General features: G+C 40.5%; 5 protein-coding genes and 1 non-coding gene across 8 annotated transcripts; 3 read left to right on the plus strand and 3 right to left on the minus strand.

The window, feature by feature from the left end:
* The first annotated feature begins 7,600 nt into the window (after nucleotides 1-7,600).
* Nucleotides 7,601-27,517, plus strand: LOC132955081 (plexin domain-containing protein 1-like). The gene is made up of 13 exons (XM_061027755.1): nucleotides 7,601-8,102; nucleotides 16,793-16,950; nucleotides 21,446-21,589; nucleotides 21,695-21,764; nucleotides 23,127-23,249; nucleotides 23,334-23,452; nucleotides 23,571-23,670; nucleotides 23,914-24,012; nucleotides 24,106-24,187; nucleotides 24,274-24,334; nucleotides 24,421-24,544; nucleotides 26,480-26,640; nucleotides 26,739-27,517. Exons 1-13 carry the CDS (start codon nucleotides 8,027-8,029, stop codon nucleotides 26,856-26,858), a joined length of 1,437 nt encoding a protein of 478 aa, XP_060883738.1. The 5' UTR covers nucleotides 7,601-8,026; the 3' UTR covers nucleotides 26,859-27,517.
* Nucleotides 27,518-28,825: 1,308 nt separating this feature from the next.
* Nucleotides 28,826-28,897, minus strand: trnac-gca (transfer RNA cysteine (anticodon GCA)). The gene has a single exon. It is a non-coding gene; the product is annotated as a tRNA-Cys (tRNA).
* Nucleotides 28,898-29,600: 703 nt separating this feature from the next.
* On the plus strand, nucleotides 29,601-42,442 carry LOC132955262 (LIM and SH3 domain protein 1-like). Of its 2 annotated transcripts, XM_061028035.1 has the most exons (8): nucleotides 29,601-29,822; nucleotides 31,848-31,942; nucleotides 33,255-33,339; nucleotides 36,369-36,476; nucleotides 38,245-38,352; nucleotides 40,860-40,929; nucleotides 41,028-41,116; nucleotides 41,733-42,442. In XM_061028035.1, the coding sequence occupies exons 1-8, from the start codon at nucleotides 29,754-29,756 to the stop codon at nucleotides 41,904-41,906; spliced, it is 798 nt and encodes a 265-aa protein (XP_060884018.1). In that variant the 5' UTR covers nucleotides 29,601-29,753; the 3' UTR covers nucleotides 41,907-42,442. The 2 variants fall into 2 exon arrangements, with proteins under 2 accessions (XP_060884018.1, XP_060884019.1); XM_061028036.1 differs by lacking the exon at nucleotides 36,369-36,476 and having other exon boundaries at nucleotides 29,605-29,822.
* On the plus strand, nucleotides 33,357-36,282 carry LOC132955261 (uncharacterized). Its single transcript, XM_061028034.1, has 2 exons — nucleotides 33,357-35,957; nucleotides 36,048-36,282. The coding sequence occupies exon 1, from the start codon at nucleotides 34,884-34,886 to the stop codon at nucleotides 35,835-35,837; it is 954 nt and encodes a 317-aa protein (XP_060884017.1). The 5' UTR covers nucleotides 33,357-34,883; the 3' UTR covers nucleotides 35,838-35,957; nucleotides 36,048-36,282.
* Nucleotides 42,443-43,052: 610 nt separating the features above from the next.
* On the minus strand, nucleotides 43,053-53,824 carry LOC132955603 (kelch domain-containing protein 1-like). 2 transcript variants are annotated; one of them, XM_061028514.1, is made up of 13 exons: nucleotides 53,664-53,824; nucleotides 51,900-51,970; nucleotides 51,423-51,540; nucleotides 49,794-49,906; nucleotides 48,750-48,840; nucleotides 48,473-48,571; nucleotides 48,266-48,340; nucleotides 47,121-47,179; nucleotides 46,871-46,983; nucleotides 46,240-46,312; nucleotides 45,959-46,043; nucleotides 44,570-44,649; nucleotides 43,053-43,469 (listed from the first exon to the last, which is right to left on the minus strand). In XM_061028514.1, exons 1-13 carry the CDS (start codon nucleotides 53,772-53,774, stop codon nucleotides 43,334-43,336), a joined length of 1,224 nt encoding a protein of 407 aa, XP_060884497.1. In that variant the 5' UTR covers nucleotides 53,775-53,824; the 3' UTR covers nucleotides 43,053-43,333. The 2 variants fall into 2 exon arrangements, with proteins under 2 accessions (XP_060884497.1, XP_060884498.1); XM_061028515.1 differs by having other exon boundaries at nucleotides 53,653-53,786.
* Nucleotides 53,825-56,758: 2,934 nt separating this feature from the next.
* Nucleotides 56,759-57,877, minus strand: LOC132955604 (interferon a3-like). Its single transcript, XM_061028516.1, has 5 exons — nucleotides 57,702-57,877; nucleotides 57,498-57,590; nucleotides 57,185-57,334; nucleotides 56,982-57,062; nucleotides 56,759-56,864 (listed from the first exon to the last, which is right to left on the minus strand). Exons 1-5 carry the CDS (start codon nucleotides 57,831-57,833, stop codon nucleotides 56,766-56,768), a joined length of 555 nt encoding a protein of 184 aa, XP_060884499.1. The 5' UTR covers nucleotides 57,834-57,877; the 3' UTR covers nucleotides 56,759-56,765.
* Between the last annotated feature and the right edge of the window lie 1,645 nt (nucleotides 57,878-59,522).

Consider the following 59,522-nt stretch of genomic DNA (forward strand, 5'->3'; position numbering starts at 1 on the left):
ATGAGGTAGAGCAAGGGTCACTTATGGTCATCAGAAACTAGATCGTAATGTTGGGAGAGTCGGTTGGACGCAAACGCCTAAACCTCAGCATAATGTGATGGAAATTGTCTCTGTTGCTAACCAATTATCCCAAAAAAAACAGCTTTAAAGGCGCAAACTCTGACACGTAGTGTTTAAAATGGGTACTGCAGTCCAAATACAAAACGCTGGAGAGAGCTGTCTTCCCCCTCACCCTTCTACCGAGTGTTGATGCTGATGTCGCGGACACTGAAGCTTCAGTGTTTAGCCAGCTCTGCATTAGACTTTTAACCTTTCCGCGCTCTAATCTCTCTCCATTTTTTTTAAAAGTGTCTCCAATATTTATCCTAGTTTTTACCACATTTCATTTTTTAGACAAATGCAGAGGCTTTTTAGGTTGGGTAGAATCAATTATTTGAACCAGTTCTCTTGCCCGCTTCCATCGCGAACACATCTGTTGATTTGCCTTGAAAACTGCTCTCATATCTGGCAAACCGAGGGGCGACTAAAACAGCCATATGGGGGTGCCTTAAAACTGCCTCTCTTCTCTGGTCAAAACAAAAACAGAGCATTCAGGACCAGAATCTAAAGTTAGAAGGAGGACATACTGGCTGCTGCATTGTTGTCAGAGAAGCCAGCACTTCAACATAGCATGTTTTCTTAATGTCTGATGATAAAGTAAGCTCACTTTATGATTTAATTCTGTGGATATTACAAATAGCTTCTTTAACATGTTATCCAGCACCTTTACAAAGCTGGCCTTGTGTACGACCCAGTGCAAGCACGCCATGTTCCGACATTCACTTCCTGCTTTAATTCTTAAGTGAAGTCACTTTTAAAAATGAGGTGCTAGAACTGCCTCGGAGCCATTTCTTAAGAGTAAGTGGTCAGACATTCCGTGTTTTGAAGAGACTGGCCTGATGTTTTATAACACTGCTTGTTAAGAGAAATGAGGTGTGGAATTAAGCTAGTAAACAAATAAAACACTCTGCATGAGTTTTTTTTCCCCCCCCCCCCCTTTACATTTTCCTGATCAATAAATGTAGAAGAAATTTTCAAATGTTTCTGAAAACGCTTATAGGTCCCATTTTACTTTCGATTTCACAGTAGTGTTGTTTTAGTCAAATTTAAGCTTTATTTTAAAACCATGTTTGGTTGAAAGGGGGTAGAGGGCAAATCAAGTGTATCTTGGATCCCTTAATGACATTTGTACCAAAAGACTACAATTATAATATTGATTATTATTTATTGTACAATTAACAAAATTGGAATGGTATTAAAGTGCTTGACCAAGTATTTGCTCATGGTGGATTACAGGTGGGTCATCTCGTAAATCATATTGAGATTACGTTTGCACTTTAAAAACAGTCATTGATTTTTCTTGACTATTTGCAGCCTTTGTCAGAGCTCAGTTTAAAGTCCAAGTTCTTTACAACAGACGGCTACATCCTTAGAGTACTTGTCAATTGAGATTTCATCTGTGCTGCCTTTCATGCCCCTGTAAGCCGTGGATGTGGCTGAAACAGCTGAATTTAGTGACTAATCGAGGTATATAATTTGTTTGTTTGTTAGGATTCCCATTAGCTGTACCCTAGAGATCAGCTATTTTTCTTGGGGTCAACATTGAAATAACCGTAACAGGAATGAAAACATAATCAAGCACTCTAGACCACACACACACCGTCACATAATAAGATGGCTATTGGATATAAAGTGTTTGCTGATTGTCAGGTTGATAGTAAATGTCTGCTTTGGCGATCCTAAGGTTTTATACTCGAAAATAATGATGCTAAATCAGTTCCCTTGCTTCATTTTAATGCAGAAAAAAGTGGAAAATTAGAGGGATGATTCACAACAATGGTAGTAACATTTACACCGTGTGTCCGGCCCAAACATTCACCAAGAAACAACTGCACACAATGGCCTGTCCCATTCCAATAACACTGAAAGCCCCTGCCTAACCGAAAGCCAACTCCACATCTGTCCTAAATGATTATGAGACACAGTGGCAGAAATCATTTAAGGACAGCTTGACAAAAACTTGGTGATCTTAAAATAATAATGGCAAAATGAGCTCATAGCTTTGGGTTGATGGACTAAATAAATACACTGACCTCATCATTAAATATGACCTCAAATAAACCACACTTGTCGTCACATGTCTGAACTCCGTATGTGCTGAGGATTAAATTATTATCTTTGTAAGCTGTTTTCAATTGGGGAAACGACAGGAGAGTGCGATTCGTTCCCTAATGGGAAACAGTCTTGTGTCTTATTTGTGCCAGATTTAAAGAGAAGGGGGAGACAGCAGAAGAGGGCAGGAGGATGAGGTAGAGCAAGGGTCACTTATGGTCATCAGACACTAATCCGGCTTCTTCCCATAGATCAGATTAAAGTCACATGTAAAGAACTTGTTGGGGGAACTAGTAAGCTTACTTTCAGTTGTTGTGGATGTTTGTTACTTGGCCTTTTGGAAGTTCCCCCTAACTAATTCAATTTGACTTATTTTGTTCAGTGATGAATCAGCAATAATGACTTAGCTAGTCAGCTTTTTGTTGTTTGTTTTTTTCCAAAGCCTCTTTTTTCAGGGAAATGTTTTTGCTACATAGAAACCAAACACCAAATTTTGTCTTAAAGGAGCAATATGCAAGATATCGACTGAAATTAATCTTAAAATGACCTTACTACATCATCAGACATTAAGGAAACATGCTCTGTTGAAGTGCTGGCTTCTCTGACAACAATGCAGCAGCCAGTATGTCCTCCTTCTAACTTTAGATTCTGGTCCTGAATGCTCTGTTTTTGTTTTGACCAGAGAAGAGAGGCAGTTTTAAGGAAACCCCATGTGGCTGTTTTAGACGCCCCTCGGTTTGCCAGATATGAGAGCAGTTATCAAGGCAAATCAACAGATGTGTTAGCGATGGAAGCAGGCAAACAAACTGGTTCAATTCTGGTCCTGAATGCTCTGGATTTGTGTTGACCAGAGAAGGATTTAAGGCACCCCAACATGGCCATTTTGGACGCCCCCTCAGTTTGCCAGATACTGTAAGACCTAACAGGTGTTGCAGCAATGATGGAAGCAGGTAAGCGAACTGGTTCAGATTGAACTGATTCTACCCAAACTAAAACGACTCAGAATTTTTCTAATAAGCGCCACAAGCAGAGACGTGGTCAAACTAGGTTAAATATTCGACCGCCTCCCATTGGCTCGAGGTGAATTCTCAGGAGAATATCCTGCTGCCTTATGTGAAATCAGGTTAAATCATGATGTGTTCAGTGTCTGGTCAATAACATGACTAGTAAGCGAAGGTCAATAAAAGCATTTACGGAAAATTTCAGGAGTTTTGTGCATGTGTGAAAATACCATTAGATTGGCAACAAAATCCACTTCTATACACTTTTGGTATTGATCCTACTCATCTTTGAACTCTTCAAGAAGGATGCCCCCCAAAGGATGATCTCTCTCAGGCTGTTTGGATGATCCCTTACGCATGGTACCAAAATCTACCACAGATGTTCAATTATTCTGAGATCTGGAAACTGTAAAGGCCAGAGAATATGATTCACGTATTCTTTTATAGAATCAAACAATTCAGTAACAACATGTGTTTGTTACTGCATGTTTCTCTACTTGTTTATTCAATTTAGTATCTTCAATTTGTAAGACAGCAGAATGTAATGGAACAAAACAGGCAGATTGTACTCTTTGTTCATATCACTGAACACCATCAAGATCAGCACAGCAGATTTGTTCGAGGATCTTCTTGACATTAGTTTGCACTTAACAATTTATGAAGGAGGACTGAACGTGCCAACAGCACATGTTAGAGCACATCTGCTTCTATAGACACTCGATGTAGTATAAACAGAACGGCATGTGCTGCGTCTGTTTTGGATGATATGAGCGCCTTGAAGCTGAACCAGGTGAACAGAAAAGTCAAACTTTCTCTGTTTCTCATTTACTTTAGTGTTGGATTTCATTGAAATGATTAAAGCTTCATACTCTATTCGAGACAGATCTACAGCCTGATTGTGTGCTCAATAGCATCCCCCCCTAAAACCCAATCAACCCTAATAGCTCACAATGACGTCTATCTCACAGTTCATTGAGTACTAATCATCAATACTGCGTCACAAGGAGTAACCTAAGATTTGGTAAGGCCTTTGGATGTCCCAATAAAATTGCTGAATGCTAACTTTCATGTACTTTCAGATCACTAAGCAAACTGAAGTCTGTGAGTCTGGAAAGAAAAAGGAGTCGGTAAAGTCTGATAATTGAAAGAAGGCTCAGTACATGGTGCTTGTAAACTAAGATGCTGGACAACAGTCAAGTTCATGAGGAGTTGCAACACAGAGCCGACATGGTGTAGCATTCTGGATGACCAGTCTGCGTTGGGTTACGTCCAACCAAACCCAGCGGATTCAGAGCCTATTAAATTACAAATTGATCACTATTGATACTACGTTCTGATCATATTATTAAGACTGTACATTGAATAGTTAGTTATATCAGTATCCATCGATCCATCCTTATTTGTGGTTAACAACCAGCCACATTCACATTCAGACCTAGGAGCCATTTAGAGTCCTGAGTATGTCTGTGGACTGTGGGAGGAAGTCAGAGTACCCAGAAAGAACCCACCCATGCACGCGGCTAACATGTAAACTCCACACATACAACACACATGGAACCAGGAACCTCCTCGCGGTGAGGCAACAGCACTAACCACTGCACCACCGTATATGACTTCCAAATCCACAGTTTTAAAGGGGACATATTTTGAAAAATCCACTTCCACAGTGTTTTTGAACATATATTTGGGTAACCTGAGAGTCTACTGACCCACAAAATGTTAAATAAACTCATCCAGTCCTTTGTTTGTGGTCTGCATAAGTCTTACAACACAGAGAAAAATGCTCCGTTTCAAATCTGCTCTCCTTGTGATGTCACAGTGGGATTCTGGTAAAAAAAATACCCTCCCCTCCCCTGGTATCTCCACCCATGGACTCCAACCCGAGCAAAACTTTTGCGCAGGTCCGCTAGTTTTATTCCCGCTACAGAGGAGTGATGTCTACCAGGAAAACTCAGGGGGGGGGGGGGGGGGGGGCTCATTGCATTTAAAGAGACACACACACCAAAACGGAGCGTTCTGAGAGAGCTGGTTTATACAGGGTCACAAACCTCCTCTGGTGCTTGATTCATGTTATATTTTGACCAAAGCAGAGCACAGATGTTTCATTTAGACCACAGGGGGACTGTTTGAAAAGCTGGAGAAGGGGGATAACATGTCCTCTTTAAGTTTAAGCAGCACATTTGATCTGTTAGTATTTACAGTTACCTAACATCCTGTCCTGTATTACATTTATTTTGGGCTTTTTCCAACATGTATTTTGGTGTGTACCATTTTATCTTGTGTGATTTGTCACAGAATTAAGTTCAGTACGAAGCAAATATTTTCTCACCATTAGCTCCGTGGATTCATATTTTATCGTCTTTAACAGCTGTATGAGAATTTGACAAGGCCCGTTTCTTCTCTGCAAAGCACCACATGACGTCTTCCTGTCTGACCTGTCCACATAATGGATTAACTCGTTGGAGAGAATATCAAGTGGGCTCAGAATACATTTCAGCAGTTGCTTGGTTTGAATATTGATACTAAAACGCCCACTGATGTTTCATCATACCATCCCACTGGGAGATGCACAATCACGAGCAGAACAGCAGCAAGCTGTAAAAATATTGAAGGGTAAGGTTGGTTATAATCTTCACATTCCCTTATTGTCAACAAATCATGTAAAAAGACCAAATCCAACAATGAATCCTACAAACAAGCATGTTTATCCAAAGCCTGATATATTCTGTTGCTCTCTGAAAAAAAACGATTTTAAAGACATAAAAGAGCCACAGTGCTGCACTGGGTGACATGTTGCTGTTTATTTTGGGCCGATCGGACATACACGGACCTGCTGCCGTAAATAACAACCAGAGCACCACATGTGAATGAATCCATGGTTAAAAATGATAATTCCAGCTTTTTGAGTAACGTTGGCTGAAAAACAGTTATCAGCTGTTTGCCACAAATGGACTGGAAACATTACGAGTGGGAAACTAATTGTTGATTTGGGTTTTAATGGGGTTTGATGCTATCCAAATGAACACAAGCCTCAATGTAATCAGACTTCGTGGAAGATATTAAACTATAAAGATTATTTGTTTACCTCCAGTTATTACAACAGGTGTCTGAAGACAACAAATTCCTCCTCTCATCAAACACTGAAGCTCCACCAGAGGCCCCACTTTTTAACGATGCAGTCTAGATACCCTTTTAGCATCTTCATTGTATGCAATGGAAGTCAAGTTAGTAATAATAAACTGCTGTCTGTTTGGACGTTTTACACTAATACTCGCTGAGAACATTTCACATTATTGGACATGCACAAAAGGTCAAAAGGTTGGTGGCCCATTTCGTAACAGTAACAGCAAAAATGCATGGTCACTTCTGTCAAATTGTCCCATTTTGCTAAGATTCAGGCAATTTACTACCAAGTAAGGTTTAGGAAAAGATAGTGCTTTAGGTAGAAGCTAATACACTTATTGTGTAAGACAAGTTACATTATTTTAAAGGTCATATATTCTCCTCCCTTTCAACCAGTTTAAATAAGTCTCAGAGCTCCCAGAACATGTGTGTGAAGTTTCTTGTTCTAAATCCACTCTGATCCTGTATTTGATCATGTCTATAAACCCCTCTATTTCAGCCCTGCTCAGAACAGGCTGTTTCTGTGTCTGTACCTTTAAATATGTAAATGAGCTGTGTCTGACAAAGCCCCTCTTGCATGGGTGTCTGGGGATTTCTCACTCCAAGCTCTATTGTTGATGGTGAGAAGGCAGACTCAGAGGGCAGAACAAACGCCAAGCTGTGTGGGAGTGTCACGCACCTGGGGGAGGAGTTACTGCCCTTTGTGATGTCACAAAGTGAAAATCTCCAAACGGCCTGTTTGAGCACACATTTTCTGAACAGTGGAGCAGGCAAAAGACGGATGGATGGACTTTTCAAATAGTCTGGAGGTTTGCAGACAGACTAGGGACACATGTTAGTGTTAGAAAAACATGGTAAAGTGTATTTGACCTAGAGTCAGTTTTCAAAAGGGGAAATCGAACTGTCAAAAGAAATTCATACTTGTGTTAACTCCAATGTATTGAACTGAGAAAAAAGCTCATCAGTCATTAGAAAGATATGTTTTCCAAACTTTATGACATCCTAAAATTACCTCTCGAGACAACCTGACCCTCCAATGACACATAAAAGAGGCACTAAAGCAATCCCTTTAATGAACCCACATATTTACATACCAGCTTCCAAACGTGGGAAAAGAAAAAAAAAATTTTTAACAGGGCTGTGGGAAAATATTCTAAATCTGATCTACTGTTACACAAAATCACATTTGTTTTGGTTCAACATGCCTCCACATGGGGGAGACATGCTCCTCCCAACTCCAACACCCCTTTTTTAGGTAGGGAAGTAGAGGAGAAATGTAGAAATACTAAATATTTGTTCTCTGTGGAAGTCTTGCAGAAATCAAGAGAGAGCAAAACAGAGAGGCTAGAGAAGACTAAAGAGACAGACGGACAAACACAGGGGAGAGTGAAGACTGCAAAAATAATAAGGTTGGTGTTAATGTAGAGCAAAAAGACCACAGCTCCTCACTCTGCAAACACTCCACTGCACTGTCAACTCTTCTGCTTTGATGGATCTGTGTGACCAGAAGTAACTGTGAAGGGCCAAACAAGGACGTTAATCAAAGAAGAGACACACTCTGAGGACGGAGAAAAGCAGAAAACCTTGGCTGAGGTGAGGAAGAAGCAGTTGTGTGGGAGAGCAGAGGCGAAGAAGGAGCAGCAAAAAGGCAGGGGAGTGGAGGAGTGAGGCGACCGGTTCTTCCAGCTTCCAGTGAAAAGGGAAAATAAGAAGAGAGGAGTTGGGGAACGAGGGAGAAGAGTCGGCTGGTCATGGGGCTTTGTGCTGTTCTCCTCATCTGTCTCTCCCAGGCTGAGCTGGGGAGCATCTGGGCTCATGAGAATGGAGGTAAGTCGCCATTCTTCAATGCAAAACAGCAATTACTTACAGGTATCTAAATGACTTGTTCATGCTCTAAATGAAAACAAGTCTGACTTCCTTTTTTTTTATTATTAATATAGGCTGTCAAAGCTTTTTTGTTCCAGCTTCCAAAAACCTGATTCAGGTTAAAAGAAATCTGACCTGATTTCTTCCCTTCAACTTTGCCAAGGGGGAAAAAAAAAAAATGTTGTGCACTTTTTTTTGTGTGGCTTTTGCACTTGTGTGTCTATTTCTGCATGTGCGAAGTTAACAGGTCCCTTGACATTTCTTTCCGTCTGTTACAAGAAGCTTTCAAAAACACCGTGTGAGGGTCTGGATTTTCTAAAAGGTGCCATTCCAAAAACCTCTATATTTCCCCTGAAAAAAAGTGTCTGGAGTTCATTTGCTTGAAAAACAACTTTCATGTGATCATAAATCCTGCATCTTAGCAGAAAAATGCTTGAGGCTACCCAGTGATGTCGATCATGTCTGTAAATTTTGTTCCTGCAAGTATAAAAAGTCAATGAGAGCATCGGCAGACTAGAATGCTCTTATTTGGAAAGTTTGTGGTTTTCTTAGTTGATTTATCTCATCTCCAAACTGAATCTATTCACTCTGTTCGTGGTTATTTGTGCATCACCTGTAAACACTCCTCTGGCTTCCTGTGTGTCTATACGTATGCGCATGTATGTATTTTTGTTCTCCTCAGAGAAACATTATTTTTAGCCAGCCCCCGTTCTTGTGCTGACGCTCCTCCTCCCGACAGTCAGCGGTGCTCCAGTTTCTCTGGCCTCTCCTGTGGTCCCAGCTCCTCTGATCAGGGGCCTGGCACTGCAGAGGACAGCCCGGCACACAGACCAGAGAGATGACTCAAGTCCCTTACAGACTGCAGTTCCGCAGCAGTGCCATAACTGAGCTCCGTCGTCATTTGCACTTACACATTGCATCCGTGCTGGCGTTATATTGGTGTCAGCGCATGTAGTCGCATTGCATTACGGCGTTTTGGAAGGCCTGACGTGTGAGCACACAGCGGGAGCTCCACGTACATGCACACTCAGGCACACACACACACACACACACACACACACACACACACACACACAGCGCTTGTCCACCTTGACGGCACATTGCCAGCTGGTTCCCCCCATCACACCTTTGTCACCGTCTCTGATGGCGGATCGTGGGTTGAACCACTTTGCCCCACCATTTCACCTCCAAGCGTTAAACAGTGCGAGGTGTAACAGGGGCGTTCATATTCCGCCTTCAAATCGCAAAGTCTGTTAGCGCCATTAGAGTAAAAAAAACAAAAAAACAAGCTCACTTTTAAGACTAACAAAAGGCATACAAAAACTCGGTCTACCCCTGTGCAGCTCTGTTTCCACAGCCTGAAAACTTGATCTCGCTGCCTGCTGACACCAGAAAGTAGATCATGTCTTCGCTAAAAAAGGTTTCGCTGGAAGCTCGGTGATACATCGACACCCTGAGATCTCAATCACTTCAATCAAAGGGCATCTATTTGTAGCAACCGCTCGGCTCATCACTAACGGCAAACCGTGCCAGATCTGGTGTTAAATCTCCAGCAAGAGTTGCATAACTGTGGTTTCATGACTTTTCTGCTGAATCAATACAGTTCAAACTTTAAGTCCCAGATTCCACCAAATACGATAATTTAGCAGTTCTATAATAAATGTATGTGTCTGCTGCATGTAGAGGATATCAAACATCAAAACACTTCATTTTACATCGCGGTTGTTTTGAGCCTAAAAAGTTGATCAGAATCAAGCTTCTGTCAGGGTTCAGATGGATCTGAAGGAGCAAAGGGACTTTATTAAAGTGGTATTGCACCAATGGAAAACCAATCTTCCAATTGGACATGTTGTTACGGTTAAAAGCAAAGTGTGAATTTACATTTGACAGTGGAATCCAGGTGTAATTGGTAAGGACGAGGCAGGGCTTGTAAAGGAGATTACGACCAGCTGGCAACTCTTTGAGGGTGGAGTAAAATGAAGTGTTTTAAGCTAATTGTTGCGTGAACGTGTTAATAAGGGGATGTTTAGCGGGTACAATGTTTACCACTTATTTTGAATGTCAGCCTGCTAACATTTGGCAAGAGTTGAAGCTGAGCAAAAAAGACATGTAGCATGATGGGGATGCACCCGTTTCTTTTCAGTACACATTTATTCCAATGCTTGAACCTAACTTTATTGGGCCTATCCAATGGTTGCGCAAACATTTCACTCAATATCCACCAATGATGATGCAACAGAGGATATCCAAAGTGATGAGGATACATTTACTGATGCTGCAATACTAAACATCATAACCGCTTCCCTAAAATCTATCGGTAGTATTAAAGGAAGTCACTTTTCTACTCACTTCCCTCTGTGATGTAAGGACATAACTTTTTTTCAAAACTCCCAGTAACCCAACCATGAACATCCCACTGTTGCTGTTGTTGATCTCTACAGGTCACCAAATCCCAATACACTATATCGAGCTTCGCTTGACGCCTGATTTTGCCACTTTTAATAGCCTCGAGTGTTCGACATGGATTTATAACGTTATCTGTTCTGGGCTAACCCTAACCCTAAACTTCTGTACATGACCTCCAGGTTTAGAAAACACACCAGTCATTTGATGTTTAAGAGAGATTCACAAATATGAAATAACTATTGACCATGTAAGAGGTTTTCAAGATACAAAAAAAACCTTCAAGATTGAAGCAGCTAATAATTGAAAAAAAACATTACAATTTGATTTCCAAGCAGATTTTGAAATGATATACAATCTGTTATTGAGAAATACCAGGAGAAACCTAGAGACACATTTATTACTGGTGATGCATTTTGGTGCAGCTATTGATAGAATGACATCAGTAAAAAGACAATTCTGGTCTCAATCTGACAGGCTGCACTGATGAATAGTCTTGGTGGGCATGTGATGTGACAAATGACATAAATGGACTGAAACTGCCACGACAAGAATACTTTGTCTTAGTCTGGGTCGTCACCAAAAGAATATCGGGCCAAAGGGAACACATGAAGTCAAACTCTTGCTTCGTGTAGTTTTTAAATAATGTCCAATACTATGTTGAAAGATGACAAAAGCCCAAGAACCTCATGATGTTAATGTAGCTTTCAAAGTCAAAGCTTAAAAACCACAAATCACTTAAACTGACAGAATTGATTTCAACCTGAATTTATTTTTAATGGGTTTTATTCAGAGGGGATTCAGGATGTGCCAGCAGCTTTTGTCCATTTGTCTTCGACTGTAAAATAATCCCCTTCTTTTGAAACTATAAATACTTCAGCAACAACATAGCGTAAACTACAAGACCAAAACCATCTGTAAACTGTAACTTCGCGTCAGCTTCACTCTAAATTGAGAGTCAGTTCCAAAATTTAACAAAAACCCAACTCCCTGACGGCAAATCAAACATTTGCTCAACTCTGAGCCTCGCCTATTCGTCCGTATTTATTCAAACGCCACATATTTTCTTGATTCTCATGTCTTTATCAGTCCAGCTGCCAGTGTTTGGGATTGCATGTTATGGTTACTGCTGTTCCTCTCAGGCTCAGGTGCCAAATGGCTTCTCTCCCACGCCATAAGCTGTAGGCTTGTTTAACATGAATTGGCCTTTTTTTTTAAATCCAACCGCCGCGCTAAGCAGCGATGACACGCTGACAGATACGACAGTGACCACGCATTGTGATTAATGCTCCACTGAGGATGCTTCTGCCAGAAGACTGCAGGTGTTTTGCTAATCCTTGTCCTGACACTAACCCTACGCATCATCTCCACAAACACAGAAAACGACTTGGCTAGATCGTCAAAGCTGAAGTTGTAATCTTGAGATTGAAATCGTTCCTTCACTCCCAGTACTGGTTCACTTTCTTCAGTGTCTCCTACTGTCTCTGGAGCAAAGATGTTGGCCTCCCGTTCCTTCAGCTGGACCAGTAGATAATTCTCTTTTTCCTTTCCAGGACCGAGTACATGCCTTTGTGCCCTCCACGTATCCTTGATCGTGCCCGAACTTCAAAGTGTTGAGCATTAACCACAGAAGGAGTTCATACTCACAGGAAATTTATTTTTCATCCCTGGTCTTTATCCAGCCGAACAGACTGTAAGACCATTTAGCTTTTGTCTCAGTTGAGGCACGTGGCTTTTTTTTTTCTCCTTCCTCTCTCCAGTCTGTCCTCTGTTTCCAGCCTTTAAATGCTGCATTCAAATGGAAAAATCTGATCTTTAAAGTGGCTGTCGTCAAAATCAGCGATTATGGCAGCCAATAGTAAGAATGTTGCTAAAGATATCAAATCAAGTAATGAAAGGATGCAAGAGAACTACTGTATGTTTCTGGGGGGGGGGGGAAAGGAACAAGAGATCAGGAGAGTGGGAAACAGCCGCGTGGGAGACGGCAACAGGATGAATAAAGACAATCTGTATACCCATAGCACACTGTATATGGCTCACTGTGTCCTAGTTCAATCTCACTCCCAACGCCCACTTGATTTGTAAGGTGGCTGCTGCAATGCAGACACGTGTGAGAAAGCTGATATAATAGACATCTAACACGATGATGCCACGTTCTCACAACAGCTGGTGTATATCTGTTAATCCAACAAAACAAGCCTGCTGCAGTCAACACACTTGGGCACTTTCAAGATATTCTGGACTAAACAGCGACACTGTAATTCAACGACATCCGAGCGGTTAACTGGAAAATTTGAATTTAAAGGACTGTCAGAATAATTTGCACGCATTTCAGTCTATTAAAGAGGCCGTTGTTGTTTATATTTACATTTAAACCAACAGCAATTCCCCAGCAAACGTGATACATCTGTCACTTAGGTCACTGGATTCTGGGCCCCGTTTCAAATTCACCAGGATGTTTTTCTGCTCCAGTTTGCGCTCTCCCACCAAAAGGTTCCTCGAACACATGTGTCTGCCAGACCTGATGCTACTGAGGTCATCTTAACTCAAGTCCTCATGCAAAGTCCTTCCCACTCTTGAACTCTTTTTAGCCTTTTATTGCGTTGGAGGTTCATCCAGGCCCACATGCAGACAGTTAGTTAAAGAAGTGCTCCAGGAAAAGAGGACAAGCACTTAGGAAGTTCGTAAAAGCAGAATTTTAAGACCTACAAAGCTAAAAACAGGGGGTGAAAAAAAAAAGATGTATGCACAGTCGTATACATGTTTTGGTCTTCCTCCACCTCCCTGAGGCTCTTCCTCACCTTCGCCCCCCTGCTATTTGACGCCTCCTCAGCTGTTTAGTGATGATACGTGCTGCCAATCTGACCTAATTAGGAGCCTCTAGTTATGAAGCTGAGGAAATAGCTTCCACTGCACTGTAATCAGACAGGATTCCTTATTAGAGCCGTCTCCCCTGTGTGTGTGACAACCTCTCAACGTTTCTTCCTCTTGTGCCCCATTTTGTGTCTTAAGTCTTTTTATCATTGCCTCTTTTTTATTGTATTTTACTTCAGCAATTTAAGATTTTTTAAATCAGTACATAGGAAACAAAAGCATCCCCTAAAGGTATAGCTTTTACAGAGTCTCAGAATAACTGCATTTTGATTTCTAATTTAAAACTTTAAAGTGTAAATGAACCCGTCCCCATTAACACCTGGAATCTTTGATAGTCTGACCAAAAGGACACATTGAAGATTAATTAAGATCCCAAAGGCCACATTTGATGGCGTTCTAACACAAATATGGCGACTTTAAAATAAAAGTACGGAGGGGAATGTGTCCCGGGTCACATTTAAGGACAGCGTACCCAACTGGACCCTGATGTGCATTGATGGTGTTTTTTTTAAGTGAGAAAAAACAACAAGATGCATCAAAATTCGCTAAAAAAAGGAAGTTAGAAAAACAAATGGGTTTGGTTTTTTGCACGTGGAAATGAGGTATGTTTACTCTGCATGTGGCAGGAAACTGAGTACTGATTAAAGGTTGCCACTTTACGTCGATACAGGATGCAAAGAGTACCTTAAAGCATGGGAGCAAAGGATTAGTCCCATCTGAACCCACTGTAAAAACACAACTTTGATATTTATAAGCTCAGTTAGCTTTGCAGGAAGATTTTGTTCCTTTTAGACAGAACAAGGCTGTTTACCCTATTTACAGTCTTTTTGCTAAGCAAGGCTTATCAGCGTAAGCGTACTGCCCCTGATCTGCCATCAGAAGTAGAAACAGAGGCTATACTGGGGGGAAGACTATGGCAATGTGTGACATCTGAACCAGCAGGGAGGAACAGCACTGTGCATACACAGGGACACCAATATACCTCTGTTGTGGATGCAATGCGTAAGTACGAAGGCGTAATGGCAAAACGTTTCAGAAATATTCAGATGTAAATGTAACCGTGAGTGTTACACCAGAGAAGAAAACAGCACGTTTTGCTGAGCACTTGAAAAGTAAGCTGACACCAAAACATCACACCCAAGTGTTACTGTTTAACATCCAGAAAACAATTGCCGTTAATCAGTTGAGACAACAGCCTCCCTCCTCTCTTCTGCTTTCAGGCTTTCCAGCAGATGTTGGAGCCTGGCTGCAGGGATTTGCCCTCATTCAGCCACATGAGCACTGGAGAGGTTGATCACTGGTTCCTATTGATAAGGTCTGACTCACAGTCGCCTGTCGAGTTCATCCCAAAGGTGTTCGATGGGTTAGAAGGTCAGGGCTTTGGGCAGGCCTTTTTATGCACCTGGCTTCATGTAACAAGGCATGACATGTTAAATCAGGGAAAAGCCTTCATAAACTATTGCTGCACACATGGGAGGAAACTGGTCTCCAATGTCTCACTCAACGATAAAGCATTACGCTTTTAATTGGAACAAACAGGCCCGTCCAAACCCAGAAAACAGCTCTAGACCAAAACTACAAAACAGCATGTGGACAGGATCTGGAGCGTGCACATACTTCTGGTCACGTTGCTGTAAACACGATTTTAAAAGAAAGAGGCTGAGAGGAGTGGGGGGGGGGGGTCTGAACCTCAGGCTGGCTCTTGTCTTTCCCCTCTCTCAGGACGATGATTACATCCCGTTGCTGAAGTGCTCGGATCCGTGAACAAACAGCGCACAATAAATCTAGACAGCAAATTGGGTTTATCCCTCGGCATGTTTCTCAGGAGGAAAACATCAGAGGCCGTCGCTCTGATGAACGATCAGCAAGTTCTGCTGACCGCGCAACTCTTTGAACCATAAATCTGCACAAGACAGTGACTCATGGATCAGTTTGGAAATAATGGATGATGAAAAGAGAAGTAAATGTGAAGAAACACATCCATATATGATCTGTTGAGCAAATGACAACAAACTTCAGCAATAGGCATCGTATGTATAGGCTCATTTTTGGCCAAAAACGAGAACTGAAACCAACATGCTTTTTCAAAAATTGAAAACCACCTAAAGCAGGGTTACTGCAGACTTTCTAGAATCACATTTAGTTGAGCTCAAAGGATTGGGGTCATCTCCCTCCTTAATGTTTCACTGATAGGACCACGACAACTCCAGAGGGCTCAACGGCAACACCTGGCGTTCAGAATATTTCACAACGGTGCGTGGATGTCAGAGTACCTGTTGGTGAAACACTCGACCACACACTTGGTTGAACAGTGACCACAGGTGCGTCATGGTTAGGTCCAACGATACCGGTCTGTGTTCCAACATGAGTTGTCGATATCATAGCAGCAGACCTGTAAGACTCCATTGGAGCCGTACTATTTCTAAAGAAGGACGAGGACTTTGGTGCCTTTCGGATTTCATGTGGGACTCGACGGCTTTGATTCCTTTTGTCCCAAGTTTAAAAGCTTTTTTGCACATCTTAGAAGTCACCTCATAAACATTGTTTGCCCCAACCATTCCCTGCGTTTTTCATCTTGAAGCCAACTTTTCTTGAACTTACATTTCCCCATCTTCTCTTTCTCTCTTCTGGTCCCAGAGTTTGAATGCTTAAGCAATACGCTGCCATTAATGCTGCTCCTTGAATCGTCACATGAACAAGCAAATCAACAAAACCATAATTTAAAACTATATTACGCGAACTAGACAGCGCAGATTTGATGACGTATTCAAACATGTCTTGGAGTGCCATCTCAAATCAGAGACCTGTCATGGTTTACCAGACTTTAAATTACATTTTATGAACTTACATTTTAAAAATCTAATTTAAGGATCCAGTTCAGCCAAAACCCCATCCCACATGATTAGATAAAATGCAAACATTGAAATAAAACATCTCGCTTTATCTGCTTAAGACACTAAGTCAAGTTACTGCTCCAAGACTGCAGAACATGGATTTGATTTTGTCTGTCTGCTAATGATCCCCATTACGCTGACTAATAAAGAATAAAAACAGATGTGACCACAGGCTTTAAAAGCAAAAAAAAAGACTTCTATTGCATTTAAAGACGATATTAAACCAGATAATTTAAGAGTTCTTTTCACACATTTCAAAAAACAAAGGCAGAATCCAATGGTCATACTTTTCTTAAATGGAGATTTAATATATTTGGCACTTTATTTGCTGATGAACTGTCAGTGTGCATCTTTATGATCATGAATAACAGATTTAGAATAACAACAGCCAGAATAAAAAATATATCTTCAAACTACAACAGCTCTTGGATTCAAATGTGTTGACTCTGCCCAGTTACCACAATGCCTTTCTTTTTCTAGATGCGCTGAGTCAAACTAATCTGTGGACGGATGGGTACTTGACTGGATTTCACAGAGCCAAGAGGGACCAAAAGACCCCACAGAGAGAAGCCCAGAAGTCCACTGATGGACGAGGACTCGATATCAGCACCCTGTCGGACAACGGGACCCAAATTGTGGTGAGCAATAAACACAATCTAAGTGACTGTTGCTTCTCCGTTGTAGTTTCCCATTCTAGCATGAGAAAAACGCAGTCTGGGTGATTTTGAAACAATAGGACTGATGACTTTAGACAAAAGGCAGACAGAGGCAGGTTCTCCTTTCTAGCCAACAGTAATGTAGGTTTCCTATGCAAATGAAAGCTCAAGTTGGAGGATGCAAGACATGATGTTAAAAAAGCCAATGAGGGAATCCAAGAGAGTCCAACACCATACAGACCTTCATATCTGGGCAAAAATGTAATTCAGACGTATTCACAATAGCAATGTATGAATGGAAAAGAACATACCGGCAAGCAGAGTATAAAGCTGCTTCATGACATGCACATCGGACGGTTGCGTACCAGTTGTGTGCTATAAATATCATCATCATGACCTGCTTGCTTGCGGTGAATTGTCCTGAGTATTTCCTGTTGCATTCACACATCTGCTCATGCAGAAATGTTACGAGGGAGCCTGGCAGGTCAAAGTCCGAGTAAAGAGGGCATGGAACATTTTAGCTGTTTGCGTTGACATTTGCAGCTCAACCCTGAACATTTCCAAGACCCTTCTTGTATTTTGACATATTTGCATCGTTTCTGTTTTGTTGTTTGCGTTCGTGTTCGTCACTTGAACACAGAGAAAAAGTCCTTGAGGATGTGTTTGGTTCATGGTGCACAAATCAAACATTCTCCAATAAACACAAACAAACACAGATGTTTGTTGTCTGTGCCCCGGCTGTCTGTCTGTGCATGGAAATGTTTAAAGCTGTTTGGACCAACTGGACATGTTCGTTTGGTGTTTGTCCATGTTTGATTAGGTTTGGTCAGTTTGCCATGCTTTCAAACGGACAATTACAGCGACAGCAGGCGTATAGTTTGCTTTCCCAGAACAACACTTTCCCAGTATTAAGCAGTTAACTCAATGGCCAGCACTGTCTTACTTGTCTTCGAGATGCAATCCCTTTAATCAGTATTTTGACATCTTATTAGGGCTGTTGAATTTCATACAGCCTTTAGAACCCCTCTGCTCTGAATGAGGAAGCGATTACAAAACCAGACCCGTCTTCAATTGGGTGGAGACATTTCAACTTCGCTGATTGACAGTCAGTTATCTGGTATAAAGGATGTCATCCAATCAACAACATGTAGGGAGTTATGAGACTGTCAGGCGATGAGTAGGAAACCAAGCAGAAGAAATAACAAGAACAGCAAACACTATATGTAAGGCGCTTTTTAACATAGAGGGCATGCCTTCCCAAAAGTGCACAACATCAAAGTTTGTTGTTATTTCACTTTATTCAAGTCTTAAAACCCAAGAAGAATTCATATTTTTCCTTGGATTCACATACATTTTCATCTTAAATGATGTTAAATTTCAGATAGGTTGGCCCTAAAAAGGGGGTAGGGGAAAATCAAAACAGATCTAGACGTTCTTCCTGTTAGGCCTCGCATGTTACGAGACGATTTAAAACCCGATAGTCAAACAAGTATCTTGAAATGACAATTCTCTTTACTCTCCATTTTGAGATTATTTTTCACCAGTTTGACCCGTTCAGTTCGGGGTTCTGTTTAGTTTGGATTTGCTTGATCTGTGTGCCACGGGCAGTTAAGACATTATGACATATTCGACAAGAACACTGCCAACATTAGTGATGTTCCCAGTCGGAGGAAAATGGTCGGTTTGTTTGGCTTTGAGCTGCTAGCACATTGTGATTGGGTTACAAGTTTGGCTGGAGTCTAAACATCTTCAAATGTGTAAGATATGCTAACATAGCTTAAAGTTATCTCTGGTCTAACCCAATGGTCCCAGATTGGTATGCTTCCACAAATAAGCAAAGTGAGGGGCATTTTAGTTTAAAGTTTACTTAAAAGGTAAAAGACTGGAACGATTGTGTTCAACTGGTTGGCTTGGCCTGGTTAACCCTCACTAACTCGAACTCTAAAGGAGATAATCATCATGTTTACCCAGCTATATCAAAATGTTTTTAGATTAGAAAAGCTTTGGGCCGAATCTGGTTTCATTAAAAAAAATTCTGTGCTGAAAAGGTCAATCGAGGCAACAGTCTTAACGCTGTGCCGGGCCATGGAGGCTGTGAGTGGAGGTTTTTGTTGTTAGATTCCCGTCAGGTGGACTTGTCCTGAGCCAGTTTTCCATTAAATGACTCTTACATCCCTGTGTGTGTGTGTGTGTGTTTATTTAAGTGTGTATGATGAGGATTAATTTATAGCTTATGTCCCCAGACTCCTCTTGCACTTGAATCAGCCTCAGTAAAATTCAACCCAAATAAACTGTGTTTTGCTTTTATTTCACCTTTCTCTCCGTTCAAATTGAAAACAGACGACGGACTCGTCCTGCCAACTTGCAGTGTTTGTTTAAGCGTGGATGTGCGTGGAGTTTGTGCGCGCGCGTGTGTGTGCTTGTGAATGACTCACTTGGACAAGATCAGGCATAGCTCTGTTGTACTGCCGCTTACTGCCGTTGACTTTTTTTTTTTTTTTTAAGGAGGCAGGTCTGATCCCAATTTCCAAGACTTTTGTCCAATGGGAATCCTTTCAATAAACCAGTCAGCTGTGAGGGGAAAAAAAGTGCATGATTACTCCCCTCTCCTCACCTAGAAACCCCCCTGCACACACCCCCTCCCTCTAGAAAACACCGGCTGGTGTCAGGCAGTTGAGATGGGAGAAAAAAAGTGGGTCACTTGCTGTATATGGAGCAGCCAGAGAGGCAGTGAGAGTGCTGCATTTAACTGCTCCACTTTCCGAGCCCACACTAAACCCCAGAACCATTGCTCTCTGTCACCTTGAACTGTGGCATACATTAATAATGCCATCAAGGATGGAGATCTGTACGAAGAAACAAGCCTTTGCTTTGTGTGTTATGTGTAAACAGCTCCCCCAAGTGGAGCAGTAAGGACAGGAGGAGAGGAGATGAGTCACAGATGTGTTGTGGGGTGCTTCCCAAACATCCCTTTAACACAAAACAGCCTCCTCTTAGAACCTCTTTCCATTGGTTTAATATCTTCAATAATATTTTTCCCTATTTTGAGATTGTCCAACTATTATAATCTGATTATGTAAAATTCGCAAGAAGTTGAAAAAAAAACACCTCCTAATTCATTTCTTTAACCACCTTAAGACTTCTTACCTTCATCCTGTTGATCTTTGTAGGGTGCTGACCTCGAGTTTGGAACCAACCTCCTAGTTTGACATCAACCCCAATCTTCTCGTTTTACCAGTTGATCATGTCGTGAGAAAATGGCTGGAAGAAATAAATGAAACAGAAATATTACAACTGTTGTAACTAGTCGACGTATCAGTAAGGTTATCGATGCATTTCAGTCTGATAGCAACTGAAAACATGCAGAGATCAGAGTGGGCAAAAGAGGCCTCTACAGTATGGATACTTATGGAGATCCTATGAAAAATGAAATATCTCTTCTTGAATGAGATGGGTATGAAGTGGTTTTTGCACATCTGCACATTATTTTCCATGTAACATTATTCATTGTCATGGCGACAGTGGCGTGGTGGTGATTGGTGCGTGTGCCCCATGTGTGGGGGCTGTGGTCCTCCGGGCGGGTGTCGAGGGTTCAGATCCAACCTGTGGTTACTTTCCCGCGTTTCGTTCCCCACTCTCTCTCTCTCTCTCTCTCCCCGGTGTCCGACTATCCACTGTCCTTTCTCTACAATAAAAATGGCCCAAAAAGCCCAAAGATAACTCTCAATAATGGCTCAAAAGAAGTCAGATATTGTGAAATGCTCGTCTTCCACAGCCAGAAGTAGTGTTTTCAAATGAGCTGTTTAATTCAACCAGCAGTTTAGTTTAAGTTCAGGAAGCTGAAACCAAGAACTGTTTAGATATTTGCTTTCAAATAGTCATCAATCAATCCTTCACGCTGGTTCATTTTCTGACAATCTGCTCCTGTTTTAATTTGAATTCATAACTGTAACCATGTTTATTTATGTGTGACTTAAACAACACTGTGAACCATTTTTTGAACAAGCTCAAGAGCACGTTCAAGTGTCACCATGATGGAAAGTCAACCGTAGTCAGCAGTTTGACTCAGCAAACTTCAAAGCTCTTGGCTGTCATCTTCTAAATATGCTGTCCACATTTTAATGTCTGCACATAAAACACACAGACACACTCTGTGGGAATTAAAGCACTAAATTGTGGCCTTTTTAATCCAATTTTAAGTTTGCTTTTATCCCACTCACTGAGGCTAAGCTTTGTTTACAAGTCTGTGACAAGAGACAGTACTCTGCGGGACTCCCTAACCATGCTTATGGGGTTTCATTTCTAGTAAACAATCACAACTTGTAACTCAACTTCAAATTTTAATTGGTTTTTCTTCCCATCGTTCATCTAGCCAGAAAATCCTGCAAACTGTGAAGTTTTAGGTCATTATTAATAATCAGACTGAATATATTTCATGCTGTTTGTGACGACCTCACCACCCTGTTTTTTCTCTCAGGAGGACTCCACAAAGTACTACTCATGGCAGAGTTTTGGACCAACAGACAGACGGAGCAAAGAGTTGTGGGTGAATCTAAATGCTCTGCACGAGAGCCAAGTCCAAATTCATGGCATCCTGTCCAATGCACACCAACGAGCAGCGGTGAGATGAGCACCAACACACACACACACACACACACACACACACACACACACGTCCAGCTAATTCAACACCCGGGCCGTGTCTGATCGTTGGTGTTTTCCACAGAGGGTGGCGCTTTCTTTCGATTTCCCGTTTTATGGACACAACTTGAGGCAAGTCATCGTGGCGACCGGTGGTGAGTTTCACTTTGATATCATAGCAACACTGTTCCAATCAGGGGATTGAGCATCTTCCAATGTGCTGAAGGAGATGCTGTCCAACCCTGGGGAAATATGCAGGCATGATATAGGCTGTGATAAATCTAGTAGACTATAAATGCCTTATTTTCTGATGATTTTAATTGCTTGAAGGTTTGCTGTGCATGTCCTACATTTTTAACCCAAAGACAAAAACCAAGAAGGCGTGACTTATTCTAACAGTAAATCTAACAGTCCTGCCGCAGTATCTTTAAAAAATGCTGCCATGCTACTAAATGAGCAGGTAAACTGTACCGTAGATTTCAATCAAACCAATGTGTCATGTCTTAAGTGTTGGTTATGTTAAGGGGAAAACATTATTTGGTCAAGTTTCAGATTTGGGCAGGGACGTTGCCTCGAGGGGATACACACAAAGCATCATGTTCTTCAGGTTGAATCGAGATTGGCTCTCGGATAAAATTCTTGGAAGTAAACCCGCTTCTGTAAACCAAAACAAGTACAAGCCCATGAGAGCACAGTAAAGCCGGATTACGTAGAATTTGGGGGGAGGGGGGGGGGGGGGGGGGGCTGTTTTATGTCATGGACTACAAACTTGTTTTTTCAAGTGCTAGCTAACTCACTGTCTCGATTTATTTTGTTCTTAATATGTTACACTGTACCTGTGTTTGCAGCTTGTCTCTCCTAAATCCCCAAAAAATTAATCCAAAGGCAGTTTTTTTTTTTTCCTACTAAAGTAAATTAGCACCAATAGATCCTGAGGCAGCAGGTTGCTATATTGAGATTCACCTGTATGGATCAACATGGTGAAAAAGCATGACCATTATATCCAGGCTTTCATGAGAGGTGACATGTAGAAAACATCGCTTCTCTACATGAACTCATTTTTCGTATTCATTCTGATAACATTTGACTTTTGGGATGTGTTTGTTGCAAATAGGGATATTTAGGATAATGATGAAATTGTGATTCATTGTTAATCCCTATTTACAATATATCATGTGACACTTTGTGCTAAGAGTGTCGATACGAGACTTGAGTTTTGATACTTGTACCAAACATTGGTGAATGCCTGACTTTAGGAGGTACAAACTGAAAGTCACATTTCTTTAATGAACCTTTCTGTCTCAACAAAGAACTCAAATGTCAAATGATGTTTTGGTTGTTCTGTGCTATATCGTCTTAAAAAGGCATCCTGTTCCATCTAAGGTTTAGAGTTTGAATCTACACCAGAGTGTAGCTCTCAGTTCTTGACAACTTAAGGTATTCTGTGTTCTGTGTATCCTGTGTAGGTTCATCGTGCAGCATGCATTGTAAAAATCTTCACCTGTGTGTCTCCCCAGGTTTCATGTACATGGGAGACATCACTCATCGAATGCTGACTGCCACACAATACATCGCTCCCCTCATGGCCAACTTTGATCCGGGTTACTCCAAAAACTCAACAGTGAGGTTCTCAGACAACGGTAACTAAGAGCTCCTCAGGGAACGTATCTGGGAGCTCTGGATTTTCTTCTGACCTTCCCATGTCTGTGTCCCGCTCTGCTCAGGTAATCTATTTGTGGTTCAGTGGGACAACGTGAGGTTGCATGAGCAAGCTGACGAAGGGCCGTATACGTTCCAGGCGGTCCTCCACAGAAATGGAAGCATTGTTTTCAACTACAAAGAAGTAAAGGATTTCAGCTGTTTCCTGCTTCATCTGAACCATCTGCACTTCTAGTTACACATTTTATCCATTTTCATTTGAAAGCGGAAATGTCCTGAGATCGCCATGTTTGTTTTTTTAGATTCCTATGTCAGTGGAGAAAATTGATGTCAAAGGGCATCCAGTGAAAGTAGGACTGTCTGAGGCCTTCATGCTACCGGTTCAATTCTCAAAGCCCTCAGGTCAGTTCTTTAAACATGTTCTTTTATGTTATGTTATATACGTAAGCAGATTTAACACTGCCATGGTGGTGCAAGAAAAATGCTCAGGTAAAGAGCGTTTAATGAGGCTATTATTGAGATGCTTTTTTTTTATTATAGTTTTTCATTTTTTAACGCCAGCAGTGCTTCATATCGTACACAATAAGTTGCCTTTAAACCAGACACACAAATAGGAGACCTGCTTATACTTTCTATTCTGTCTAGAAAAGGGGGAACAATTTACTATCTATGAGTATCATCGCGTCGAGATCAACTTCACCAAGATTGTAAGCGGATCTGCTTTCGAGCTCACACCTCTTCCCAGTAAGTATCCCCTACATACCGACCTTTGAACCACAGCCAACCTTTACTACGCACCCCTAAAACTCCAGAACCGTCTCTGTCTGCTTCCTACAGCTTGTCTTCAACACGTATCCTGCGACCTCTGCTTAACATCCAACCTGACAACTGGCTGCGGCTGGTGCAACACTCTTCAACGGTAAAGTGACATTTTGGCAGAGTTTATCATGTGATGAAACCACAGAGAACCTGGCTCTTGTCAATTTGTTCCACGCTGACTTTCAGATGCTCCGACGGGATCGACCGGCACAAACAAGAGTGGATACAATACAACTGTTCGGTAGAGGTGAGAAACATTTCCCATTCGTACAAAAGAGAAATAAGAACCTGTTCATCGTCTTTGTTGAGTGATTAATGTTGAAATTCACTCAGGCAAAAAGCACATGCGAGGACTACAACCCAGTACAACCTGAGGGATCGACGGGCACCTTCAACCACTCCTCTCCAGGTCCAACTCCGACTTCAGCAGTGCTCAGAGAACATCCTGTCACCCGAGGTAAATGTCTCTGAAGCAGACTCTAGGGGAAACACACAGTGAGGCATTACAGTAAGGGTTCATCTCATCGTTCAAGGTGGTACATCAGGGTTAAAGTTCATTGCCATGACCACTTAAAAATACCATTTCTAACAGTCCAACGTGTCAGACTTTGTGCTAGACGTCCTGTACCTTTGATCAGTGTCTCTGGTTTTCACACAGGCCAATAACCTTGATCAAGGCAGAGACGCAATGCAACATTCGAAAATTTAAATTGACCAGACCCTGTGCGTTTTCTTGTCTGACTTCCTGTCCGGGTTGTCATATTCTGTCAAGCTTTATGCATTACCCGCAGCTTACTCCGTCGAAAAAAATAGACTCGCAGCTGTTGAAGAAATTACTAAGACTTGACTCCACACATAAGACTCAGTTGACTCAGATGGCTTACGTTGATCAGATGAATACTCGAGGAGACATGATTCAACATCGCACTTCTGTACTCGTGTCTTGCTCAATCACATCTGCCTAACTTCTCGAAAGGCATCGCATATATCCTAAAACACATTACCGTTATCAGGGCTCACATTGACCCACCTAGACTAAACTGTGACGTCAATAACACTGGAGCAGACAACAAGTATACCAAACATTCAGGAAGAACAGTTGACACTCTCTAAGCTGTACTTGGTGTTCTAATAAGAACTGAACTCTGTCAGGTCTGACTGACATTAGAGAACAGTGAATAAACCTAATGACGTCTGTACATTATAATCTAAATAACTACAGAAACTCCACCACAGCAGCGTATTTGAAATAGAGCAGAGCATAGCGGCGCTGACGGACTGCGGCGCTCGCTGTGGAAACACAATGATTGACTAGAGTGGCAGCGAAGTACAGATACCATTCATTCATTTCTGCCGTGTGGAAATTGGCCGCATTGTGTTTTCTAATACGCAGAGGAAAGTCAAGGACAAATTTCTGCATTTTTCACGCAAAAAGTACACAATAAAAAGTATTCTATGCTACTCGATTCTATCCTACTCTATTCTATCCTAACCTTGAAGTGACACAAAGACTCACGGTATGGAGCAAACGCAGACTCAGAGGAAGAGTTATAAACCAGTCCTTTAATCCAGGCAGAGTTCGGTACACAAGAACACTGTTAGGGGGGTCGCGAGATTCCTTCCAAAAACATATAAAAATAGAAAATGGTTTAAAATTGGATATTTCAGTATGTAAAAAAAGTAGTTTCTTACAATAAATTACAAAAATAATGGTGTTTGGGCTATTGTTTGCTGTTCTAATGACAGTGTTTGGCGTGACCTAGTGCGTCAAATGTGGGGTCCCAACTATCACTGTTATATTGGGGGTCGCAAGCTGAAAAGTTTGGGAACCCCTGGTTTACACTGATGGAAAGTTGCTCTTTCTTGCCACATCCGACCATGTAGCAATGCCCATGTGTTCCCAGATATCAGAAACTATTTTGGTACGTTAATGTCAGTATCTGTGGTAAATGGGTAAAGCTACTCCTAAAAAAACAAGTTGTAAAAAACTGAAATGATCCTTTTATCCATCTTGGTGATTTTTTTTAAAAGGCTTTGTGGGGGCTGTTTAATGCTCTGTTTTGCGATTTAATTGTCGACTGGCCGGGTTCTTCAAGAGTTGTTCGTCAGAGTTTTATATGCACACAGATAATGCAACACAGATCTTTTCTTTTCTGTTTTTTCCGCTGTATAAAACTAATTCTAGATGTTTTCCTGAACATGCATGGGAGTATTTAGCAATATAATTCATCTTATGACACACTATTGGAATGTAAAACAACACCTCATGCAGACCACAAGCAGACCATAAAAAACACTCTTGTTAGTCTCCGTTTACAGTCGCTTCTTTAGCCAGGCTTTTTCCATGCAGCACAGCTTGGACATTTTAAATCTCTGTTTTCTGTCCTTTCAGATTTAGACACAAGTCCTCCCAAACCTAAAGGGATCCCAGAGAACACAGCCATCATAGCAGGTGTAGTGGCTGCACTGGCTCTGCTCGTGGCTCTGACCTTACTGGCTGTCTATTACATCAACACACACCCCACAGTGGCTCCACCTTTCTACCTCATGCAGGTGAGTCGAACAGAAAGTACATATATGTCAGAACTTAAGAGACGCCACTTGTGTGTTCCACCGCTTGGCCATTTACAACTTCTTTCTGTTATTTGTAGCGACGCACCAATAACTACTGGCCGTCTATGAAGTTTCGTAACCAGGGCTGTCACTCCAATTACGCTGAAGTCGAGCTGGGTGGTCATGAAAAGGAAGGCTTCATTGAAGCAGAGCAGTGATGCCAACGGTGCTGGACTTGCAGGACTCAGAAAGAGAAATGGAGGACACCATCTTAAGGACTGCAAGAGAACCAATATGGACAATCAGGACGACCATCAACAAAGGGTTCCCCTACTCCGACCTTGGCGGCTGGAACGTTTTTTTGTTTTTTTTTAAACTTTAACTGCTCTTGAAGCTCTTGCCTGTTTTTCTCTGAGTCTTTTGCTCTTTACAAACACACAGAGGATTTGTCGTGTTATTCAAGGGTTGGAGGGTCTGAGTGACAGAAAGCTGAATGTACAGAATAAACTGTACAATACCCATCGCTACGAGGGGGATGTCAGGGAATGAATCAAACAAGCCTTCATACTGCAAACCAATGTAAAACTCTACTTAACTATGTGTCTTTTTTTTTGTTTTCATTCAGTTTTTGTAGTTATTTTTTTGTGTCAGGAAATTTCCATGTTACCAGTGGTTCATGAAATGTTCTCTCTCTCTCTCTCTCTGTGGACTATTTACAGATATTTAGCAATATAACTGATAGTGATTTAAATAATCATCATGAAGATCTCTGGAATAATATTATTTGAATGAGATTTATTGGAGGCATCAAGTTATGAGAGCTTTTTTTTTATCTTTCTGTTAAAATGTGTCTTAATAAAAGCTGGTGAGTGTTGAAGTCGATGTCATGCCTGGTGACTGACAATCTTGTCCGATATTAGGGATTGGCACTCTTTATCTAACGTGGATTGACGGTCAGATAAGTGCTATAAGGTAACGAGCTTTTATTCTGAAGCTGCAGCTACACCCTATTTTGATTTCTTAGAAAAATGAGCTCTACATCAAAACATCATTCAAGCATGTAGGAAAGTCACATACAATCATCTACATAGTTTGTGTGCACAGTGTGCATTAAAACTGCTGCATATAATTCAATTTGCAACAAAACCTGTAGATATTAAGACAAAATATCAAGGAATAAAAGGCAAAAATAATGATTAAATTTGCTGCATCCTCACAGATAATCATAACTGATTGTCCACCACTGCCCCCCACTTAAGTGATCAATAAAAATTGAGTATTTGGTGAGCTACAGTTTAACACACCTTCAGCATTAAGACAATATTTAAATACAGACTTATCTCCTTTGTGAATGTTTGAGTTTTTAACCACTTTTTGTATGACAGGTGATACCTAGCACTGCCACAAGATGGCGCCAAATTCATACAATAAAGGGAAAACCCCTTTTAACGTTTAGGTCTCAGTATCACCAATAAGGTATAAGCCAACTTATCATAAATACAAGCTAAAACATGTTTACGTTTTGTGTTTAAAAATTAGAAATCTGTGTCACAGCAAAGATAAATGATCTTAAAACAGGTTGACCGACTGAAATGAATGATATGCATTTTAATTACCTCCGAAATTGAGAGTTGGACGATGATGGACACATGGTAGCTTTACTCCTTATTTTGAAATAGCCTTAGTGAGCATGGTCAGTGCAACGCTAGCAGCCCATAAGGAAGTCAAATTACCTTTGCAAATGACAAATCAACAAGTATGTGACGTAGTTCTGATAATACCTGAAGTGGGAAGTTTACTGGCCCACTGAGAAAACGTAGAAATAAAACATTTAAACTGAAGACTGCAGGTAGAGGAGGTGGAACATACCATTCATAATAGGTGGTGGGGGGGAGTGGAATAGTCCAAGTAGTTACAATATATTTTTTTCTTTACAAACTCTTGATGTTATCTTGATACTGTTAGTGAAATAATGCGAGATAGAGTCGACAATAAAGATATATTTACGAGCTCTGGTGTCACGACATGATGATGTGTATGGTATTTAACATTGCGCTTGCTACCGTTAACCGTTAAATTAAAACGAACGGATATAGTAGTTTTGCTGTTGTAATTGTTATTTTCGTTCACTTCTATAGGAATTAATAAAAACACGATTAACTTCATATGAGGTGGTTAAAAAAAGAGGGGGCACCCGGATTTGAACCGGGGACCTCTTGATCTGCAGTCAAATGCTCTACCACTGAGCTATACCCCCGATGATATCCACAGAGCAGAGTATTGTGTAATTATCCTTTATATAGCAGTGTTTGTGTGTTTGTGGTTCAGGATACACAATTAGTGTCTGCACCTTCGTATTTAGACCCTAAAGCACGATTTAAAAACTGTATGTTACCAACAGGGTTAGCATGTAGCTCACATTCACAGTTATACGAGATGGCTGATTCACATGTCGATTTTAACACTCACCGCCAGATGGCGCCAAATACTAACTACGGTACTTACTGATACCAAATAAGCGCTGGTGACCATCCAGGCATTATTTCCCTCTTTAGTTTGTTTCCTTCAAAAACCACAAGAGCATTTTGAGCTGCTATTACAGTACGGTTTTATATTTTAATCATTCTCAGTTTAGGATGCCCTTCTCCACCGATTCATTCGATGCTACCTTCAGGTACTCCACGAAAAACAAGTTAATCTAAACACTCGTTGTCGTGTTAATATTTCAGGTGCTATGTTAAGTCTTTGAATACAAACATTAAGTTCAGAATGTATGAAGCATGAATGTGGATCATTTGACATGTGAAGAATTTGTCCTCTATTGCTCTGTTTCGACGCCGGTCTGTTAACTTTTCACTGACAAGAACAAGTTGGAAAATTCCTTACATTAGACTGTTCATGAAGGCACCGTGAGAGCTTCGTGCTTCATGCTTGCTGGACGGAGACTCCTCCCGCCTTGAGAAGCAGTCCTTATATTAATTGATGTGTCTGACTTTGCGAGCTTCGAGGAGGTGGACTGTTTCCCTTCTGAAGCTTGAACTCTACTATTTGAGCACCTTTAACTGGACCTCTGAGTGGTTTTGTTTGCTGGTTTGTGGTGCCCCTTTGCCATCATGAATCCACCCTGTGGAAGATGCAATAAACCGGTTTACCCCACAGAGAAAATTAATTGCCTTGATAAGGTAAGGGGATTCAAGTCTGCCTCAATAACTACACATAGATGTTACTTTAATAATCTGCATTTCTATTGTTTATTTCACTCTTATTTCGGATATAATACTGTATATTCATTTTTCTGTGTAGCCTATCATGACCTGACTATAATTGACTCAGCAAACAATTGGAATACTTCCTATTGAATTAGTTAATTACTTTTAAAAGATGAGAGAGTATGCAGTTTTTTATTTTGTCACAAACTGTTTAATCTGTGTAAAGCATGTTGTGGCTGATTTAATGGTTCATATTTTTAACCCAAACTAATAGTGCACTTCATTTGGTGACCTTTGTGATGCTGTACCACCATTGAAAATTATCTGATCATGTGGCAGACTGTATCTTGAGTTGTGTTCTCACAATTTTGCAATACCATATAACATGCAATACCATATAACATGCATTCACATATAACATGCAATACCATATAACATGCATTCACATATAACATGCAATACCATATAACATGCATTCACATATAACATGCATTCACATATAACATGCACAAAAAAGACACACACAGGCACACACAAAAACGTCAAGGGAGCATGAGAATTAAAACCACATCCGGTTAATAAACATTGGCCACAAGCCTCTAAATGTCAAAAAAAAAAGAAAAAAGAGAGAGACAGAGCACAGAGAAACTGTGTGGGTTTTGTGTGTGTGTGTGTGTGTGTGTGTGTGTGTGTGTGTGAGTGTGTGTGTGTGTGTGTCCCTCGTTGTCTCCTCTTTATCAGTGTGTTAGGTTGTACTTCATTAATGTGACTGTAAGCAGAGAAAGATAACCCTCTGTTAGGTTAATTTAATTCCATCAATTAAAGGTCACAAATAGGCCTGAAGGTTAATAACCTGATTCATTCTCGGGAGCTGTAGTAGTATTATTATTATTATTATTATTATTATTATTATTATTATCACCCTGCAGTGTTCAGAAATTCTTCTAATGTATTGTTTGAACGATAAAAGACACAATGAACAACAACAGAAAGTGTATGGATTTGGTTAAGCTGGAATGTAAAAAGACCATTTCTACGTGCATTGTTTTGGCTCTTATAAGACTATGCATATGTACTCCAAATTCAGCGTTTAATAGTTCAATAAAAAGTATGAAACAACATATATTTGACTCTTTTTTAATGTGTAACAGCTTGTGTTACTCTGCTACATGTGCTGCAGGAGTGCAGAGTTATGTGAACTGCGGTCGCGTCAATCTGCTGCAAAAACTATGTGATGACATCATTTCTTAATGACCCGTAGCCTGGATCTTTCAATAAAAGTTCAGTTAAAGAACCTTTTGAAGTCAGCCTTTGTTGTAAAAACACAGACACCTGTCTTTTATTGGCTGAAACGAGTCTAAAAAAAAAGTCAACAACATCCCTATAAGTGAGGCTGGTTTAGTGCAGGTTATATTCAGAGTATATACCTGATAATGTTTCAGTCTCCACAGGGTGTCTGAATCCCCTCTGATTGATTCACAATATTCAGTAGTATGCTGCAATTGTTTTCCTCGGATGGTGAAGGGATGACCCTCCCTACTCTGTCTCCAATTTGGATCGTACGCACTAACTAAATAACTAAGAGAAGTCTTACGTATCACTATTTATATCAGAGGCCGTTTATCCTCTGCTGGACGAGCAATTTATAAAAACATTTGGGGGACAAACTCAGAGTTTACCCACTTTTTACGACACCACTACACCACTGGTGAGGCGACTTAACCCCACCTTACTTACATTTATCAAACAGGTACATATCATGGAAGACGGTACACAGATTTGAACATGCATCTCAACAAATTAAATTAAATGCCTTGGGGTCATTTTGCACTGAGAACATTTCTTGTTGGCACGCATTCACAGCAGAGAAACAGCTGCACTCTCATGTAGAGGAATTTCAACATTCAACAACAATGAATACGCATTTGGAAGCATCTCAGGATTATTCCACACTTTATATCTCTTGACGTTTTCCCCCTCTCTTGTCTTTCCCTCCAGTATTGGCACAAAGGTTGCTTCAGCTGCGAGGTCTGCAAGATGGCGCTGAGCATGACGACCTACAAAGGCTTTGAGAAGAAACCTTACTGCAGTATGTGAGTGTTCGCAGCACACGGACCATCCCGACGCTTCAAATGTTTTGATAAGTTCAGACAACAACTAGATTAACAGGAACACGTCTGATTCTGTGCCAAAGCATGTCTGAATGCTCTTGTATCATAAATCTGAGACTGCAGGATTTTGAATCTACATTTCTTCTTCTGTTTGTCTCTTCTTTGTTGCTGTAGTTTACCTGCCCAAAGAATCTAAAATTGTTGTAATTTGTACAATTTAACAAGTTAACCTGGAGGCCATAATGTCTCTTGTGTGGGTTATTTTGTTGACTGGAAATAAAAGTTGACAGTACAGAGATGAGTGTGAATGTTACAGAAAAAAATCCCAACATTTTAGATATTTGAAAGTTTTTATTTATCTTTCTAACCAAGAAGACTCATGGGAATTTAATCTCTTTCCAACAAGCGTGTTAGGAATTTTTGGGCCTTTTGCCTTCATTGGATATGGACAGCTAAAGAGAGACATGTTAGAAAGGAGAGAGTGGGGGATGACATGCAGCAAAGGGCCGACGTCGGAATCAAACCCCCGGCCGCTGCAGCCATAGCCTCTGCTCATGAGGTGCACAACATAACCTCTAGGCTGCACGGTGCCCTGAGTTATGTATTTAAATGTATCTTAAAAGGTAGAATTATGACCCTTGATTGAGGAAACGTTTCCTTTTTTTGTTGCCTCACAGCGGGGGAGGTTCCTGGTTCGAATCCCCGTCGGGACAGGAAACCTCTCTGTGTGGAGTTTGCATTTTCTCTCCGGTGGTGCTCCGGCTTCCTCCCACAGTCCAAAGAAATGCTCGTTAGGTCAACTGGAGACTCTAAATTGCCCGTAGGTGTGAATGTGAGAGTGGCTGGTTTGTCTGTCTCTGTGATTGATACCCCGCCTCTCGACCAATGACAGCAGGGATCAGCTCCAGCCCCCTCCTGCGATCCCAAAACGGGAAAAGCGCTAAAGATAATGGAAGGATGGATAGGACAGCTGAAGATAGACAGTAAATGTTGGGAGGAGAGAGTGGGGGATGACATGCAGCAAAAGGGAACAAAGTTGGAATCAAACCCAAGGCTGCTGCGGCATGAGGTGCACAACATAACCACTAGGCTATACTGCACCCCAAGTTTTAGGAAAATGATCTTGATTGAGTAAATGTTTCCTTTTTTTTTTTTTCACCATGAGGAGTGTTCTGTGTTTTATGCTCCCCAGAATAAGATCAGGCCGTCATGAACAGATATAAACGAGGCGTTCAGTTAAATTCAGAAATGGTTTCGGTGGGTGAGTTTGATCTGCTATTCTCCTTTCTTTCAGGCATTACCCCAAAACCTCCTTCACCATAGTGACCGACACCCCAGAGAACCTGCGTCTCAAGCAACAGAGCATGCTCAACAGCCAGGTCAGACACACACACACACACACACACACACACCCCCCCTCCAACAACAACAAAAAAAATCAGCCACTGTCACTCAGCTCCGTCTCTGCTTTCACTCCTGCCTTTGTTCCTGTTTTCTGCCTCCAGCTGAGATAACTCGTCCCTTAATCTCTTTGCGTCATGATGACTCAGCGTGTCTTCTCCTCTATCTGTCTCCTTAACTCAGCAGGAGAAGAGGACGCATCCTCGCATGCACAACCGGATTCTGTGATTGACTTAAACGAGCGCTTTGAGCGACACTTTGACAGAACGGGCCAGCTTGACTTTGTTACTGAAGAGAGAAAATAAGACGTAAAAAACAGAGGGGTTGAAACATCACCACATGTGAGCTTTTTAAAGAGTTGAGTTTTCCTCCTAAGGGATCGTAAAGGCTCGCAGGGCTCTTCTCCTTTTCTTTCTCTCGTGTGGCAGCGGCTCATCTCATCCTGCCCGACTGAACGCCGCTGTCCTTAATCTCTAATCCAATCACACCTTCCAAGCCAGTAGATTAACCTGATGGGAAGAACAAAGTGAACCAAGTCACGGAGAATGAAGAGATTCCTTCTCAGTTTCATTTCTACTCTTTGATTTCCTTGTCCTAAAAACATGTTGAGGAGGTGGTGATTATCTTGCCTTTGGTTTCTGCCTGCTCAGAAACATTTCATTAAACTCAAATAATTAATTTGCATGTAGAGTAAGAATACGGTTTAATGTTTATATATAAAGAGTGACATGTTAGACTTAAAGACAGAGTAGGGAGGGTCATCCCTTCACCATCCGAGGAACACAATTGCAGCATGCTGTTGAATACTGTCAATCAATCAATGGTGTAAATTGGCTGGAAAAGCCGCAGTGTGAATAAAACACAAAATGATGTGATAACAAATAACTAAAAACAGAAAAATATATCTGATGTGCATTTTGATTTTGTACTTTGACCAATGTCTTATCTGTTTGCATAGAGGTGGCGGGGCTTATGAGCCAGTCTAATTCTTTTGGCTTCACTCCAAGGCGGCTGATTCTCTACGTCCATGTTAACACACAGTCTATGGGCAAAGTTGCCACGTTTGCACTGTCGCTAACAAGCTAATCTTTCAGCAATATACTGCTGCCTTACTGCAATTTTTTTCCACTTCAATTAACCTGTGCTATAATATTTTATATTCTCTAAATACTTTCATTTCCATTTTTTGCTGGCTACTTTTGCCGAAGCTACAAAATCAGACAGTTAGATACTTTAGATCAGAGCTACATGTTCTTTTTTTTCATTTCCTCTTCTATATGTAATTCTATAACTGTCATGGTTTTCAAACGTTTTAAAATACATGCGCTAAATATAAGCAAACTGTATCGTCTGAACAACAGAAGTGAAACACATCTATGTGTACATCTTACATCTTAGCTCACTCACTGTTACCAAAGTGTTACATCTCAAAGCTCAAAACTAAATCTGAAACTAGCAGCGGACCTAACCAGAGACGGTTATCCCCTCCATCTAACTAATCATTTAACTTGACTTTGCTCTTATGCTACATGATGTTAAAATAACAGCAGTCAGATTTACACCAAAAGCTGTTCCCCCCCCCCTCTCTCTCTCTCTCTGTCTCTCTCTCTCTCTCTCTCTCTCTCTGTCTCTCTCTCTCTCTCTCTCTCTCTCTCTCTCTCTCTCTCTCTCTGTCTCTCTCTCTGTCTCTCTCTCTCTCTCTCTGTCTCTCTCTCTCTATCTCTCTCTCTCTCTCTCTCTCTGTCTCTCTGTCTCTCTCTCTGTCTCTCTCTCTGTCTCTCTCTCTCTCTCTCTCTCTCTGTCTCTCTCTCTCTCTCTCTCTCTCTCTCTCTCTGTCTCTCTCTGTCTCTCTCTCTGTCTCTCTCTCTCTCTCTCTGTCTCTCTCTCTCTGTCTCTCTCTCTCTCTCTCTCTCTGTCTCTCTGTCTCTCTCTCTGTCTCTCTCTGTCTCTCTCTTTCTCTCTCTCTCTGTCTCTCTCTCTCTCTGTCTCTCTCTCTCTCTCTGTCTCTCTGTCTCTCTCTCTCTCTCTCTGTCTCTCTCTCTCTGTCTCTCTCTCTCTGTCTCTCTCTCTGTCTCTCTGTCTCTCTCTCTGTCTCTCTCTGTCTCTCTCTTTCTCTCTCTCTCTGTCTCTCTCTCTCTCTGTCTCTCTCTCTCTCTCTGTCTCTCTGTCTCTCTCTGTCTCTCTCTCTCTCTCTCTGTCTCTCTCTCTCTGTCTCTCTCTCTCTCTCTGTCTCTCTCTCTCTCTCTCTCTCTCTGTCTCTCTGTCTCTCTCTCTCTCTCTGTGTCTCTCTCTCTCTCTCTGTCTCTCTCTCTCTCTCTCTCTCTCTGTCTCTCTCTCTCTCTCTCTCTCTGTCTCTCTGTCTCTCTCTCTCTCTCTCTGTCTCTCTGTCTCTCTCTCTGTCTCTCTCTCTCTCTCTCTCTCTCTCTCTCTCTCTCTCCTCTCCTCTCATCCAACTGACCCGGTTCATTGTTTATAACCATAAAAGTCCTGGCAGGCGAGCTCTCTCACTGAGGCAGCATATTCCTCATAGCAAGAACATGACTCACTTCTGTGTGTGTGTGTGTGTGTGTGTGTGTGTGTGTGTGTGTGTGTGTGTGTGTGTGTGTGGGTGTGTGTGAGTGTGTGTGTGTGTGTGTGTGTGTGTGTGTGTGTGTGTGTGTGTGTGTGTGTGTGTCTGTCTGCAAAGTGTTTGAGGACCTCAGATTCTCTTTCAAGTAAATATTCCAGCTTTGTTTATTGTTACAAGTATTTCCCCCAAGGCCAAAACATCCACTGGAAATTTGACAAATTGCCATTTAAAGCGCTGCATGTGTGTGTTTATGTACATTGTAACAGGACATGTGTGTGTTCAGCCTCGTAATGTCTATAACCTCATAATCCAGCTGTTCCTATTTGAAGAATACGACCCTCTTTGGGCTGAGGATAAAACCTCACGGCGGAGGGGAGGAGGAGGGGGGGGGGGCTTATCTTTACAGACTGAGTTCATTACAACCTGACACATTTTCAGGCGCTCTATAAGGAGGACTTTGAAAAGAACAAGGGGAAAGGTTTCAGCGTGGTGGCCGACACTCCGGAGATGCAGAGAGTGAAGAAGACGCAAGACCAGATCAGTCACGTACGTCCGGCTCGACCTGAAAACTGCGGATCCTCAAAAAATCCAATAACACTAATAAATCTCACCTTGTTCATCGTTTCGTCTTGAGAGTCGTAACAACTCATCGACTGACTCCTGTTGTTTTCATTTGAGCAACACTAGAGGTGTTTTAGATGTGACGTCTGTCAAACCTCCATCTGTGTATCTGTCTGCATGAAATGTGTCACAAACATGTATCCTTGTTGCTTGTTAAATCGTGCTTTAATGGTTTTGATCAATGCTGCATTCAGGTTATGTTGAATTTATCATTGCTGACTGATTCAAGACAAACAAAAAACATCAAAACACTTTTAAAACACTTTTCCGTTAATGCCTGTCAAATAACTTTTTATATGTAGGCCTTTAAAGAGGACATATTCTCCCCCCTTTCCACCTTTTCAAACAGTCCCCCTGTGGTCTAAATGAAACATCTGTGCTGTGCTTTGGTCAGAATATAACATGAATCAAGCACCAGAGGAGGTTTGTGACCCTGTATAAACCAGCTCTCTCAGAACGCTCCGTTTTGGTGTGTGTGTCTCTTTAAATGCAATGAGCCCCGCCCCCTGAGTTTTCTCCGTAGACATCACTCCTTCACTAGCGAGAATTAAAATGGCGGACCTGCGCAAAAGTTTTGCTCTAGGCTGGGGGTGGAGTCCATGGGTGGAGATACCAGGGGAGGGGAGGGGATTTATTTGACCAGAATCCCACTGTGACATCACAAGGAGAGCAAATTTGAAATAGAGCATTTTTCTCTGTGTTGTAAGACTTATGCAGACCACAAACAAAGGACTGGATGGGTTTGTTTCACATGTTGTGGGTCAGTAGACACTCAGGTTACCTAAATATATGTTCAAAAACACTGAAAACGTGGATTTTTCACAATATGTCCCCTTTAAGTATCATTTTTGTATCAACCAGACATACATCGGAAGAATTAGTCTTATTTAAACTTCCTTTAGTAATAGTCGTGACTGTTCCCTATTCTACTTTTTTTGTCTGTTTTTCTTGCAACATTTTTTTTACAGCACGATGTGATTCAACTGATCCCAACATACTGTGAATGCAGTTTATAACTCAGTGATAAAACTGCATGATTTTAAGTGTTTCATATTCATTTTGTCCTTTACAGTAACTAAAACTTGTCTTCAATGTTCAGGGAATCTTTGACTTCATGTGAAATATATATATCATTATAAGATGTATTTTTTTTCGACTGAGAATTAGTTTATTAGCCTACATGAAATACAATCTCTTATCTGTGAAATATGAAACTACGGCTAACAATTGTTAGCTTGGTTTAGCATAAAGACTGGAAACCAGTAGAAACAGTTAGCCTGTCTAAAGATAACTAAATCTGCCAACCAGAACCTCTATAGCTCAAGCTGAGTTCCATTTTGTTATCCATACTCACACTAAAGTGAAAAAAAAAAGAAGTAAATAGTAAAGTGTTGTTGTTGTTTGGCGCAGGTGCTAGCTGCGGGTAAACTCACTGAGGCAATCTTTGGATTAAATATTCATGGTCCATTGTGTTGATAAGTGAGCGTAAGAGGTGAGAGTAGACAGACATACATAACTTAAATTGTTTGAGCAGAGCACGGCCCTCAACTACCTCTTGTTTCCATCCTTAATGCTAAGCTAAGCTAACTAGCTGTTGGTTGTATCGTTACATTTAGCATACAGACATGAAAGAGTGTCAATCTTCTCGACTTTTTAAAGCTTTGCTCTTAAAGTTGATTGCTGTACATTTCAGGCGCTCTACAAGGAGGACTTTGAAAAGAACAAGGGGAAAGGTTTCAGCGTGGTGAGCGACACTCCGGAGATGCAGAGACTGAAGAAGACGCAAGACCAGATCAGCAACGTAAGTGGAACATTTCACAAAAAACAACCGCGACAGATTAGCGTAAAAGTATAAGATTTGTCCTCACCACTCCCGAGGTTGATTTACATCACATAATTATTGAACTGGTCCAACAATCAGACCCACTCAAGTACGACTACAAATCACACGAGCAAACACTAAAATTGGGAAACAATTTAACTTGTTGTGCTGCACTCTTCTTTTGGCTTCACTCCAAGGCGTCCGATTCGCTACGTCCATGTTAATATACAGTCTATGGGCAAAGTTGCCACGTTTGCATTATTGCTAACAAGCTAATCTTTTAGCAAAATACTGCTGCCTTACTGCAATTTTTTTCACTTCAATGAACCTGTGCTAAATTAATTCTTATACTCTAAATACTCTAGTATATGAACATATATTGAAGAGCCTATGATTCAGAGAGCGGTTTCATTGCCGTTCCCAACATTCCCTTAAACTGATATTTCACTTTTTCTAATTTTTAATGCAAACATAGAAAACAACAGAATTGTTCCAGTCGATCATTTTAAAACCACGGCTGTGACCGAAACTGCATACCTTCACAAATGATTATGTACACACAGTTTTGTGTATGTGAGAAATACCCTGATGATTACTAGATGGGCCAGAATTTTTAAGTATGAAACAGGAGCACACTGGTCATACTAAACCGCCCCACAATGCACTGCAATAATCAATAAAGGAATGAATGAATGAATAATTTGGGGATAATTTGAAGGGCCTGACCCATAGGTTGTGAACCACTGGACTGAATTGGCTGACTGCATATAACGTGTAGTTTCAGGTGGAGAGAGTAGCAATGTTGGCCCCTCCTCCTGGGTTTCAGCGCTACCAGAAATGGCCCTCACTGCAGGGTTAGCGTGCACGTTTACTGTCTGTAGCTACACCGTAAGCTACCGCACGCTAGCACAAGCTAACCACCAGTGTTTGTCACCAGTCTGTCCAACAAAGGAGCAGGCCAACTCTGTGTTTGTGGCTAAAAGCCAGCCCACGGTTATCAACCAAAACAGACCAAAACAATGAAAATCCAGGCAGAGGACAGGGTCTCTGCAGACACAATCCCCACCACACATATACGTATGGAGGCCCAGAAGTGATGATCGAGTGGCTTTACTTTTGAATAAGTCTGTATTGTGATTCAGTTCATGCAGCAGAGACTGGATCAGAGAGCACAAACAGTAGGAGGCAGATGTGGAGAGTTTCAGATCCTGCAGAGACGCTCAGGAACATTTCAGACATTTCTCTCCGTCCACTGAGGAGCAGCTGCCCTATATGGTCAAAGTCTCTCAGCTGTGGACACACACACACACACACACACACACACACACACACGTATCAACACACTGAAACACACACACACAAACTTTCCCTTTTTCTCCTGAGAGCCGGGGTTAGAGAGAGGAATGATGGGTGATAAGCTGCATGTCAAGAGAGCAAAGCTTTTCCTTCCATTTTTTAAAGACTGGTTCCTTTACTTCTTAGTTTTTCTCACTTCCTTAAATCCTTCCTTCCTTTCCTTCTTTCTCTCTCTTTTGTTGGCATTGATTTCCCACTCTATTCTTTCTTTCTTTTTATTCATTACTTTTTCTTTCCAGTTTTGTAGCATCTGCAATTACGGCACTTAATAAACTAGACCAATGTAAAGATCCAACCTCAACAACACCCACCCATCCATACCCCTATATGTGCTCTATCTGTGATTATGTACTGTATGCATATGTCCCATTGGAACTTATCTGAAACTGAATCTGTGAATAAGAATATACTATTTGAGACGATGAAATATCCATCTTCCTCTTTTTTCGTTTTCTGTCTTCCTTCCTTCTGCTACTTTTCTCTCTCCCTCTTTATATTTATTTTTTTCTTTCCATCACTCCTTTTTCTTCTTTCCTGATTGTGTCTTCTTCCCCTCTCTTTGTTCTCTTTTTGTTTCTTCTTTCTTCTTTCTTTCTCCGCTCATCCCGTTTAATCTCACTCACTGTCCTGCAGCTTTTCCCGTCATGTCCTCCTTGTGTTTGCTCCTCCTGAGGTCTGTTGAGGACATTGAGGGGTCGGTTTTTTTTCTCTTCCCCATGAAAGCTGGAACTCTATTAGATTTTTTTTATTTTTTATTTTTATTTTTTTTTACAGAAGTTGAAGAGAAGATGACCACGAGAGCGACTTTAACAAATCCAAATGTTATCATTCACCACAATGGTTGATGCACATTTTTCATTGGTGCATTCAATCTTTAAAGTCTTTTTGCAGGGAGAGAAAATCAAATGCAACAAATCCGATAAAGTAAACTCAAAGCAGACAGGACCTTGGTGGTGTTATACCTTTTTTTTTTCTCTTCTTTAACTGTTGCTTTGGCAGCATTGATAACTTCCCTGATCATCTCTCAGCACCTCCTTAAATGGCGAGCGGTTCTGAACAGTCGAATGTTTTTGTGTGAGTCTTACTGTGATGTTAAAGTGTGTGTGTTTTTTTTAATCTGTGTGTAACAGATAAAGTACCATGAAGAGTTTGAGAAGAGCAGGATTCGAAGTGACGCACCGCCTCCTGAAAATAGACAAGGTCAGAGACATTAACCTTTTGATGACAATATTTCAAGTTGATATGTTATTGACTGTGTGTGTGTGTGTGTGTGTGTGTGTGTGTGTGTGTGTGTTTAGACTTTGAAGGCCAGCAGCCCAACCAGGAGAGATGCAGTCAGCCAGTCGGACAAGTGCGCCCTGCTGCTGTAGCACCACCTGCTGGAGGGGTAAGGCTATCACATGAACATGCAACACACAAAACTGTGTATGCGTGTGTGTTTTGTAAACGCCTTGGTTGGCCTGTGTGTATGCACAGGGGGGTCGACATGTTGTAACAGATTTCAACATGGTCTAAAATATCTTTATTTCAATCTTTAGCATTTAGATATCCTGTAATTTAAAGTAAAGTGTCTAATTGAAGCTGTTAATATCAGACCGATTCTAAGAATAAAACATTTTCTTGTCGAGTCTCTTTATGCCACCTGCTTTTTCCTGCTGTTCTCTTCATACAGCTGTGAAATGCTGGCTGCAAAACTGGGTACAGAATTAGAAAATAAAAATGTTTAAATGTTGAATTTTGGATCTTTAAAAGTGCCTGAGCTGTGAGTGTTTCTATTGTTGTCTTTGAGTGTATCTGTGTGTGTAGTTTGCCGACTGAGTCTGTAGTTGCTGCATGTGTTATTGCATCATCAGCATGCTGGACGAGTGTTTATCTCACTGAGAAGGAAAATAAATGCAAATCAGTCACATTGGAGTCAGTAAAGTAAATAATGTGTTTTAAAGTCGCTCTGTTATTCCTCTTCTCTCTGTGTGTGTGTATTCATGTTGGATTAACCTCCACAGAAGCGTTTCCAGGCCATCTACAGCTACACAGCGGCAGACGCGGATGAAGTGTCCCTCCAGGAAGGCGATCTGATCTCAGACGTGGAGCAGATAGATGAGGGGTGGATGTTTGGACTCAACCAGCGCTCGGGACAGCGAGGCCTGCTGCCCGCCAACTACGTCAGACCGGTGTGAAACGACATCCTCCTCCCATCACCGGCTGCCCTGTGAATCTGCTGTCAGAGACACCCATCAGGCTTCTTTTTACATAATGGAGAAAGCTCTTTTTTTTTTTTAAACATTTCGTATGACTGGCTCGGCTCAGCATTTTTTAAATTTAGGTAAAGGAGACCAGATAGCATTTAGGTGCAGTTTCACTTTCAGGATTTCTGTGATACAAAGAAGTGAAAAAGTGCTGCAACTGAAACTCACAAGAGGTAGTAAGAGAGAAAAATTAAACGGTAATATATTCACAAAACGGAAAGGAAGCATGATAAATCAAGCTATCGTTTCCTGCTTTGCTTCACGCATGAATAGTTTTTATCTTTCTCGGGTAACATTTACCCATTTATGTACATTTCTTACAGCCGCTCTGACAGAAACACATGCTTTCAAGTCTGGAAATTATTACATTTTATGCAGTTGAACCAAGGAATTCATGCTCTGACATTTTCTAAAACACATTCAACTCTAATTATGTAAGCCCATTTAAATAAAATTGGAACATCAAACTTTGTGTTGCGTTTTATTTTAAAGAGCCCATATTATTGGGGTTTGTATATTTAATCTATGTACCTACTTTTGTACGTTCACAATAGCTAAAGTCCGAAAACAGTGTCTGTTTTCATGTACTGCTCCTCCTCCTCCTTGCTCCCTCTCCGCTCTGAGTCCGTCAGCTGCACTCTGTTGAGCCCACACTGTTAGACCCCACGTGGGCCAAGTCTGCTCTGATTGGTCTGCTGATCCGCTCTGTCGTTATTGGTCAGTTGCTCAGCACGCTTCTCGGAAATTTCAACATGAGCTGCAGGGCTTGCTACAACGAGCCAATGGGCTTAGATCAGTGATCTCACACTGACAACGATGTCGGACTGACACATTTTTATCGAGGGGGGCTAGAACCGAGCGTTACATGCAGCTAATGCTACAGCTAACAGGAGGACGTAGGAGAAGCCGCGTTTCCGCTGACTTTGAATTTTTGCACATAGATGTGTCTAAACATGCACAGGACACTTGGAAAACACACTAAAGAGCATATAAAACCAGAAAAACGCATAATATGGGACCTTTAAGATCAAGAAGATGCATTCTTATTTAAGGAAATGATAACACCAAGTTTACGTACAAAATATCAACACCTTTATTCAAGAACAGATTGCACATGATCAAATAACTATGAAGAGTAAAATATTCCTTAATCTAAACTAGTCGTTAAAAATAAGGCAAAAAAAACACATAACTTTATTTACAGATAATTTTTAAGTTAAAATAATTCAACATTAGCACCTTTTTTTTTCTTAAACCATTAGACACAAAAACACAGATTTCCCAACACAAAGAATGAAAACAGTTCAGTGATATTTGACCGGCTCAGAAGAATCTAAAAGAGAGAGACGTGTCCCCCTTCAGGCTGTGAGAACAGGAGGGGTCGCCGAGAAGAAGGCAACTCGCTTCTCCACTTTGCTGCGCAGCTTTGACGGCAGCCAGTTCAGCTGCTTCACAAACCGCTCCGGGTTTTTCCCCATGAAGTCCTCACACAATCTGAAAAAAGGAAAAACAACCAACATGACATTTTTTGAGTTTATTATACTGAAGTGTACATCCCCATAAAAAATAATAAATGTGGCCTCATCTGTCAACATGCTTATCTACTCACTGGTGGAGTATTTTACTGTAATTTGCATGTTTAGGTCTCAGCTATTGGTTGCAATATTTCCATTCCAGTAAGAGTGCTTTAATGTCCGGATAAAACTGAATTTTAAGAGCTAATATTGAGTGCAACAGTACAGCCATGTGGGAAATGACATTGGCAACAACCTGATTTTAACATATAGGCTAATTGGGAAGAGCACCCCAATGTATCAGGGCGTTGCTAGCTAGCTATTTTGCCCTACCATCATCTCCTGAAGTTCTTTCTTCAAGTGTTAGTTTGCAAGCTAGTTAGCAAGCTAGCTGGCTAATACATATTAGCATCATGCTGCTACAGGTAAGTGATTCAGAGATGGGACAGAGTCATTTTGTATGTAACCTAGGTTATCCCACTGCTTTACCCTGTTAGCAAAAGTCCTGAGTGTAGGCTACATGAAAGTAGGAGTCAATGTGAGCACATATTATGCCAGATTATTTTGCCCCATGTAAACCAAAGATAACCTTGGAACCCTAACTAGCTAGCTAGCAGTTTCACCAGCCTTCTTAACGTTTCAACGCTTACGTAACATCTAAAGAACATGAACTTTGTTGGAGACCTGTGTCATTAGCAACATACGCACACTGCATAAAGCTTGTTAGCGCAACACAATTAATGTCCTCTGTTGGATGTGAACTTGCACACAAGTCCACCACAGTGCGAGTATAAATAGCTCCAAGTGTCTGAAGGCTCTCTGTGGACCTTGTTAAATCTGGTTAATCATGTGTGAATGGTGACAACTTGCAAACATGGCCTTAAATAATCCCAATGTACTCAATGCACAGCGAGAGCAACAAACGCTTGTGATCAACCGCTAACAAAATGGAAAGTACAAAATCCACACTGTCCAAGATATTCTGAGGCAGACTTATAATTTATTAAGAAGTCAGGGTTGAAAGTTGTATTCTGGCCCACAGATGTCATCAGAAATAAAACATGGGAGGGTTCAACATACCTGAAGAGGGAGTATGGCTGAGTCTGGAAGACGATCACGTCTTTGCAGTGATTTTGCGATGGCGACCTCAGAACAGCGATCTGAGGAAAGGATTGAAAATGATACATGGAAGACAGATGGCAATCTAGTATTATATTTCAGTTTTTAACATTGTAATCATCTTATTTATTGTCAAATATTACTTTGCATCCGAAAACAGCTACAAAAAATTGATTTTCACGCAAGTTAGCTAAATTTGCTGCATGGATGGAAATATCTTCTGATCAATTATTTTGGTACAGAAATCAATGCACATGTGCAGCAGTGTGTCACCACAGCTATTGTGAAGCCTTGAGTTTGCCATCTTCGTAATTTTTTTAATTGTAGTCAGAAAATACAGCATTTGCCGCAATAGTGGAGTGAAATCAAATTCAGTGACTAAATTAGCTAAGATATAGCACAAAGGAAAGTTAGCCACACCTGCCTCAAAACAACAAGGCCTCTAATAATACATCACCTTAACATCTTAATATATTTTTAAAGGGCTTAGTCATTACAAAAATAAAATAATAATCAACCCTTTTACAATCATCCTTCACTTTTTTTTGTACAGGGCTGGAAATGTGGAAATTTTAACATAGAGGTCTATGGGGACTGACTCACATTTGGAGCCAGCCTCAAGTGGCCATTTGTGGAACTGCAGTTTAAGGGACATTGAAAATATTTCTTGTAATTCTATATTAAAAGGCAGCACAATTTTGACACAAGTTCATGGTTCTGAGAGAATAATCAACTTTGGTTAACTCATGATTTTAACCATGTCAAGCCCCATGTGGATCCGTTTTTTCTTTACTTTTCTTTTTGGTCAATATTTGCAAACATTCCCATCATCCCCAGCTGTACTACGTGTTTCACGCTTTGACTGATTAAGCACGCAACCAGGCTAACAATAAATTGTGAACAAAGTAAACACCATAGCTGCTAAACATCAGCAGGTTCGGATTTCCTGCTCGCATGAACATGAACACATTTTGTATACATGTGCTATATTTGTTGGCTTCAAATGTTGATTCATTGCCACACACTGCATGAGCACTTTATACTCAGAGTCCTTAAACCACTTAAGCTTTCTTTATGTAAGACTTAACGCAACTGCTTAGGTATAATTAGTTCACTGGACAAATGTCATAGGTTAAAACAGTAACAGAATGAAGGAGGGATTTAAAGGCATTATGCTGCAATGTTTTGCCGACGGCTGCACAATCCAAAGGAAAAGATTAGGCTACACAACATTTAACTCACTAACACTTTGTTGTGGATCTTAAAATAAAGCTTTCAACAAACACTAACTGTTAAAGAGTACAGTTTGGAAAAAATAACGGGAAAATATAGAAGTTTTCCATCACATACCGAGTCTACAAGGATGCACATGTTGCTGCTTCCCCCGAACAAAACCACATCATTGTCCCTCCCCAGGCACGCTGTGTGACAAACCCTGAGGGAGACAGATATTTGAGAGAGCAGCGAAGATATTACAAACTGATTATATTCAGATTTTTAAAGCTGAAATTGTGGCTTAAATTCATGTTTATGTGATGCAAACAAGTAAAGAAAGGAGGACTAATTTAATCATGTTGATTAAAATTTCTCTTATTTAAAATAAGCAAATAAAAGTAATTGAAATATTCTACCTGGGCTTGTCCTTGTGTTGGTGTAACAACTTGGTCCACTCTCTCTTCTGCGTGTTAAACTGCCAAGCGTCATCTAGCAGAAAAAGTTAAAACATTAAAATGTAAAATAAAGCAAAAGGTCAGTCTGTTGCTTTTCTGATGGGACAACCAACAACCTTAATGTGATTGTTTGTTTTTGCATAAAATAAAGCACCAATTTTCCCCTCAGAGTGCCTTATACAAGGAAAATCACTGAAGTATGCAACAATAATATAACACAGAATGAATGTCTTTCCTTAAAGTTGCAACTTTTAACATTTGCAAAAAGACAAAACAACCACAAGAAGCACAAATGACTCACACAGAGCCACCACCAAGAATCCAAAATTCTCTACACAGATGTAAAACCACCTTGAACAGTGATGCAATACGATCACAGACACAGAACTACAACAGTGAAACGTAAAATGAGCATAAAGACACGTCAACCAAGAAATGCAAAACAGACACCAGTCCAAAAAATAAAAGTAAAGCAACGTCAGTTTTTTCTCGCTTTTGTAGTATAATTTTACATTTTTGCAACCCGTGTAATACAACAGAAGACGACGACGTGCAGACAACTATAGGTCAACATTTTGTGGGCGGCACTTACTAAGAGTGTTTCCATCCGTGCCAAGACCTCCGTATACGAAGAGCGTGTGATCCGACACGGGCGTCATGGTGTGCATAAGGCGACCCATAGGTAAACAGGATGGTGGGAGGTCACTGGTGAAGGGTAACACAAACACAGAGCAGAATGCAACCTAAATCAGTGTGTATATATATATGCACTGGAAAACTGGAGGAAGCAGACACTACAGTACAGTACTTGAGAATATACGAGAGAATGAAGGAAGCTTTACAATTGAGTCCAGGTCCAGGTCTCCAGGTCCAAGCTGAACATGTCCAACTCCAACTTCTCCTGCAAAAACAAGTCTGTGTGATTTATTCGTTTAATATTTATCTGCATAAGGAGAAGTCTGAAGGACAACATCATGATGTACACAAGAACAAAACAAACTCTACAATACCAACCATTAATGTAAATACCACATGTAAGCCCCATTTTTGCATTAATTATTATTGTTTGGATTATGATTTGCTAGAGCATAGCAGACGATATGTTTGTGTTTATCTTGGGAATATTTATTGAGATTATTCCTATTTTATTTTGAAGGTTTGTTGTGATTCTGTAAGACTTCCGTAGTCATGTGATCAGGAGACAGGAAGTAAAGTGTATTGTTATGTGTTACGCTGTCTAAGTAAAATAAACGAGTGACGGCGGAGCAACACGGTAGTTTTACCGTGGACACATGGGAACATGTGTGAAGCCAACTCAACGCGTAAAACAGTGTAATGTCCTCACTATAGAGTGGTTAAGAAAGAACTAAGTTTAAGAACATAAGATTTACTAAGAAGACAGAAGAAACCACTACACCACAAGTTAGCTCAACTTTTTACGTTATCAGACGCACTACATGGCCAACAGTATGCAGACGATCAAACATTTTACTCGTGTGAGTGCTAAATATCTCTTTATAAAACAATGGGCATTAATCTGCTGCTGCTTGTTTCAGGCTTTCCACCAGGTATTTGAAGCTGCAGTGGACTTTCTACCATTCAGCTTAAAGATGAATTTACAGTATTGGGTGGTGAAGTCGGGCCCAGTTCCTGTTCATCCCAAAGGCGTCGGTTTGGGGTCGAAATTTCTGGCACTGTTCAGGTCAATGGGTTTTCTTCCAAATAAAACTCAGTTGACACCTTATTGCTGTAGCGACCCGGCTTTGTGCATGGGGGCACTTTGACATCACAACAGGAAAGGGATGTTGAAACAGGAAAACCCTTCCCCAAACTGTTACCACCGAGTTAGAAACAAACTACAGTTTTACAAGATTTATCTTAATGGGAACTGAGAGGACGAAATGTGAAAGATAGCAAGAGGGGGGGAGAAGGGAGTGTGCATACATTTGAACAACTACAGCATATATAAGAGATCAAGACATCTCACCACACCGCCACAGATGTAACCCTTGTTCCCCACTAAGGCACTGGCATGGCAGCCTCTGGGGACAGGAACAGGACCCTGCACATCACAAATACAAACTCCAGTTTTGTTACCACGTTCTCTCCTTGTTAAGACGATAAAAAAAATACACGAGACTAAAGCACATAAAGAGTTAACATGAGCTTCAGACATTAAACCGGTTCTTCTTACCTTTGTCTCTGGTATGCTCCACGTTGCGGTGTGTGTGTCAAAAACGTTGACTTCATTGTTCCAGCCCCAACACCTGAACAACGTGTTTCCAATTGTTGTCTGGTCGATAACAATGGAGGAGTGGCATTAGTAAGAAACAAGCAGAATTTGACAAACAGACAACATAAATAAAAGTGTATAAACACGTCAGGATTTGATGATAATCAGGACATTTGTTTTTGTATTCATCAGGAAGGAATGTTAAAATCGGCCATATGCAGATGATGTTGTTATTTACCCAGGACATCTCCTCCACGATGAAGTTTGTCGATGGTGTGTTTTGTACCTCCCCTATAGTCTTACATCCATATCCTCCAAAGTAGATTAATCTGCAACACATTGCAGAAGTTGCAGGTTAATATGGTTTCTCCTTGCCGATCGTGCTTTTCTTTGATTGTTTGCCATCCTCTAAACATTGGATTTATTTTAAACATACTTTTTGATCTACTATGTGGATGATGTGAATTGTGTTATGTTGTTTTATGAACGCTATATCTCTTGTTTGAGGCTAACGCTTCATTTATGTGCTGCTTGGGTGGTCAAAGTTTCCGAGTTGGGAAGTCGTTCTTCCGACTTCAGTGTGTTTCTTCAGTTTGGAAAGTCGGAATGTTGTAACAGCAAAAAACAGTGTTGATGCTACTAAGAACATCTGTGGAATGTCACAGGTTATATTTGACCAAAAAGTTGATGTGCAATACATGAATTAATAAAAAATATGTTAACATTTACAAAACATGTTTTTAATGATTCTGACGTAAAGTTTTTGGTCCGACTTGAGCAGGTGTTCATGTGCAGCTAACAACTCAAAACCTTTTTTTCCCCGATGTGTCCGACACCATATGACCTGGAATAATCAATGTTGTGATGATTGGTCATGTGATCATATGTATTTAACACACCTGTGTATGCCCAGGTGATGATGCTGGGCGAACCTGAGGAAGCTACAGGCACTTAGCGTTTTTCAACTCACAATAAAAAGTGACAGTAAAGTCATTTTTTAACTGACCGGCACCTGAGAACATATAGTGTAGCTGTTCACGAGGTACCCTGTTGGTCATTGGATGTATTGCTTTTAGAGTGCCATTGTTCTAGTCTCTATAGATCTGATCTTTTCTTAGTTTGTTCAGTCTTAAGTAAGCGTATCTTCACAGTGCTAGTGGACACCCTAAAAAGCATCACAATGCTTCAGATTCCTCTAAAGCTGAGCGTGCACATTTAAAATGCTAAATCTTCAAAGTCACTGAGCTGCTCTGTGTTGTGATTCCACACCGGCAGGACTGACCTGTCTCTGTGGATCCAGCAGGAGTGTTTGTTCCTGGGCGAGGGCGTCGTTCCTAAGGTGTCGGTCAGTTTCCTCCACTTCAACTGCTGCTCTGCGAGGTTAAGGGTGTACATCTACAAAGCGGAGAGGTAAACTCATCAGACAAGTCAAGGAACAACTATCTTTATCATCCAGTGAGATTTTTTTTAAAAATCCTTCATTGTTTGGTTAGGATCTGAATAATTAGAGTGTGAAACATGCAGATAAGAAGCAGCACAGAAAGTCGTCATGTGTAATAACTTAAAGGATCACACTGACATTACAGAGCAGACTTGTACTGTATGTATTCTCAACTTTAAAGACATTACCTTCTGCCATATTTGAATGCTCCCCCCCATTTGAGAAAGCTATCACACTGATGATCAGCTTGATTATCCTGATTGTCAACAGAGTTGCAAAACCAAATTTTTGTGGCGCACAGCCAGTTTATGTACAAGAACAACTTCTGCCAACATGCTCAGTCAATTCAACAGGTCAAATATTTGCCGAGTTTTAGTACCTCAGCATGCATTTACATTTACAGTCTGCTGCACGATAACGGTCTAAACTAATTGTATACTCATTTCGCAAGACCAGGATTCTTCCTCAGGGACTGTGAGACTTTAAAAGGAACTCTGCAAGTTTCTAACAAATACCAAATGTCTAAAAATTAAGTTCCAGGGATATTATTTCAGCCCTGCTCTGTGAAAAGAATTGTCCAAAAGCACAGGAACTATGGGCGTCTTGCTGACAGCACTGGTATGGTTTTCCTGTGATGTGTTTGTTGTTATGGTTACGTTGCTGTACTGGTCTTGGTTGCACTGTGTGTACAGTTGTGTTGACATTATGAAAATCACGTTGACCCCAGGACGAAAATAGCTGCAGCTATGCAAAAGCTAAATCTAAATAAAAATAAACAGAATTATCGGAGTGGTTGAGTATTTGCTGCATTTTGTATTTTTTGGCCTTTTGCCTTGTTAAGATGGTGCAGCTGAAGAGAGGACGTCATGTGAGGAGGAGAGAGTGACGGCAGAAGAGGGATGACGTTAGGAGAAAAATCTGCAGCCGATGACTCGACCGACTGAGCCAAACCAACACACCAGTTTTCAGCTCAAATAACCCACATAAGAATCAGCTGAGAACCAGTTTGTTATTTGATCCATAGTTCACCAAAGAGCCAATGGAGAAAACAATGAGCGCCATTTAATTCCAGGAACTATTAAGCATTTTGAAAAAAAAGCCAGCTTACTGTTGCAGCATCACACAAATAATGATGCCAGTCTGTAGAACAATGATGACGTGAAACAAAGCGACAGTCAGCTGACAGGTTTTCACACGTCTCTGTAGTAATTTTCCAAATTTTTGCAGGTCTTTAAACTTCCAAACTTCAAGTGGATCAATGAGCCTTTTACTGCAGTTCCTGGTATTCAAAGTTCTGGGTACTTTGCTTTGATTGATTAGGAACTTGGGGTCTTGTTTGTATTTCAGATGACTGTATTTGCATATTTCTGAGTCTCTGAAGATTTTAAAAAAGTATAAAAAACAGAGTGTTGTGAAGTTTAACGTCCCTTTAAAGACTGCGTCGAGTTAATCTTCGAGACCCGGTCTCACCTGGTTTGTGTATCCGTTGGGGTCACATCCTCCGAAGATGTAGAGTATGCCGTTAAGATGAGAGCCGCAGAAGCCCGATAAGTTTGAAGGTTTGTCTCCGGTGATCTCCCTCCGCTCCCTGTCGCACAAAAAAAAAAAACACACAAAGAGGACGGGAGCCTGAAGACACAAGACGGCTGAGCACAGAGGTGTAAACACGCATGTGAATGTAAACTCAGCCAGAGTGAGAGTTTGGTTTCTCAAACAGATCCTGTTAGCATGTGACTGCTTGACCTACTTATTAAGAAAAATTCTCCCTTTAACTTGTTTTTCTTAAATCTTCATCGAGCCTGTTCAGTCGCTGCATCGTGTCTGCACCATTTCAAGATCAAACTTTGAAAAACAAAACTTTTTTTACACCATGATGTCAGGTTGACACTGTTCATATCTGCAGATAAAAAAAAAAATAAAAAAAAAACAGCCTTCATTCTTTCTCACCACGCGCCGCTGTTTAAATTACAGAGCCATATCTCATCGCTCGGCAGCATGACGTCCTCTCCTGCAATAACCTGTGAGGGAACACAATAAAAGAATTCATGTCAGGAAACTTTACTTATCTGCTGCAAAAGCTAAAAAAAAAAAAAAAAAAAAAGTGTGGAAACAGAGAAACAGAGAGTTGACATTCAAGACTACAAATCTTCTCACCACAAAACATTCAAATATGACTTGGACGCTTTCTTTCTTTATGTTGAAGTTGGGCATTGTTTTTGTATCTAGGACATTCTGTATCTGAATGTTTGGCAACACGACACAATCCGAGAAATGTTTTTCCTTGTTCAAGCATGCACATGTAGTGTCAGGTTCATATCAGGACCCCTCGCTCAGCTGACATGTTTTTGAAAACATCTCCTGAGTGTTTACCAAAGGCAGATACGCGCTTCGTTTTGTTATGTTAAACTAATTAAAAATAATGCAACTCTGCAATGAATCACTCGTTCATGGAGGTTCAGGTTTAGCTCGTTCTGTTTTGTAATGAGTGGGGAAAATCCAGCCTGCTTAAATTTTAAAGCAAGGTGGTTTTCTTTAACATGCCCTCTGGGTTTTTATTTTTTTATTTCCTTCATTCCACCTGTGTATACGTCAGTGCACGTTTCTTTCATGCATTTTTTTTTACCTAAACTTACAAAAGGGTAAAGAGATTCAACTGTCTCGTCATTTTAAAGTTTGGAGTCAGAGATGCTGCTTGTCAATTCTTCATTTCACTTAGCAGACGCTTTTATCCAAAGCGACGTACATCAGAGAGTAAGAACAACACAAGCAAGGATCTAGAAAAAAGGGAACAATGTCAGTAAGAGCAAACGATCAGCTTTGAGTCTGATTGGACACACAGGTGCTGACAGGAAGTGACCAGAGGCAAAGCACAACATTGAGGGCAGTTCTTGAGAGCTCTAATCAGTATAGAAACCATCTTATAAGTCGTCGTTGTCAACAGGCAAGACAGGGAACTGCTTTGGGCCCCCCCAAAGGATGACGAAGTATAAACCACAGATTGAGCTAAAATGTGCAATGACAGCAGGAAAACTCCCTGAGGCGGCCCCATCTGACAGCACTCACTCTCTTGTGCTGCTTAACATTCAAACTTCGGCATCATGACGTCTGTGCTTTGACCTTCAGCATGTTTATATTTTGAAATGACAAGGTTTTTACTGTCCTTCATTTTTATACACTATAATGCCAATTTTGTAATTTCCCTTTTTATGTTGTTGTCAAATTTTTTATAACATAATAGTGATGAACGCTGCGGTTAGAGGGGGCCCATGTGACATTTTGTCCAGGGCCCCCAACAGAATCTAGAATCGCCTCTGGTTGGAGTTGATACTGTGCTGCTTTGAGGTGTTTCTGCCCATCACAGTTTTATCAATCACGTTGGAGACAAATATTAAAAACACGTGCAAAACGATGATGAAACACAACAAAAACAGAATAAACACCCCCCAAAAGCAACATGTTTTCCATCATAATAGTACGGTTTAAAGAACACCTTTGAAACAGAGAACATGCCACACCTTAAAGAGCATCTTAATTAATTTGTTAATGTTCATTTTCTCGCGATATTTCACATTAAAATAAGATTAAATCGCTTTATGAGAGACTGCCAGACAAATGATGTTCCGGTTCCCTGAAGATGAACAAGCGATGCAGAATTGAAATAAACGCATTTACCTGAACAGGTATAAAGTAACGCACCTACATGTTTCTTACCTGGTATCCTCCCCACACGTACATCGTGTTGTCGTCTATGAACGCCGTGTGGCTGCTCCTCGCCAGCCGGCTCAGCGCCTCGCTTCTCTCGGTACTTTCAGCAGCATCCATCCCCGCTCACTCTTCTCCGCTCGGATAAAAAACAAACTATAAAAAGGTTCCCTGCTGACAGAAAGGTGATATGTGTGTGTGCGCGCGTGTGCGTGTGTGTGTGTGCGCGCGCGTCAGAGCTGCTCCAGGCTGCAGGAACAGACGCAGACTGGATTTGCTGGACGTGTTTTACAGGCTCTGTCCTCACTCAGACCTGCTCCTCCCCTCAGCCTGCTCAGCCTTCTGTTATGCAAGTTCACAAATACATCAGCTCATTTAACACCTTTACGTCTGCTGCACACGTCATCACAACAGGCCAACTAAAGAGACCACTTTTCTGTTTGTGTTTATTATTTTTCATCTTGAGAATCCAACTTTTTTTTTTTTAACATATTTTATTACAAATAAAATCTGAAAGCTACATGTTAAAAAAAATCACTTAATGTGAAGAGAAAGAAAAGTCTTTAAATCATCAAACACAGCTGAGGTTGGGAGGTTGATGTGAGCCACATCCGGGGTTTTTGTCTGGAGGAGGAAGCAATCATGATGTAATTAACTGCACCTGTGCTTCCCCCACCTGTTTCTTCTCTGCGGTGAAGAACTTGATTTGGGTTGTTGTCGATACATGACATTTCACCTTTCACCTAAAATAAACATGAATACAATAAGTTATTTTATAATTTATATTGCTGTATAAAACATTTTTTTAAGCCTACCTCTGCGCATGTTACTGTTAAAGGCTCCTAAAGTTTGTGTTTTTGCATGAACTCAGATTTTATTTCAACTTTTTTTGAGGTTATTTTGGCGTTTTTATTTGTTTTCATACAAATTATATGTGGAGTTTACTTAGAGAGATACCAAAGTTCAAGAGAGAAACGGACATTTTGAATCATAAAACTCAATAATGAGTGTGTAACATTTAGGTGAGCCACTCTTGGGTTTTTGTTTTGATGACGAGGGAGCAATCATGACGTCATTTGCTGCACCTGCGCACCCAGTGCTGTGCTCATGATGGATCAATCCGGGTGTTTGTAGATAATATAACAAAGAGTACGGTGTTTTACCTGCTGTTTGGTAAACTCTCTTAATAACATTAATTAGTTGGGTCGGCAGAAGCTCAGTCTGAAGGGAACTGGATGGTTGCTGGTTCGAGTCCCAGTGTGGATCAAATCTGGAAATTGGACTGGTAGCTGGAGGGTGGCAGTTCACTTTTCCTAAGCACTGCTGAGCTGCTCTTGAGCAAGGCAATAAATTCTACATAGAGGAAAAATGTAACTTCACAATTTGGAACTTCTTCTATGGTAGACAACTTTGCTCTGAGTATGAAAATTAAAAAATATATGTGAATTGGTTTCTAAGAAATTTATAAATACTGTGGTGAGTGTGACAGGAGGATTCTGAGATGTATTAAGTCAATTTGGTTTTGACAGTTTTCATTTTTCCAGACTTAATTGTGAAATATTATTTGTAAGGAAGCCCTAAGCGGACATAAATCTATACATTATATAAAGTGATTCCGTTGCTTGTGAAAACGAATAATTCGGGTTGTTTCCTCGAGATCTGGACTTATTTATGTCATAACTTCGGGATAACAACAACGCTGCGTTTTCCTGTGACGAGTTAATTTCTCAAGACATCAAGAAAATGACTGAAATCAACTCGATATAACGGAGACAAAAGAGTGAAATGAAATGTAAGCATGCATGTCCTCTTTCATGTTTACCCTGAGTGAACACATCATTATGTTATTGTGTCTGAAGAACAGATTATGGTGATTTATATCACCTGGGGCAGTGTAATGGTTTAGCTTGGCAGCCTACTTGTGTGAATATCTATCGTAAGGTGTGGTCACCTTTCAAAACTAAATATCCCTAACAAAATAAAAAGTCTTTGTGGCATGAAGTGTGTGTGTGATTTACCCTCCTTCAAATGTTTCTGACTTCTCTTTCAGCTGCATGGACCCAAACATTTCACACTAGGCAGGTTCTGCTCACACAAACAAGAGTTTATAAGAAGACAGTTCACTCTGCCTGTAGGAACCAAACAAACCACTAGAGGGCGCCAAGAGAAAACCAACTTGTGCACCTTTACCCCATCATCATGATTTAGTTCACATTTTTCAGAAGCTAAAATTTAATCCAACTTGAACATTTTTGATCACTTTCCTGATGATTTTATATCTTTATTGTTTTTTGTTTTTTTAAGTGATTTTAAATGTTTAAATGTGTACATCAGCTCTGTCAGTCATTTTAAAGAAAACTGATAAAAATACAGAAGTTTTTGAATTTTTTCATAATGTATTAAGTTAATAATGTTTTTTTTTCCTTTGAAGAAAACAGTAATCAGCATAATCAACTTTTTAATTATTTAATTTAATTTTTAAGACCACTCATTTAACAGCTTATAACAATTATCTATGACCAATTTCTCATGCTTTTAATAGAGCCACTTGTATGTGTGTGTTTCTGCTGTTGTTTTTGTGTCTAGCTGTATGTGCACTGACGCTCTGTTACACAAATGAAGTTCCTAACGGATAAATAAAGACATTTAAACATTTTTCAATGAAGGTTGTTTCACATTATTGTGATTAAATCTCCATCAGTAGCTTTGTATGTTAATAATGTTTCTATGATGTGTGTGTAATTTATCATCTGCAACAATTCTCTTAATGAAACAGGATTAAAAAAAAAACAACAAACACATTTTCAATTTGCTGTGTACGAAAAAATATTTTATTTTCATAAAAAACTCAACATTTTTATCAAAATACTCAAATGTGATAAATTCTCAAAAAAGACTTGACACACTTGAAGATAAATATGTCGATAAAAAGCTGAATAAATAAATAAATAGATAGGCTGCATGTAAAGTAATAAGTTAACACTTCATTTCAGAGGGTAGAGGAGTGATACTTCACAATATCATAAAACAATAAATACATGAGTATAAAACAGCCAAATACATAAATAGGTAATAAATAAATAGATGTATTAATGGGACAGATGAGATCATTTAGTTGGCGGTGAGCAGAGATGAAATCAGAAGGTCGACTCTCATCAGATGAGTTTTGATTTCCTTCCTGATCAGCTCCCAGGCTTCAGCACTGTCACCCTAAAACACAAGACCACCATCAATATACACCATCGATAGATAGATAGATAGATAGATAGATAGATAGATAGATAGATAGATAGATAGATAGATAGATAGATAGATAAATAGATTTACCATTTGCTCGAGGACATGTGACAGTCTCTTGAAACTCATGTGCAGCTTCTTGCTGTGCTTCTTGTGGCCGTGGCTCCGGATCTAAAGAAATAAAGGAATAAAATCTTGATCAGAGAGTGAACGTGGATCTGTTAACGTGACCTTTTTCATCAGAGAGATTCAGTGTCACAGAAATGTCTCAAAGTTCTTTTGTATATACTCACACAGGAGTGAAGGCCGTCAGCCTGCCGGCTCACAACGCCCAGAAAGTTGTCCACAGTTTTCTCCTCCCATGATGCAGAGCTGTGATTCTTATTGAGCAGGGTCTCCATCTCATTCAGAACCTGGACTGTGAAACTGAGTTTATCCTCCGCCTGCAACAAGAAGAAGAACCATCAGGAGATAAAGAGAGAAGAAGTATGGGTAACATTTGTGTCACTTTTTGACACAACATCAGAATAAAAATATGAGGAGAAAAAAACCAGTGTTCATCTTGATATATTTGAAATGTAAAGTTAACATTAGTATGTGACTTACAGCTGCTTTGGCCGCCTGGCTGTACAGCTCATGAGGGAAGCTCACAGTGTGCTTCACTTCAGCATCCTCAGTGCTGTTGGTGGAGTTATGAGCCTGAAACACACACACACATAAACACACACACATTACATAATGAATCAAACACTCAGTATAAAGTCATTCAGTGGAGATCTTTCTAAACAGCATCCTGTGAAGGTCACTCACCATGGTGTCCAGTAGATCCAAAGAGGTTTTACTGAACTGTCTGAATTTATGATCCATCCATTTGCAGCTCAGCGGGGAGCCTGCACTGAACACACCGAGGAACACACACACACACAAAATCCTGCCGAGCATTTTGAAAGAGTCTCAAAGTTTTCTTTTGTCTCTGTCTGAATCAGATTGGGAAGTCTCCTGTTGTTCTGTCAGAGCATACCTGCACAGCTTCATTTATAGTGGAGCAGGGCGCTGCATCGAAGCACAGCCTATTTCGTTTTCCACACACCTGTGGCTTTCACGCGCTCTTCTTCAACCTCAAAATTCAAGTGTAATGTCGCACATTTCGGATTTGTATCCGTGTCTTAATGGCACAATTTTCCCACAATAAAATAATAAACTAATAAAACACCCAGCCTCGTTATCAGGCTGCGTCTGGTAGGCTACGTAACTTAAAAATTTAATTTATTGTAATATTATAAATGCATGTTTTAAATGATTAATCAAAACAGGATAAATTAAAATAAACATAAAGACACAAACAGCTTAATATTCTTTATTTTTGAATAGTTTTGACTATTATATATCGGAGATAACACGGGCTATATTATCATGAATATAATCGTGTTTTTAAAGGATACATTGACAAAGAAACATGGGCTGAAAATGTAAATAATTATTTTTAAAACCTTAATTTTTAAAGGAACTTTCATACATCGGGATTAAATCAAGGTGCTCTACAATAAAGGGAATAAACACGACAATAAAACCAATTAGGCGAATTAAAAACAAGCATATAACACGACAAAACCAAGAAATTAAATTCATATTTTTAAAATATATATATATTTTAATTGGGCTAAAAAATATTAAAATATATATTTTTAATTAGGTTAAAATATTAAATATTTTTTAAATATTTTTTAGCCCAATTCAACGTTTATTAATCACATTTAGCTTCATGTGCAGATTTAAGTTTTTTTTTTTTATGTCGTCATCACCTCCCTGTCAGTCTGCACGCGCTCAAATAAGAGTGATTTAAAAACGAGCGTTATCAAAAAATAAGGAATGCATATTTGAATTTGTGTGCACATTCATAATAATGTATTGTAGATACAAGATGACGGACGGTGTCCAGCAGGGGCCATAAAGGAGAAGTTCCCGCAGAAAGAGAAAATGAAAGCGTGTCTGCGACTGCGGCCTGCAGCTCCTCTGACGCTCCTTTCATTCACAATAACTGCAGCTCTGTGACATTTCACGTTGTTTTAATGAGAACTCGGAGGGTTCAACGTGAGAACCAGGCGCCCTATGGTCAAAGGGGATTCTCCTTTAACATTTAATTCACAAAACAGAAAAGCACATTGTTTTTTTGTTTTTTTATCTCAGGCCTGAAGCCTACGAAGTGAGAATGAGTCTTATTGTTGAGATAAGATAAAGGCTTTATTGATCTCCACATGTGTGTTTCAGGAGTTGCATCAGCACGAGTACTGAAAAGGCACAGAGGGAAATACTTATTAGATAAATTAGACTAAATAAAATCACATATTTGGAAGTCTGATTACAGTTTTTCACAGAACAATTAAGTGAGTTTTGAGGTCAAGTTCAAGATGCTTCATTGTAACAACCGATAATGCCAAAGCAGAATTATCAGAACAATCAACAATAATTTGACATATAAAAGATTTAACAATTCTGTTATACCTTAATTTAAGTATATATACACATAGGCAAGGCCGCCCATAAAGGGGGGGAAAAGGGGGAAAGCTTTCTGGGGCCCCGGTGCATGGGGGGGCTGTTTCAGGTTATGTAAATCAGAATCAGAATCAGAAT

Source organism: Labrus mixtus, chromosome 21 (genome assembly GCF_963584025.1).
Source record: "Labrus mixtus chromosome 21, fLabMix1.1, whole genome shotgun sequence".
Taxonomy (NCBI): Eukaryota; Metazoa; Chordata; class Actinopteri; order Labriformes; family Labridae; genus Labrus; species Labrus mixtus.

Excerpts from the sequence above, each read along its gene's own strand:
- LOC132955261 (XM_061028034.1), top strand. The coding sequence starts at position 34,884 with ATGCTACATGATGTTAAAATAACAGCAGTCAGATTTACACCAAAAGCT.
- LOC132955262 (XM_061028035.1), top strand. The coding sequence starts at position 29,754 with ATGAATCCACCCTGTGGAAGATGCAATAAACCGGTTTACCCCACAGAG. Across the intron at positions 29,823-31,847 it reads AAATTAATTGCCTTGATAAG|TATTGGCACAAAGGTTGCTT; the intron begins GTAAGGGGATTC and ends CTTTCCCTCCAG. Across the intron at positions 33,340-36,368 it reads AGAGCATGCTCAACAGCCAG|GCGCTCTATAAGGAGGACTT; the intron begins GTCAGACACACA and ends ACACATTTTCAG.
- LOC132955604 (XM_061028516.1), bottom strand. The coding sequence starts at position 57,833 with ATGCTCGGCAGGATTTTGTGTGTGTGTGTGTTCCTCGGTGTGTTCAGT. Across the intron at positions 57,591-57,701 it reads TGGATCTACTGGACACCATG|GCTCATAACTCCACCAACAG; the intron begins GTGAGTGACCTT and ends TGTGTGTTTCAG. Across the intron at positions 56,865-56,981 it reads CACATGTCCTCGAGCAAATG|GGTGACAGTGCTGAAGCCTG; the intron begins GTAAATCTATTT and ends CTTGTGTTTTAG.
- LOC132955603 (XM_061028514.1), bottom strand. The coding sequence starts at position 53,774 with ATGGATGCTGCTGAAAGTACCGAGAGAAGCGAGGCGCTGAGCCGGCTG. Across the intron at positions 51,541-51,899 it reads AATTTAAACAGCGGCGCGTG|GGAGCGGAGGGAGATCACCG; the intron begins GTGAGAAAGAAT and ends TTTGTGCGACAG. Across the intron at positions 47,180-48,265 it reads GTTACATCTGTGGCGGTGTG|GAGAAGTTGGAGTTGGACAT; the intron begins GTGAGATGTCTT and ends TTGTTTTTGCAG.
- LOC132955081 (XM_061027755.1), top strand. The coding sequence starts at position 8,027 with ATGGGGCTTTGTGCTGTTCTCCTCATCTGTCTCTCCCAGGCTGAGCTG. Across the intron at positions 16,951-21,445 it reads ACAACGGGACCCAAATTGTG|GAGGACTCCACAAAGTACTA; the intron begins GTGAGCAATAAA and ends TTTTTCTCTCAG. Across the intron at positions 21,765-23,126 it reads AGTCATCGTGGCGACCGGTG|GTTTCATGTACATGGGAGAC; the intron begins GTGAGTTTCACT and ends GTGTCTCCCCAG.